General features: G+C 44.1%; 1 protein-coding gene across 1 annotated transcript; it reads left to right on the top strand.

Moving 5' to 3' along the window:
* Positions 1 to 2,151: 2,151 nt before the first annotated feature.
* LOC106565550 (GATA-binding factor 2) lies at positions 2,152 to 13,809 on the top strand. The gene is given in 7 exon segments (XM_014132808.2): positions 2,152 to 2,401; positions 2,800 to 3,321; positions 4,122 to 4,712; positions 8,128 to 8,273; positions 11,512 to 11,637; positions 12,211 to 12,400; positions 12,403 to 13,809. Coding segments are annotated over 6 exon segments (1,380 nt in total). The 5' UTR covers positions 2,152 to 2,401; positions 2,800 to 3,089; the 3' UTR covers positions 12,498 to 13,809.
* Positions 13,810 to 72,089: the final 58,280 nt, after the last annotated feature.

Below are 72,089 nucleotides of genomic sequence, written 5' to 3' on the forward strand. Positions count from 1 at the left end.
CGCTGTCTTCTGTTGCCACTGGATCTATGTAGACACATTTCTAAACCACATCAAAGGTCAAAAGACTACTTTATTTATAATTAATACTGCTATCTACTGCATTTCTCCCAATAGAGTGTCTTTGCATTTATCCGAGTTTGTCCTTTGAGAGGTAAGCAGATCTCGTGCTCCCCCATCTCCATCTACTCCTTTAAGTATTATTAAAAGTTAATTTCCTGATAATAATGTTGTTCTCCTCTAACGATGCGGTGACGTCAGGGAGGGGCGTCAGATAAGCGGCTAGTTGGTGGGACAGGGCCTTGAGCTCCCTCCTCACATTCCCTGTCATTCATATTCACACCACCACCTTGCTCATCTATAGACTGCTCTCTCTCTCTCTCTCTCACACACACACACACACACACACACACACACACACACACACACACACACACACACACACACACACACACACACACACACACACACACACACACGACCTACAAAATAAAAATAGTTATAGCAATTAATCTAAGTCACACAAATATATATAATATTCAGATTATTATTTTTTTCTTCACAAAAGTAGTGCACTGGGACATGACCAGTTTTAGCGTACCATGTAGATGTCTGTAGCAGGGCAAAACCCTTTTTGTTTAGCATCTTCGCTTACAACAGTGTCTTGCAGGATTCAATAGTTGGAATTAAAAAGTTGTTGCCCTGTCCCTTTCTCTGCAATTGACATTCTAATGGAATACAGAAAGAACAAAACCCTGTCCTCAAACATTTACATCAAAAGTTGCAACGTTCTGGGTAAAGACACAAAACATCCACATCAAATTCAATATTTTTCTTTTTAAAATAACGTGGAAAATAATAACTTTTTGTGCAGTATTAATTTACCATCCTTACAAACCACTTAATGTAAATGTACATTACTGTATTGTACATAGGCTGGTCATCTAGGTTTATACCTGTAGACTTTCCATCACCATGAAGAAAAACTATTGACTACATTGAGACATCAAGTGGTTTGAGACGATATGACGTGGCTCAGTTGGTAGAGCATTGTGTTTGCAATGCTAGGGTTGTAGGTTTGATTCCCATGGGGAACCAGTATGAACATGTATGCATTATTATTGTAAGTTGCTTTGGACAAGAGTGTCTACGAAAATATAAAAGGAATGAATAGACCATTTCAGTTTTCACATAGAAATAAGTTACATTTGCGTAGTATTTCGAGAAACGGGTAAACATATAAGTATTTTTATTTCCCGCGATAAGGGGATATGACAACATATTACATATACCAGCTGAAATGTGCCCCCCACTCCAAAATAAAACAGTTCTCTCAACAAACATTCATTCATTTCTCAAACATTCATCATTCAATTCTCTCATCTAATGTGATAGGTGCGACAAAAATCTGGAAAGCTTTGCCCGCGGGATAATGACACCGGTGTCGACACCATGTCTTTGCACCCGTGGCTTGGACTGCTCGTTTTTTTGGGTCAGCGATATTGGGACCATATACTAAACAAACCCCATTTGGTGGCCCTCTATGGCTGGTAACGCCCTATGCGCTGCTGACCCGCCAGTCGAAGGAGGCATTAATATGTAAAGCAGCGTGTGATCGCCGCTGATTCACAAACATGTTTAAACTACACGAAAGAGCACACTGGCCTACACCACAGCCATCACTCTGTCAGATTGTTTGTAATTCATAGGCTGAACAACATGAATAAGATTTACATTGGAATAGCCTAGCCTATTTAAATTATTACGCATTTTTACGTATGGGATTTAAAAGTCTGGAATATAGTTTAATGTAGCCTAAATATAAAGAGGTATACATACTCATGCCTATTGGAAATAACTTTTTTATTCAAATATAAAGTGATCATTACACTTGGCATAAACAAAGACATTTCTCCCCTGGTTGAGAAAGCATTGGTGTGGGTGGTGGCCCGGGGCTGCTTCACTAACAAGGTGACGCTGTTGATTAATACGTTCTGGGATGAGACAAGCATACGGGGCCAGGGCTGTCCGCTCGCTGGTGCTTGGGATGGAGAGGCGAATGGCATGGTGATTCTGCAGAGGCAGTTGTCAGAATTGGCAAAGGCAGAATCCAATTGGCTGTCGCGGGATCAACGCCGAAGTCAAGACCCCGCCCCTGCGCACATGACATGGAATTCACTGGCGCCAGTGCTGACAGTTCTTACAGCTGCATGTCGCTAAAGGCCTATCCGTCTCCATCGGAGTTTACGCAGCAGATAACCCTACGCCAAAACATAGGAAAAATAGACCAAACATATGCCGTATAAATTGAGCCAATACAAGAAAGGAAAATATACTTGCTAACTGGAGGAGAATTCTACCAAAGGGGCTTGAAATCGGAATAACCAAGCCTGAGACAGATAAGGTATTTGCATAAAATATATATTATTTTCTTCTCCAAAATTGTGTGAAGAAAACAAATAACTTCTTACGCTTTGTAAGAATTTTAACAGTTTGTTCTGAGTGTACTGACGATGATTAGTTTACTAGTCTATATGAAGAGTATGTATGGGTTCAAAAGTACTTATCTGTGCGCGTTACGGTGAGGATAGGTTCCTCGGAATGGGAGTGGGTGGGGACGAGTGATTCGAGGTGTTTATCTTATGTTGCACCTTTACATACATCACTTACAAATCGCACATAAAAATAAGCAGCCTCCCCGAATTATTCTCATAGGACTGGACAGGCATACAAAGAAAAAAACACCCAACACCTTGTAAATGCCTCTGAAATATGAACATCCTATTTTTGGTTGTATTACAGGTGTCCAGTGTCAAACACTACCCGATGCCTGTAGAAGAAGAGAGACAAGAGGATCTCATCGGACTACTAGTGAGGACCGATTTATAGGAGATTGACGAGCGAAAATTCTCTACACATTTATGTTCTGTTTTCCACAATAGGAGGACATTTTATCGGGAGAGGGAGGCTCATTTTTTTTTTAAAGACAAAGCGGAGAGTGAGAAAGGTTCAGGAACACGTTGTCCTCTCTCTAGAGAGGCCCCTCTTCTCTTTTCACCCTGTTTGCCCAACACGGAGAGATCCACACAGACATGGATATAGCGGCTGATCCACCTCGGTGGATGCACCACCACGCCGTGCTGAACGGCCAACACCCGGATTCTCACCACCCCGGCCTTTCGCATAACTACATGGAGCCCACCGCGCAACTTCTGCCCCCGGACGAGGTGGATGTTTTCTTTAACCATCTTGACTCGCAGGGAAACCCGTACTACCACAACTCCGCTCATGCACGGGCCAGAGTGTCCTACAGTCAAGCTCACGGTAAGACCTCACATTCACTTTCCTAAACAACTTAATTATCAGGATAAAGCAGGAATTATCGTGGGCATAGGCTATTCATGTATTTTCTCAAAGCAATAACAAATCCGCAAAGGCTTATTTACCCATTAATGTGGGTGGGTTTAAATGTATCGGTTTGATAGGCCTACGAGTTGAATTTGCATTACTGTCTGATAGATAGCATGCTATAAAGTTACATTTGCATTACTGTCTGATAGATAGCATGCTATAAAGTTGCATTTGCATGGGAGAACAAAAAAGGCAGTGGATGAGACCATTAAAAGTTGTGGACACGAGAGCAATTCAGCTGATGACAAAAATAAGGAAATTATAGTCAAATAAATGTAATTTAGCCTTCTTGACTGAAGAACTAGTCAGATAAACAAGGAGTGAGAAACGATGTAATAATACATAGCTGAAAGGGTGTCATGTATTTCTGCTTGGGTCAAGCGAAAGCGGTTCCAGTGCACTTACCAGACCCCATGCATGTCGTTGCTACATCTTTATCATTGACTATAAAATATCAAGATGACTCAAAACGAGAAAAATATATTTCTGCGGTTATAGTTTCTGTGGTTTTGTCTGAATACCTGCCAACTGCGTTTTTTTTGTGCCCCTCACGAATCGAATAATTCCTTTAAGCACGCTGCGTCAACAGGTTATGGACTTCGGTGTCCCAACTTTCTGTAATCCTATGGCATCACATCATCAATGAGAGCTGTAACATTATTAGCTGGTTTGTGTATGCCATCTATGAACATGTTATTCTACTATTCTTACAGCTCGCTTCGCTGGGGGTCAGGTCTGCCGGCCACATCTCCTGCACAGCCCGGGGATTTCATGGCTAGAGCCCGGAAAAGCAGCCCTCTCAGCGGCCCACCATCACAACGCATGGGCGGTCAGCCACTTCAGCAAGACCGGGCTACATGCCTCAGGCTCCGGGGCTCATGGTGGCCTATACCCCTGCAGCAGCAACGCCAGCACGGCCTCGGCCTCCTCGTTAACACCCGCGTCCCATTCGAGTCCACATCTCTACAGTTTTCCCCCTACCCCGCCGAAAGATGTCTCCCCAGACCCCGGGGCCGCCTCACCCTCATCCTCTACCCCGAGAATGGACGAGAAAGATTCTATCAAGTATCAAATGTCAATTTCTGACGGCATGAAAATGGAGGGTTCCAGTCCTCTCCGGAGCAGCCTGGCCTCAATGAGCGCACAGACCCCATCCACCCACCACCCCATACCGACCTACCCCACATACTCTCTCCCGGCAGCGCATGACTACGGGGGCAGTCTCTTCCACCCTGGCAGCCTGCTCGGAGGATCATCCTCCAGCTTCACCCCGAAATGTAAAAGCAAAACTCGGTCGTGCTCAGGTGAGTTTCATCTTATCTCGAAAATGTGTTACAAATGTTTGTGTTACAGAGTAAAATGATTATGAAATTATCATTTTATATTATTATTATTATGACAGAACACACTGAAATTATGTTATTGGATATAGGCTTTATAGGCTATATTTAAGCTATCTTAGTGTTATAACAGTTTTGTTTTATCTAAATCCATAATTGAGTTAAAAAACAAATAGTCTATATTAAAACAGAATACTATGAACGTGTATGGAATTACTGCCATGCACTCAACAAACTGAACACCGTTTAAACTAAAGACATTTTTAGACCAAACAATATAAGATAACTATGTAGATAATAAATATAGCCTAAATAAAAATAAAAATATATAATAGCTAGCCTAGAATTTTTATGTATATTTTGATGAATGTATATATTAAGGCCTGTGTTTAAATGCATGCGTAAAAATTCCCCAATTCCCCTATTCTATAAGACTGATATTTTTTTATGAATGAAACGTCCATGGCATTTTCAAAACTCCCAGTTTAATGCAATTTGATTTACTCCGTTATCAATCTTTCCATAAACGTCCTTAGAAAATAGGACCAAATGGGACGACAATATGCAGTATCATCATAATTAGCCTTGACGTGGAAGTAGGAGTAGTGTGCATGGAACAATTGGGCTGAGGTTACATCGTGCATTTATGTTGTCATAACTCCTTTCATAGCTCTTTTCACACACACACCGGTTTCTTTCGTCGCCACAACACAGTCCGCCTCGAAAGAACCAGTAGGAAGGTGTAGGCCCCTACACAGACATACACCTAAAGCAGTGGTATCCACATAATAGTAATCCTGTATGTGAATTGCTTTGCTTAGCCTATGGATCAAGAATGTTAACTCAAAATCTATTTTATTCCCCAAGAGGACACAAACATTTATTATAGATAACTATAATAACTAGACTAATTATATAAATAAAAGGTTATGAATAACTGTTTATTTGTTATGGTGTGGGGGTGGACAGATACAACAATAAGAGGTGGTGTGAGGTTATGCTATGCTGTGTCCTCTTCGACGATTTTTTATGGCCTAATTGATGCAGCCACGTTTTTAAACAAAAGGCATACCGTTTCCTCTTTATTATGTCAACTGGTCATATCCATTCTGCATTTTTGTTTTATACAAATCGGTAATATCAACAGATATAGGCCTAATGTAATTATAATGATAATGTAGGCTTAGACTAATAATTATAAGAAAGCATGCGTATTGTAAGCTGTGAAGAAATAATACGATCCCAGTGTCCGAGGCCTGAGTAATATACCTTTGTCCAGGCTACTTTATTTGGTTGAAAAAGACACGCAATGCGTACTGCCTTGCTTCACGCATACACCCAAGCCCTGTAGCTCGGCTGAGCGCGGGCCCGCTTCGGCTGACACGTTTATTATCCTCTTTTGTAAACCGCGACTCAATTACGCTCGAGCTGGCACGCCCTTGAGAACGGTGAACTGGATACAGCCCCGGAGGTGTGAAAAGAAGATCCACTCGAGCATTTGGGCCAAAAAACTCAGTATTTACAATCAGCCGTTTCTTTGTTACATAATACAGCATTGTCGAGACTGACATTTGATGACTCTAGGCAGAGCTGATTGCCTTCAAGCAGCCCCTATCTAATAACCCTCCATTTTACTGAGCACCAGTATTCATTTGTTAGAGAAAGAAAGCACCAACAAAAAATCAATTCACCATATTTCACAACTAAGGATTAGATGTCTCAACATAAACCCCAAGAGTAGTCCTAAAAATAAAACCCACATCTGTCAGTGTGCTATTATGGTCATTGGAAGACAGAGGCACAACTTCCATCATGAACACCCAGATAGGTGTTTGGAAGTGGAACCTCCTCACTGATATATTTATGTCTTAGGTGCTCTCCCTGACATGAAGGAATAGACTGTCCTGTTACTAGGAGTTTTTCTTTGTGGGGATGTCCAGTATTGGTGGCTTGCAGGACCACAGAACTCTATAGCATCACACTATTCTGGTGGAGTCCCTGCTCATGCATACCTTAGAGGCACTTCCTGTTTGACTAACCCTAATCCAGGCCCCCTTCCTCTCTCTCTCCATCTCAGTCTCCCTCTTTTTTCTCTCCCTCCTTCTATGGCTCTCCATACTCAGCATTATGTGGAGCCACCAACAGAGGCAAAGGCCCACAAGTATGTTAGTATTACCTCTACTAGTCTAGACTGACAATCTGATCCACATTATAGGCAGCACAAATATTTCAAAATGACTACCTTAGTTTGCACTGTGGTTAGGTCACTTTAAGGAATGGTCATTATTCCTAAGAATTCCGATTTAAAGTGAGTTATAGCAGGCTGATATAATGATGAGCTGATGAGGCTGAGAGAGAAACAAGGAGATGTTGATTATCAGACCATCTTTGCCACATGTACACACACGCACAGACTCACACCCACTAAAGCAGGGATCATCAACTAGATTCAGCCGTGGGCCAATTTCTTCTTTAGTGGAACATAATTGCAAATCATTTGAAGACTTCAAATTGACCGCAATAAGCTCAAACAGATATAATGTTTTCCTAAAACAATCATTTCAAACCTTGCTAACATTTGTGTACTATCAAGTGTATATGTCTATTATGCGTGGGAATACTTGGGAACAGATGTCTTTAATTAAAATCACTTGGAGCTGATTTCCTTGTGTTTTTAAAGTCTTTTGTGTCAAACATTTATTTATTTCTACATTTATTTAATACTTTGGGGGCCAAATAAAACCACCCGTGGGCCAAATTTGGCCCGCGGGCCACCAGTTGGGGAACCCAGCACTAAAGGTTAATTTTCACCATACTGTATATATGGGGAGGAAAATCATTGTAATCACAGCAAAATGTAGAGAAACATGAGAAACAGCCTACATTTCATTGTGGGTGGATGGGTACCCCTGTCTGAAGCATGCCTGGGTCCCAGCTGACCCAAAACTGACCCAAAACTGACAGGGAGGAACTTAACCAGGTCAAATGGAACAAAGCCTGGCAGCAGCATTTTCATGTTGTTATTCCAAGAGTCTGCAGAGGGTTAAACACACACTCTTTCACACAAACTTCAGACCAAAAATACGCAGCCTTCTCATATAAACAGGAATTCAAGAACAGAACTAGAGAGTAGAAATTAGAAACAAAAAATTCATTCTTAAAGTTCATTCTTAAAACTTTTCCCATGCTTCTGTGCACCTAACATAAAAATTTGCAGTCCTCGCATAGTTTTTCAGACTAATTAACATATAATTTAAAAAATTGTTCATGCCACTGCTACAGGTTCCATAATTGTTATGTATGATAAATGTGTCATTAGAGTTAACAGGTTAATTTTATAAATGTCCCTGTGGTCTCCCTCCACCTGCATGCTGCTCAGAGGGGCGTGAGTGTGTCAACTGTGGAGCCACTTCTACCCCCCTGTGGCGACGGGATGGTACGGGCCACTACTTGTGCAACGCCTGCGGACTCTACCATAAGATGAACGGTCAGAACCGACCCCTCATCAAGCCCAAACGCAGACTGGTGAGTACACCAATCCACACACGCACACACACGCACGCACGCACACACACACACACACGTGGAGGTCGGAGATGGGAGGGGGCAAAAAAAAGAACAAGGTAGGGGGAGAGGGAGAGGGGCGAGGAGGGCCATAATTCCAGGAAAGTTATATTTTCCCAATCAGTTTCCGGGAATTGTGTTTCCCACTCACCCTTGTGCTCCTTTACACAGGCTGTTAGCGGAGTGCTGGCTATCTGTGCTGTTTCTACTATCATTATTGCTGCTACTTGTGATACTGCTACTGATACCAGGGCCGGCACAGGCCTCTCTATCATCCCTCACTATATAGCTCACTGTGACTGTCTGCTGTGGAGGCTGTATGAGGGACTGGTGCACTGCACGCTTTGTGTTATTAAGTCACTTTATAGGTAATAGAAGAAAGGAAAAAGCATGTGTTTCTTTTCTCTGTGAGTGAATCTAGGTGACTGGTGTGCAACACACTTGTAAATGGATATCTCTCTGTCTTTTGCTCAGCCAAATGCTGGACTGGGCCTTCTTGCTGCTTGGCTGATATCACATTGTGTACTTCTCATCGTGAACTCATTTCAACATCAATGTTGTGTTTTCCTCAGAGGGCAGCAGCCAGGTCAGATCCAGACTAATATAGACCTGTTACACAGCAATTCAATGGACTATGTAAATGTTGGCATTACTGAAAATAGTCCTTCCAGACTTAATGTGCTGGTGACTCCATTGATTGCAAAAAATAAAATACAAATTTGTTGGGGTTAAATGTTAAAAGCTATTATTTTCATATAACAGCAACTATTTATAGCCCTGTGCTAACCAGACTTTAAAACCCTTGGTCTCAACAACAACAAACACGCAATGAAGATGGCACCTCTGAAACTCTGCAATGGAGGGAATTGATATGACCCAATGAGATATAGATTTGCATCAAATACGAAAAACAAAGAAATAGGATTCTACACGGCCTGTTGACAGATATATGAAGTCCTAAAAAATGATATGCATAAATGCCAAAATCTCTCGATTCAAGATATGATCTGAATATTTTCTGTAACATTTCGAATAGCCCACAATGGGCTACCGTTCGCGGGCGTAAACCAATTTGCATGTGGCTTAATACATCAATAGCATAATAATAATATTAATAATAATATTAATAATAATTATAATGGTAGAAATAATGTAAAACATAATTTAATAATAACCATAAAAAATGTGTTTCATTGCGCTAATTTCACTACTATTTTTTTCCACGCCCCTCTTGAATAAATAAATAGGGGGTTTGCAGAAATAGAGACATTACTTTAAAGCAAACTTCAATAAAGTTACGTTAAACCAACGTGGAATAGACCTTGAATTTATATCGGTGCCCAGTGGGTAGGCTTATTTTCTGCAAATTCATATTTGGAATTTGAATGTCGGCCTAATTAGCGTACGCCTGTTCAAATGATTTACGAATCGGTTCCAAAATGTCTCATGGTGCATAATAAGATTATTAATCTATTAATCAAAGGTTACGGATGACAGTATTGAACGCATTTAATGGTTGAGACATAAGTAGATAATTTAGGCCTACATATTTCATGTCGACTGCGTTTGTTTAAGGACCATCCTAGAGATCATATAATCCTGTGCGCATCTTGATAAGAGAATGTTCGAGATATGGCTGAGGCAAATACAGACAGACTATTGACATTCAGCCGACAGCATGAAGACTGCACTGATCTGAATCATCCAATGCAGGCTATACAAAAAGCATCACCGACGCGACTCCGTTTGATTTTGGACTGTAGGCCTATTTAGAGAGTCTAGAGACCCGTTTTTAGATTTTTCGAAAACATTTGATTTGAGCAGTTTTACATTGTAAGCTGAAACGCCATGTAGGCCTAGGCTATGCATTTTAGGGCCAAAGCATATCCCTGGACCACAATCAATATAGCTTAAACCTGCATAAAAAGCATATTAAAGTTTCATAATTTTCCCTTTGGTCCTAATGTCTGAAAAATCCAGTCGTTGTTTTTCTCCCTGAGTCAGTAGCCGGTGCGTTTGTAGCCTACTTTTCAGCTCGCGTGTTTTCAGTACTCGCGCAGGGTCCTTCCAGTCGTTTCCTATCCGGATATCTGCCGGTACCGATAAGGAAGCGAGGCCAGCACATGTTTCCGTCCGTCGCGCGCTAGTACATTTACTTTTTTTATAGCAGTGGTCAAGCAGGCCAGTCCTCAATTTATAGAATATAGCAAAGCGATTAGTACAACATTTCAGGACACTTTATGTGCACAGAAAAAAAGCAATGGAGAGCTAGATGCGTGCAGGCCGGGCAGGGGAGGTGAAATAAATGGATTTATGCCCTGCTACCTGTGGGACAAAGGCTCGGGCTCCAGCCTCGACTTGTAGACTTCTTTACTACGAAGTTTGTTTATATAGGGCAATTTTGAGCAATTTCTACTTGAATCAATAGAGAGATACTTTGCATTAATCCATGTTTTATGATTGTCCTTAGGTGTGTAGGCCCATGCACTATTCTGACTGAGGGTTCAGATTACCATATTTTGCTGAAGGGGTATATGTACGTTTTATGCGTGTAACTGTCTCATATTAAGTGTGAAGAATCCATCTGTAATGACAGGGGATTGCACAGGCTGCCCTATGCCCCCCCCCCACCTAATCTCTATTCAATAGCAATGCTTTGTATCTGAGAGGAAGAGCTTTGATAGTCAGTGTTCATCAGTGTACTACTGTGTCTGTGACATTAAAAAGATTTCACATGCTGGGAGAAAACTGTAGCCAATAAAGACAACCCATTACTTTCTTATATGATCTATTCAGCATGACTTTTATAGTAAACCCTGATTTATTAGGTTAATAGAGACCAATTCATACACTAACAATACAACTATTTGGTGTATTTGATCAATATTCTGTCAGGGAATGTAAAGACTGGATACCTTTTCACTGCATAATTACGTCATTATTGAATCGCATTGCAATAAACTATTAAACTATCACGCAATATGAATACATTTCTGATATCATATGCAAATCTATAACTATAAGGAACAACTTCCATCTAAAACAGCATGAAATGTTATGTTTTCTCGGCTCCTGGCAGCCGATATACAAATACTATACACACAGCCCGGCACTAACGTCATTCCCAACCTATGCTTTCATGTGTTGTGTGTCCGTGCTGTTGTGGTGGAATAAAGGCCTTCTTCATGTTCCCCTCCAGTCTGCGGCCAGACGAGCCGGCACCTGTTGTGCTAACTGTCAGACCACCACCACCACACTGTGGAGGCGCAACGGCAATGGAGACCCCGTGTGCAACGCCTGCGGCCTGTACTACAAGCTGCACAACGTAAGTCTTCCACTGCAGACAGCCTGACCAGCCCTTACCCACACGCAGCCAGCCAGGTCAGGAAGACGAAAAGGTTGCGTTGATTGGAAAAGGATAAGAAAGAGGGATAGGGAGAAAGGGATGGAGGGAAGGAGGGAGAGATGGATGCAGAGTTTGGCCCCTCAGACACACTGGGCCCTGTTGGTGTTTTCTTTCTTTGTGCTTTATTGTTTCCATGGTAGACGTCATCCCCTTGAGACTCACAATGGTGGGACTGTTATTCAGACAGACCAACTGCGTCTGTTCAAATGAGGCATAACTGTTGAAGGTTAAGTCTTGGTGCATTGCCATGTATTACATTGAATATGGTCTTGGTTTTAGGGAGTAAGCTGCGTACTGCTTCTGCATTTTATTTTTATTGTTACATTTCTTTAGAAAAAAAGACAAATAACTGTATCTAGAGTTCTCATAATAAATAATATGGTTATTCCTGTACATAGTCCATTCAATTCAAACACATTTAGTTGATTATAAACCCTTAGCACCATCCCAACCAGGTCACTCATCTCTCCCTCCATCTCCTTCTCCCTACAGGTGAACCGACCTCTGACCATGAAGAAGGAAGGCATCCAGACACGCAACCGCAAGATGTCCAACAAGTCCAAGAAGGGCAGGCGGGGCAACGACGGTTACGAGGAGCTCTCTAAGTGCATGCACGAGAAGTCCTCTCCTTTCAGCGCTTCCTCCCTGGCTGGACACATGACCCACATGGGCCACCTGCCCCCTTTAGCCACGCCGGACACATGCTGCCCACCCCCACCCCCATACACCCCTCCTTCGGCCACCCCCACCACTCCAACATGGTCACCGCCATGGGCTGAGCTGGGGAGGATGAGGAGGCACGTGAAGATTGTTCCGTTTTCTAATGGGGGTTGAGGGTCATATAGGCCTCTTGCTTGAGGACAATGTGTATAATGTTAAAGACATGCATTTGGTGTGTCTATGTTGATTGTCTTGCTGTATAGAGAGAATGTAAAGGGTACGGGTATGGGGGGTATGGGGTATGGGGGGTATGGGGGAACCAGGCAGCATCCACTGATGGGTGGGGTGGGGTTGGGGCGGGGCTATTTTACTCTCTATTAGGTACCTTCTTAGACCAGAGATAGACTACACCTCACCTCCACCCACCCCCATGCATATACCGGCCCCTCCCACCTCGCCCCCCGTCCTGCTGCAGTGGTATGTGCCGAAGAAGTCTGTAGTAACTGTGAATATTGTAAATGTGTGAGATACGAGGGTGGTGAAGACAACTTTGGGGCGAAGACAGAGCATTTCCCTTCACACCATTTAATAAATATATGCTGGATTTCTGCTCATGGACCTCTACTATTTTTAATGGACATTACAAAAAAGGAAAAAAAAAGAAAAAAAAGAGGTTTATAAAGCTTAATTTGAAACTGTATATTATTAATGGTATTATTATTATTGTTGTTATTATTGTTATCCAGATAATTTATTTTCACTGCCTTTTGCCTTTTTCTTTCACCTAAAACATTATGGATATTGTTATCACCATTTCTATCATTATAAATCTATTTTTAGCTGAAGCGCTTTCTCTGAGCTGTTAAACATTTTCCTCCTAATGAAAATAAAGGAATGAAGTTTATTTCTGCCAACTGCTCCCTCTTCACATGAACCCCTAATGAATGAGAGGACTGTGTGTATTAAAACCTTCAGCAAGGAGACAGAGATACACAGAGCAGAGAAATAGATTGAATAAAACAGATACCCAGTATTTGACATTTCTGCTGCCACATTGGATACTTCATACAGAAAATCTGATGCTATTGTTGGAATAAAAAGCTAATTTACACATTAACATGAGCAACATATCTGTTCTATCAATCCTATTTCTATGTTTGGGATAGTCTTTTTGACCTTTGTCCTGTTCTACATAACCTAGGCCTCTCCTGTTCCATCAGTGTTGCCATGGTGATGAGCAGTAGCCTACACCGCTTGGTTTCTCTGTGATGTGTGTCTCTGTGCCACAGCACAGTATTGATTTGCTGCCTCTCTACTTAGCAGATAGAAAACCACACACCTGCTCTTTATTACCTGTCCAAAACAATTATAACCTGACAATCTGGATGCCATTACGTACTGATGATAATAAAGAAAACTTGTAAACATGAATGAGACTTCTCTGAGACTTATTTTCCCCGTGACACACACACGCACACACACACACACACACACACACACACACACACACACACACACACACACACACACACACACACACACACACACACACACACACACACACACACACACACACATCCCGAATAGCAGGGTTCCCCAACTGGCTGCCTGCAGGTTATTTTATTGTTGGACATAAAATACTAAAAACACCAGCAAATCAGCTCTAAGTGATTTTAATTGTGGAAATCTTTTCCACAGTGTTGCCATGCATAATATAGAGATATGTGATCGTATACAAATGTAAGCACGCTTTGAAAGGATCATGTTTTTGTCAAATATTACATCTGTTTGGGCTTCTTGTGGTTGATTTGCAGTTTACAAATTATTTGTAATTATGTTCCGGCCTCCTGACCATCCATCCGCTCAAGAAAAAATAGTTCCGCGGCTGAATCTAGTTGATGATCCCTGCCATATAGCATAAAATGTGAATGGGAATGTGTGGGTAACAAGTGATTTAGCTTTGTGCCACTGCAGTAAGGGCAGAGCCGGCCCTACACTTCTGGGGGCCCTAAGCAAGATTTTTAGTGGGCTCCCTCTTGACTGCGTAGAGAAATGTTTTAGTTTTAAAGTTAATTTCCTGCAAATCCACACATTTTTCCATGGGGAGTAGAGACATTTTTGCAGTTTTAAAGCTGATTTCCTGAGAAAGAAAACTGCTAAACTAGACACAAGCTGCTACTACTACAATTGGGATAATTTTCTTAAATCTTTTGACCTGAGAACTACAACAAAAACAGTAGCTAAATGGAATGGATGTCCTGTTCTGATTAAAATCATTGTGGGAAGTTAGTTGAATCAAGAGGCATTCAGCCATGGCATTGTAAACATTATTTTGGTTAGCTAGCCAGCTAACATTAACATTACTTGCTAGCTAGCTCTTCTATTTCTGCTGTTTATCTAAATAAACACCTTGGAATGTGTTTATGGTGGAACTTTCTCTACGTTTTCTGTCAAAATTATTGCTCAAAGCTTCGTGTATAGAGCACCACAATAGAGACAGACAGCGATACCGAGACCGAGTGCGCACTGACTGCACACGGCACGGGCTCAGAGCATGTTGTGTGTTGTGCTTAAAAGGGCCCGTGCGGAAACGCGTGCGCTTAAACGTGCCTTTGCGGTGAAGAAATGGAAATGCAATTAATGGAGTAAAACAATTAAGGGGGCCCCCATTGCGGCAGGGTGCCCTAAGTGACCGCTTATGTCGCTTATGCCTGGAGCCGGCCCTGAGTATAGCCCATACACAGTGTCCATATTTCCATTCGCTCACGTCTCTTTACATCTTTCATGTATATTAATATGTATAATAGCATGTATATTAATGCCATAAGACCAGTTTGTGAACATTTGGAAAATCCAAAGGCCTAACATGACACAGAAGCGACCTACCACTGATCTCCATCTACCAACTGGATAGATGCATGCAGCAGGTGTCATAACACATGATGCACCCAAAGAGCTTTCCCACGTAATGAATACCTGCCTGAGATTTCTCTCCAAAGAGAGACATGTTTCTTAGAGAGCACGTTGTGCTGATCCTCAGTGGATCACAGTCTATCAGACTCATCAACTGATATCCATTCTCTAATTAACTTGCTGTGCCCCAAACATTTGAGACATACAATGTTGACAGAATCGGAGCGGTTTGAACCATATGTTACATATATCTGTACTGATACTCAACCGGCAGCATCTGTTCAGTGAAAAGACTCACTGAACTCATTGTGTAATAAGGGTCCTCTCTCCTCAGACAGTACCATGATACCATCTTGGCTATGATCCTGGGAACCATGTTGGATCTCAGCCTTCCAGTCAGCACACAGAAACAGAATGAGAGTGTGTCTGTGTCTGTCAGGACCCTTATGAAAGCCACATGGGCCACGGACGGATTGTTGCTACTTTCTACATCCAGCTATAATCTATATGGGCTCAAATGGTTTGGAAAACGTACAGCTTGGGAACGCTCATTTACTACGAGTTATAGTCTGTGGTTTGTCTGGAGTTCGGTGAAATAAAATTTGCTCTGCCCTCAGGGCTACAGGACCAGGGTCTCAGACGGCACACCGCATGGGTCATCCTGAGTGCGAGCCCCTGAATCAGCCCCCTCCTCCGTCCCTCCCCTCCCAACCTCCTTGACCTCTCACCCTGGAAGCACTTACACTGTCATTCTGCCAGACCATCCCGCTCTACACACACAGACATATTTACTGATCCTTTTAAAGTGTCACGACTCCCCGCAAAAATATGTCACAGCAAAACAAAGACACCTCGGTCGTAAAGAAGGAGAGATGAAAAGCAGAGTGGAGCGATAGAGAGTCGAATGGCAGGGTGAATCACTAGGAGGGCCGGGGTGGAGGAGGAGATGGGGGAAGAGGGTAGAGAGATGATAGGAGCGGGTGGACCTCCTAAATAAGTGGCCTTCAAGGTTTACAGGACCCCCTCGCCTCCTCTCCCCTACATACCTCTTCCTCCTCCATTTGTTTTTCCACCAAACTCAATTAATAGAATCAAAAGCTGGGCCAGGCTGGACTTCAGAGGGACCAGTTAAAGGAGAGATGGAGATAAAGAAGATGAAAGAGGAAGCAGCTTGTTCCAGTTCAGCCTATGGTCCCTTTTGGTGGGCTGGGGTTGGGGTGGGTGGGGGGGGGGTATCCACTTAGAAGAAGACAGAGAAAAAAAGACATCCCCCCTCAACTTCCTGAGATGCCAACATTTGGCAAAACAAAAGATGTAAAGGAGATGCACCATCAAAGTGAATACACAGAACTCCAGACAAACCACAGACATTAAGTCATGGTAAATGAGTGTTCCCAAGCTGTACGTTTTCCAAACCATTTGAGCCCATATAGATTATAGCTGTATGTAGAAAGTAGGCACAACAGCATAGTAGAGAAGCATGTAGATGAATGCATGACCTCCACTGGTAAAACTAATTTTGAGTCATTAAATACACTAGAGGTTCCACTGTCGCGGCATCACCTGGGTGGCACAGCTATGGCACATGGGTAGAGGTCAAGGGTTAGGGGTCAGGGTGGTAGGCTACCTGAGGTCAGGAGTAAGAAAGTGAAGTGTGTGAAGTGTCACCTCCTATAATAGCTCTGTGCCCTGGTGTCCCAATGACCTAACCTGGGACATGAGCTAAAGGACCTCAGTGGGATCTGGGTTTCTGCATGCACACACACACACACACACACACACACACACACACACACACACACACACACACACACACACACACACACACACACACACACACACACACACACACACACACACACACACACACACACACACACACACACACACACACACCCTGAGAGAGAGAGAATATAATAGTAAATATGTCACCGGGGTTGCGACTTCCACCCATGTCCCCAGACTGTGGAGTTACGAAACAGGGATGATCACAGGGCATCATCGTAGCGCAGAGATGCCAACACCACAATCAGACACATTACAAATACTGTGAGACCATTATCATGTAAAGCTAAGCCTTTCATGGGGCATGCAGGTAGCTTGGTCTCCTCTCAATACAGCATTACCGTCCCCAAACTGCAACGAAACAGGAAGAGAAAGACATAACAGGAAACACTTATGGGGGTTTATTATGACCAAAGGGAAAATAGCTGGCACAGACACACACTCACTCGTTCACACACACTCATGTGCGCACACACACATTCACACACGCACACACACATTCACACACTTGCACACCTGTTTCCCCCATTTGTAGCCCTGGTTATACAGCAGAAAGGCCTTAGTAGCAGAGGAAGAACCTGCTGACACACGGTTCATTCTCTGTGAAAAGTGGGATGCCCTCCAACCACCACCTAGGACAGCACCCATACAATCCCCTTTCTTCTCATGTCAGAAGCAGACAAATTCATCTCTCTTGTCTCCAAACAATCACTCCTTTTCTTCCCATTGCGCGAGAGAGAGAGAGAGAAAGAGAGTGAGAGAGAGTGAGAGAGAGAGAGTGTGTTCTGATTCTCATTTTCAGCATTGATATTAGTGCTTCAATAACAGGCAGCACGTGCTAAATATTATTGTGAATGATGGCTAAAGGGAGGCGGAGAGCTGCTGTTCACACACGGTGAGGCAGATCCATGAGCTAGGCTAATGCTAGCACTGTGTCATCCTGTGTGTGTATGAGGGCCCCTGGGACTGGGCCCCGCTATCCTATGACACGCCTGACAAAAGGCCCACTGCTCGACCCCAAGGAAACATGAGAGAGGGGGAATCTAGGCCGGGAGGGAGGGAGCGATGCACAGAGGGAGGGAAGAAGAGGTGCAAGTGGAGGTGTGTCGCTGGCCCGCAAACACCATGAGAATCGGGGTAACACCTCCCCAACATCTCTCCACTCTCCACTATGAGACATGCCAAGCTGCTTGAGGCACTGAACCTCATCACTGGTTTGACCACTCAGACATATAGGACTGTGTCGTGTCTTTGGCATCATTAAAACCGAAGACATATTTATCAAATAACTCTCTGTAATTATTATTATTATGCGATTAACCTGATCATGTAACTGTAATTAACTAGGAAGTCGGGGCACCAAGGAAAATAGTCCGATTACAAAGTTAGAATTTTCCTAATATAACTTTCAGATATTTTAATATCTGATCAATTAGTCTACAAATTAATGAATTATTATTTACCTCACGCCAGTCTCATTCCAAATGTCATAAATTGTTGGTTATCTGCACGAACCCAGTCTTCACTATGAGTCATCCATACATCAATTGTCTTCAAATAATTTATTTACTAACTAAGTAATTCACAGAAATGCATAACAAACAGTAGATATCGTTACAAAGAAATGATAGAGGAATGTGCCCTAGTGGGCTAAACCGGCATGGCAGCTTGTTAGACAAAAGGGGACTGGGGTCAGCTGAGAAGGCTGAAGGGGAGTGGGGTCAGCTCAGAGTTGATAATTATAACAATTGAAATACTAATCCTTTGCACATGAACGCTCACTCATTCGGGAACAATTGCAATCAATATATATGTTTACGCTCAGTGTGTCGTCGGGATCTCTGTTGAAAAGTTTGTTTCTGTTGGAGAGTTTGTCCGCCCTCTCTCGCTCTCTGTCGTGGTTAGAATGGGTAGTTCAGAGTGACATTCATTAATGTTGTTATAGGAGAGATGTTTCGGCGGTTGTCGGTCTTCGCACTCAATGATACCGAATTCCTAGCTGCAGACTAGTAATTAATATCAAACACTTGTTCTTATTCTGTCGGTATCGATAGTCTAAGAGTTTAACCACGTGGTATGGTTAAAAGTTCAGCAAGAGGTAAGCTGGTCTCCAACCTTTAGCCATCTCGTAATTGAGGTAAGCTCGGTCTGGTGATAGAAAACCTCGGTGGGGGTTTTATTCGGAAGAGCAGAAAAGGGCCTGTCTCATGACGCCAGATCATAACTGTGCTCATGGGAGGTCCTCGGATTTAGTTAAGACTCCAAAGGGAATTGGAGTTTTCTTCATTAAACAGTCCAAAATCACATTACACAATTTCACAAACAGTTCCATCGTTATTCAATCATTTTATACAACCATTTAGATGTAAGTCTCATACCTGAGACTCTTCTATAAACATGATTATGGTAATGTGGCCGTATTGTCTCTCATGAGTTTCACAAAATAGTACCAAACGGACCAGTTCGTTGCTGGATTCTTCACCGATCTTTTATACCTTCTCCAGAACATAAATGTCGTTTGGTTCTCCAGTTCTGTGAGGTGGAAGAACTCCTTTGTTCTCTCTATACTGGGGCCATGAGGAGAGGGTCTCCTCGTAGGAATTTACGACCGCTCTTACAGAGCCTGGTGTCAGAAGTATAGAGGTTGGGGATGGTGCTCGCAGTGTCCAAAGAGGGCAACGTCATGACAACTGATATATACCATGTGGTGCACACACAACCTTAGGGGTCACAGACTGACGTCCCCCATTGGAGAGTCATGGTCAAAATCAAGGGACCAGCCAGCCCTCTGTCCTGGCGTTAGATCCAGTAGTTCCACCAGAGGCCCTGTCCCCACTCCTCTCACCCCAGTCAGGAGGGCTGAAACTTGGCCAGAGTCACTGGGCCTGCTGGGGCTCGTCTCTATCCTCCATTCCTCTGGGCAGACGGCAGGCATCCACAGATAAGGCTGTCTACTTGTTCACAGACGATGCCGCCCTGTGTTGTGTCTGCACGCCCATCCTCCACCCTCCGCCCTGCCCTTATCCCTCCCTACCCCCTGCCTTCCCTCTCACCTCCATCTCCCCAGTGTCTGCTGCTCCTCAGGGGCTTCCACCTGCAGCACACTAGGGCCACCAGGAATGCTGCCAGTGACTCAACGACAACACAACACACACAGATGCACACACATGTACACAACAGATGCATGCACACACACACACACACACACACACACACACACACACACACACACACACACACACACACACACACACACACACACACACACACACACACACACACACACACACACACACACACACACACACAAACACGCTTGAGCTGCTCTCTGAGGCCCCATGCACCAACCCGACCATACTCCCCACACACTCTCCCCGTCTTACTCACTGTGCGTGTGCATGTGTGCATGTGTGTGCGTGTGTGTGTGTGTGTGTGTGTGTGTGTGTGTGTGTGTGTGTGTGTGTGTGTGTGTGTGTGTGTGTGTGTGTGTGTGTGTGTGTGTGTGTGTGTGTGTGTGTGTGTGTGTGTGTGTGTGTGTGTGTGAGGGGAGATTGGTGCGATAGCACCGATCTGACGCTGATCCATGCGACAATTTGAAGGCCTCTGTCTGCCGGCCTGTTGTTGTTGCATCTCATCAGGGGATTTAGCCTGGTCCACTGAAATAAAACATGTTATCACTGCATCAGTCCATGGAGACTTCTCTCTCATTCTCCTTCTTTCCCTCACTCACTCTCTCTTTCTCTATCACTCTATCTATACTTCCAGCAGGCAACAAACCATTCACCATTAACACTCTACAGAAATGTTTACCTAAGGTCTCTGTTTACTTGCTGTTTACATTATCTTCCATTCTGTTCTGTTGGCGTTCTGTCATTCTGCAGTGTTCTGTCAGGGTATGTCACGTCCTGACCATAGAAAGCTTTTATTTTCTATGGTAGAGTAGGTCAAGGTGTGACTGGGGGGTTAATCTAGTTTCTATTTTCTATGTGGGGTTCTAGTTTAGTTTTTCTATGTTTGGGTGATTTGTATGATTCCCAATTAAAGGCAGCTGGTAATCGTTGTCTCTAATTGGGGATCATACTTAAGTGTATGTTTTCCACCTGTGGGTTATGAAATGTAATGTAAATGTAAATGTAAATGGTTATGGAATATTGTGTTTATGTGTAGTTTCATTGTCGTCACGTTTTGTTTATTCTTTATTGTTTTTGTATGTTGCTTAGTTTCACTTTATATTAAAGATGTGGAACGCTACTCACGCTGCGCCTTGGTCCGATTATTCCAACGAACGTGACAGAATATCCCATCCAACCGGGACCAAGCAGCGTGTGCACCAGGTGAAGGTTTATGGACATCAGAAGGAAATAATGGAGGACAGCGACGACGACAGGGTTCACGGCTACAGAAAGCCCAAAGACAACCCCAAGTTCTTTTTGGGGGGGGCACATGGAGCTGGCGACTGAGCAGAGGGAAGAGCCAGAGACTGTCAGGGAGTCATTGGCGGAGTTGAGGGGTGAGTCAGAGACTGTAGAGGAGTTATTGGATCAATTGGAGGAGAGTGAACGGAGGGGAGAGTTAGAGACCTTCGAGGAATTGTTGGTTAAATTGGAGGAGAGTGAAGCGAGAAAGCTGTTGGTTTGGCGTAGTATGCCCGTCATTCACCCTGAGGAGCGTGTTAGCCGTCCAAGGCCACCTGAGTCAGCTCCCCCTACTCGTCCTGAGAAGTGTGTTAAAGTTCTGGTACATTTGAGGCTGGCTATACGCACCAGGTCTCCAATGCGCCTTCACAGCCCGGTACGTCCTGAGCCAACTCCCCATACTTACCGTAGGGAGCTTGTGACCGGTCAGGCACCATGTTTTGCGGTGATACGCACGGTGTCTCCAGTGCGCATCCACAGCCCGGTGCGTTCTGTGCCAGCTCCTCGCACTTTCCGTGCGAAAGTGGGAATCTGTCCAGGACGGGTGGTGCCAGCTCAGTGCGCCTGGTCTCCAGTGTGCCTCCTCGGTCCAGGATATCCTGCGCCGGCTCTACGCACTGTGTCCCCAGTACGACTTCACAGCCCAGTGCGTCCTGTGCTAGCTCCCCGCACTTGCCGTGCGAAGGTGGTCATCTGTCCAGGATGCATTGTGCCAGCTCTACGCTCCAGACCTCTAGTGCGCCTCCAGGGTCCAGTATATCCTGTGCCTCCTCCTCGCACTCTCTCTGAAGTGAGTGTTCCTAGTCAGGTACGTCCTGTGCCTGCTCCCCGCACTCGCCCTGAAGTGCGTGTCACCAGTTTGGCGCCACCTGTGCCAGTTCCACGCACTAGGCCTCCAGTGCGCCTTCCCAGTCAGGTATGTCCTGTGCCTGCTCCACGCACTCGCCCTGAGGTGTGTGTTACCAGTCTTGCGCCACCTGTGCCGGCCCCACGCATCAGGCCTCCAGTGCACCTTCCCGTTCGAGCGCTTCAGGCGACGGTTCCCAGTCCAGAGCTTCTGGCGACTGTTCCCAGTCCAGAGCTTCCGGCGACGGTTCCCAGTCCAGAGCTTCCGGCGACAGTTCCCAGTCCAGAGCTTCCGGCGACAGTTCCCAGTCCAGAGCTTCTGGCGACTGTTCCCAGTCCAGAGCTTCCGGCGACGGTTCCCAGTCCAGAGCTTCCGGCGACAGTTCCCAGTCCAGAGCTTCCGGCGACAGTTCCCAGTCCAGAGCTTCCGGCGACAGTTTCCAGTCCAGAGCTTCCAGCGATGTTTCACAGTCCGCAACCTCCAACGACGGTCCAGAGCCCGGAACCTCCTGAGACGGTCCACGGCCCGGAACCTCCTGAGATGGTCCACGGCCCGGAACCTCCTGAGACGGTCCACGGTCCGGAACCTCCTGACACGGTCCACGGTCCGGAACCTCCTGAGTCGGCCCACGGTCCGTAACATCCTGAGAGGGCCCACGGTCTGGAACCTTCTGAGACGGCCCACGGTTCGAACCTCCTGAGACGGCCCACGGTCCGGAACCTCCAACGACGGTCCACGGCCCGGAACCTCCTGAGACGGTCCACAGCCCGGAACCTCCTGAGACGGCCCACGGTCCGGAACCTCCTGAGACGGCCCACGGCCGGAACCTCCTGAGATGGCCCACGGTCCGGAACCTCCTGAGACGGCCCACGGTCCGGAACCTCCTGAGACGTCCACGGTCCGGAACCTCCTGAGACGGTCCACAGTCCGGAACCTCCTGAGTCGGCCCACGGTCCGGAACATCCTGAGAGGGCCCACGGTCTGGAACCTTCTGAGACGGTCCACGGTTCGGAACCTCCTGAGACGGCCCATGGTCCGGAACCTCCTGAGACGGTCCACGGTCCGGAACCTCCTGAGACGGCCCACGGTCCGGAACCTCCTGAGACGGCCCACGGTCAGGAACCTCCTGAGACGTCCACGGTCCGGAACCTCCTGAGACGGTCCACAGTCCGGAACCTCCTGAGACGGTCCACGGTACGGAACCTCCTGAGATGGTCCACAGTCCGGAACCTCCTGAGATGGCCCACGGTCCAGAGCCTCTTGAGACGGTCAATGGTCCGGAACCTCCAGCTCCATGGCCGGAGCCTTCCCCTGCGCTGGTGCCCAGTCCAGGCACAGCGTCCAGTCCAGCTCCATGGCAGGAGCTCTTCTCTGCGTCGATGCCCAGTCGAGACACAGCGTCCAGTCCCGCTCCATGGCCGGAGCCTTCCCCTGCGCCGATGCCCAGTTTAAGCACGGCGTCCAGTCCAGCTCCAAGGCCAGAGTCTTCTTCTGCGTTGGTGCCCAGTCCAGGCACAGTGTTCAGCCTGGGTCCATGGCTGGACCCGCAGGATGAGTGGGTTCTTCGGCCCGCACCAGAGCCACCACCAAAGCTGGTGGATCCGTGGGATGAGCAGGTTCTTCGTCCCGCACCAGAGCCGCCCCCGATGCTGCCGGATGAGCGGGTTCTTCGTCCCGCAGCAGAGCCACCTCCGATGCTGGCGGACCCGCGGAATGAGAGGTTTCTTCGTCCTGCACCAGAGGACGACACACCGACACTAGACACCCCCCTAACCCTCCCTTTTTGTTTCAGGTTTTGCGGTCGGAGTCCGCACCTTTCGGGGGGGATACTGTCATGTCCTGACCATAGAAAGCTTTTATTTTCTATGGTAGAGTAGGTCAGGGCGTGACTGGGGGGTTAATCCAGTTTATATTTTCTATGTGGGGTTCTAGTTTAGTTTTTCTATGTCTGGGTGATTTGTATGATTCCCAATTAGAGGCAGCTGGTAATCGTTGTCTCTAATTGGGGATCATACTTAAGTAGTATGTTTTCCACCTGTGGGTTATGGAATATTGTGTTTATGTGTAGTTTCATTGTCGTCACGTTTCGTTTATTCTTTATTGTTTTTGTATGTTGCTTAGTTTCACTTTATATTGAAGATGTGGAACGCTACTCACGCTGCGCCTTGGTCCGATTATTCCAACGAACGTGACAGGGTAATAGACTTGAAATCATTAGAGCTAATCACATAAAAAGATGTGAAACAGATATTCACACCGAGGCCTTTCTATGGGAGGCCAGAGGGATGTGTTGTAGTATCATAGCTCACTTGACCTCTGTGTGACCTGCAGAGCAGAGTACATATCAGATGAGAGGCCCCACTGACCTAAGACCAAACACTGGAGAAAGAGAGAGAGACAGAGAGACAGAGACAGAGCGGGAGAGTGAGAGCGAGGGAGAGGGAAGGATTATATGAGTGCTGGGGTAGAGTGGTATAGAGAGGTTGGCTGATTGGATGTAATGCAGCAGGGTTGGCTTTGCAGTGCTATCGATGAGGGATCATCTCCAAACACAGCTAGGCCTGCCTGCCTGCTGTGTGTGTCGCTGCTCAGATGTTGCAACAGCAGCGAATTCTGCAGTTCTTATCTCCCCCAGGCAGATCACATCATTGATACCCTGTTCTCTGTCTCTGCACTGGAAATGACTGCTAGCCAAACTAATGATCACTCAAATGAAACACACACACACACACACACACACAAACAAAACACACATACACATGTGTATGCCCGCCTCGAATACACACAAGCATGCACAAGCATACATGAATACATATAGTGCCTTCAGAAGGTATTCACACCCATTGACTTTTTCCACATTTTGTTGCGTTACAGCCTGAATTTAAAATTGATTACATTTAGATGTTGTGTAACTGGCCTACAGACAATATCCCATAATGTCAAAGTGGAATTATGTTTTTAGAAATGTTTACAAACTAATAAAAAATGCAAAGCTGAAATGTCTTGAGTCAATAAGTCTTCAACCCCTTTGTTATGGCAAGCCTAAATAAGTTCAGGAGTAAAAATGTGCTTAACAAGTCACATAATAAGTGGCATTCTGACGACCTCATCTCTGTACCCCAGATAGACATACAGATAATTGTAAGGTCCTTCAGTCAAGCAGTGAATTTCAAACACAGATTCAACCACAAAGACCAGGGAGGTTTTCCAATGCCTTGCAAAGAAGGGCACCTATTGGTAGATGGGTAAACATAAAAAAGCAGACTTTGAATATCCTTTTGAGCATGATAAAGTTATTCATTACACTTTTTGAACGGTGTATCAATTACACCCAGTCACCAGAAAGATACAGGCTTCCTTCCTAACTCAGTTGCCGGTGAGAAAGGAAACCGCTCAGGGATTTCACCATGAGGCCAAAGGTTACGTTGGTTTTAATGGCTGTGATAGGAAAAACTGAGGATGGATCAACGACATTGTAGTTACTCCACAATATTAACCTAAATGACAGAGTGAAAAGAAGGAAGCATGTACAGAATAAAAATATCCCAAAACATGCATCCTGTTTGCAATAAAGCATTCAAGTAAAACTGAATGTCTTTATGTCCTGAATACAAAGTGTTATGTTTGGGGCAAATCCATCTTGAGAGTCTATGAGATTCTTGCTGTAATGAAAAGCGCTATAAAAATTAAATCTATTATTATTATTACCTCACCACTCTTAGTATTTTCAAGCATGGTGGTGGCTGCATCATGTTATGGGAATGCTTGTCATTGGTAAGGACTAGAGAGTTTTTTAGGATAACAAAACCCTGGAACAGAGCTAAGCACAGGCAAAATCCTAGAGGAAAACCTGGTTCAGTCTGCTTTCTAACAGACACTGGGAGACAAATTCACCTTACAGCAGGACAATAACCTAAAACACAAGGCCAAATATACCCTGGAGTTGCTTACCAAGATGACATTGAATGTTCCTAAGTGGCCTAGTTACGGCTTGAAAATCCATGGCAAGACTTAAAATTGGCTGTCTAGCAATGATCAACAACCAACTTGACAGATCTTGAAGAATTTTTAAATGAATAATGCGCAAATTCTGTACAATCCAGGTGGGCAAATCTCTTAGAGACTTACCCAGAAAGACTCACAGCTGTTATCGCTGCCAAAGTTGATTCTAACATGTATTAGCTTAGGGGTGAGAATAGTTACATTTGAAGTCAGAAGTTTACATACACCTTAGCCAAATACATTTATACTCAGTTTTTCCCAATTCCTGACATTTAATCCTAGTAAAAGTTCTCTGTTTTAGGTCAGTTAGGATCACCACTTTATTTTAAGAATGTGAGATGTCAGAATCATAGTAGAGAGAATGATTTATTTCAGCTTTAATTTCTTTCATAAGGTTCCCAGTGGGTCAGAAGTTTACATACACTCAATTAGTATTTGGTAGCATTGCCTTTAAATTGTTTAACTTGGGTCAAAAGTTTCAGGAAGCCTTCCACAAGCTTCCCACAATAAGTTGGGTGAATTTTGGACCATTCCACCTGACAGTGCTGGTGTAACTGAGTCAGGTTTTTAGGCCTCCTTGCTCGCACACGCTTTTTCAGTTCTGCCCACACATTTTCTATAGGATTGAGGTCAGGGCTTTGTGATGGCCACTCCAATACCTTGACTTTGTTGTTCTTAAGCCATTTTACCACAACTTTGGAAGTATGCTTGGGGTCATTGTCCATTTGGAAGACCCATTTGCGACCAAGCTTTAACTTCCTGACTGATGTCTTGAGATGTTGCTTCAATATCTCCACATAACTTTCCTTCCTCATGAGGCCATCTATTTTGTGAGGTGCGCCAGCCCCTCCTTCAGCAAAGTACCCCAACTACATGATGCTGCCACCCCCGTGCTTCACGGTTGGGATGGTGTTATTCGGCTTGCAAGCTTCCCCCCTTTTCCTCCAAACATGACGATGGTTATTATGGCCAACAGTTCTATTTTTGTTTCATCAAACCAGAGGACATTTCTCCAAAAGTAAGATCTTTGTCCCCATGTGCAGTTGCAAACCGTAGTCTGGCTTTTTTATGTCGGGTTTGGAGCAGTGGCTTCTTCCTTGCTGAATGGCCTTTCAGATTATGTCGATATAAGACTTATTTTACTGTGGATATAGATACTTTTGTACCTGTTTCCTCCAGCATCTTCACAAGGTCCTTTGCTGTTGTTCTGGGATTGATTTGCACTTTTCGCCCCAAAGTACGTTCGTCTCTAGGAGACAGAACGAGTCTCCTTCCTGAGCGGAATGACGGCTGCGTGGTCCCATGGTGTTTATACTTGCGTTCTATTGTTTATACAGATGAACGTGGTACCTTCAGGTGTTTGGAAATTGCTCCTAAGGATGAACCAGACTTGTGGAGGTCTACAATTTTTTTTCAGAGTTCTTGGCTGATTTCTTTTGATTTTCCCATGATGTCAAGCAAAGAGGCACTGAGTTTGAAGGTAGGCCTTGAAATACATCCACAGGTACACCTCCAATTGACTCAAATAATGTCAATTAGCCTATCAGAAGCTTATAAAGCATGACATAACTTTCTGGAATTTTCCAAGCTGTTTAAAGGCACAGTCAACTTAGTGTATGTAAACTTCTGACCCACTGGAATTGTGATACTGTCACAAGCGTCGTAGTGAATAGACCAAGGCGCAGCGTGTTGAGTGCTCATCTTTTATTTTTGAATGAAAAAAGCACTTCACAAAGAAAAAACAAACGACAGCCAAACAGTTCTGTCAGGTATCCTAACATACTAAACAGAAAACAACCACCCACAAAACCCAAAGGAAAACAGGCTGCCTAAGTATGGCTTCCAATCAGAGACAGCGAAAGACACCTGCCTCTGATTGGAAACCATACTCGGCCAAACATGGAAAACGAAACATAGAAAAAGAAAACTAGAACAAATTCCCCTAGAACAAAAAAAACCCAAAACACACAAAACAACCCCTCTGCCACGCCCTGACCATACTACTATGGCAAATGACCCTTTATACTGGTCAGGATGTGACAGATACAGTGAATTGTAAGTGAAATAATCTGTCTGTAAACAACTGTTGGAAAAATAACTTGTGTCATGCACAAAGTAGATGTCCTAACTGATTTGCCAAAACTATAGTTTGTTAACAAGAAACATGTGGAGTGGTTGAAAAACGAGTTATAATGACTCCAACTGAAGTGTATGTAAACTTCTGACTTCAGCTGTATGTAAATGAGATACTGTTTTTGTATATTTCATTCTCAAGAAATGTTAAAACATGATTTCACTTCGTCATTATGGGGTGTTGTCTGTCGATGAGTCAGAAAAAAAAATATTTAATCAATTTTAAACTCAAGCTGTAACACAACAAAATGTGGAATAAGTGAAGAAGTATGATTACGTTCTGAAGGTGCTGTACAAGCATGCGTGTGCACGCCATTCACATGCAAACAAACATGCATGCAGACACCTGCAAAAACAGAACGGTTTCTCACCCGACTCCAAGCCTGCTAGGTAAGTGCGTGTTCTCTTTGTGTTGAAATAGGTGTGTGTGTTGTGTGTGTTCCATGTTGGAGGATCTCTTTATGTCCGATACATAAATGGCCGAACTTCATCTACATTATGTGAGTCTCACACATGGCTTTTGACACTCAGTCTTGCCTTATCTTCCCAACAAACCTCGCATCCACAGATTCCCCACCTCTCTATCTCCCTATCTATCTCTCTGTCTTTCGTTCTCTTTAATTTGGGCTGATTGCCGTTCTGACGGCTGCTCCTCTTATCAGCCTCCATCGTGCTGCTCTTTCATTTCCTCTCCCCCTTATTGCTTTTCTTTTTAACATTTCTGAGCTGTGCCACTTTAACCCTTCCAGCACCTGGATGGACCTGGATGGGCGCAAGCAGTGCCTCGAACATCACACACACACTGACCCTTTGTGACCTCTCATGGATCAACAGTGCGTTGTTCCCAGCGTTATTGCTGTTATCGTAGGTTACCATCTCTGTCGTTAGTTACAATATCATTACATGCAATATTACTAATAATATGACCAAGCCTCTAACACTCACAGCATCTACTGCACGTAACCTTCCCCCACTCACTACACACAGTGAGACAGAGAGCTCGTAAAATGATTGCAAATACACAGATACATGCAAATCACATACTCCTCGACTAATTCCATCCACATTTTTTGGTGTTACAGCCTTAATTCAAAATGTATTCAATCATTTTTTTCTCGCCCATCTACAGACAATACCCCATAATCACAAAGTGAAAGCATGTGTTTAGAAATGTTTGCATATTTATTGAAAATGAAGTACAGAAATATCTAATTGACATAAGTATTCATACCCTTTCTGAATACTTTCTGAAGATACTGTGTACACACGCACATACAGTATATGCACAAAATCACACACACACACATCAACACGTACACAGACCATATACACACAGAGGGCGGAGGAGCGAAACCAGGCACAGAGAAACTGGAGACACGGATTGTGAGTAAGGAGAGAAAAGGAGGGAAAGAAAGACAGACAGTGATAGACAGAGAACATCATATCCTGCGACTTGAAGGACAGACCCCACTATCACTGTGTAATACATGACACAGCTGAACTACCGCTTCTCCACACACACACACACACACACACACACACACACACACACACACACACACACACACACACACACACACACACACACACACACACACACACACACACACACACATCTGCTATTGTTGCTGTGGCCACAGCCTCCTGACGCATTGTCCCTTATAATACCCCACACAATGAACATGTTTTGTCAACGACTTAAAATACATTTTGTGTGGACAGAAAACACTGCTGCCATTTAGTGCGGCAACATTTCAAGGAGCCTTAAGATAAGACACTCGCCCAACCCTTTAACCTCTTTTAACGATCACACACTGCACTCATAAATGTCAACTCAAGCCAAAGTAAGGGCCAGCACACATGACCTGACCAGGAACACTTTAAGTAAGTCACTATAAAAGTCACTTCACTTGCTACAGTTGACATCAATGACAACATTATAGGATATCCATTTCTGAGGAAAATGATTGACAGGTTTGTGCACCAGGAGGGAGGAGCAGATGTCAGGGGTCAGCTGAAACCCAGACCATCATAAGGATAACTCCAGAACTGGGACATTGGCCCATAGCACTACTTCCCATGTAAACAACACATATTTTCCAGTTTAGACTTCACAACTATCGTGAAGAGAAAAAAACTCAATGTCTGTCTGAGATAGTCCTCCCTCAGCTGCCCCTGTCACCACGGTGACTGACATCACAGGTCATCACGGTGACATTAGAGTCCCTTTAGAGTGAACGGAGGTGGTTAGAGATACTGTATGTGGAGGGGTGTCTGGAAATAAAGGAGGGAAGAGAGAGAGAGAGAGGAAGAGACAGTAAAAGAGAGGAGAGGGCTATTTGAGAAGTTCCCTTGGCAGGCAGTCAGACAAGACTATGATATTTCTGTGGAATGCAGGCGAACAGAGAGAGAAAGGGAGAGAGTAAAAGAAGAGAAAGAGAGTCCGTGTGTGAGAAAAGAGGCCTATATGTGAAACACAACAGTACATAAATATACCTCTCTGTCTCATTCTCTGACTCTGCAACCCATTTCTCTGTAGACTGTAGACATCTCTCTATTTAACTCCCTTTTCAGGCTCTCTCATGACCTGCTGATCAGTGGAGGAGATAGCCTCCCTCTTCCTCCCCCCTCCATGCCATGTTACCAAACTATGAACGGAGAAGGGGTAAGGGGGTGAGGTGGTGAGGGGGGCAGTATGGAGCACAATGTGTTGACTGTGTAACCATCAGATTTTATGACAGCCCAGGCCTCACTGTGGGCAGAACCAGTCCAAGCTCAACCAATCACATTGGACCAAGCCAGCCAGGTCAACCTTGCCTCTTCCATCGTACCCAGCCGTACACAAACCTATAGTTAGCACAACATAATCATCAGGGCTCAGTGTGTGATTGAGAGCGTGTACAAGTGGAGATGGCATGAGAACACACTGTGTCTGATTAACCTCATATAACTACTAAAAAAATCTTAGATTATAACAAACACACGTCTTAAGTGTAAAACTAATAATGAGTCAATAATCCATGCTTTCTGGGAATGCTATGAAGTCCAAAATGTATGGGCGGAGCTAGGAAGTTGGCTGTCAGAAGAACTACAATGTAAACTTACTTTTAATCCATCTGGCTGCATATTTCAAGGCAAGGCATATGGGGATATATTGAGACACCCAATGGGCTGGACGATTCTCTTCTCATCACTCATCTTGAAAAAACTTATACTAAAAACTTGGAAATCAATCAATCCGCCAACAATGGGAAAATCCAATAATTTATTATTGAAATAGCAAGTTGGTACAATTTAAGGCCAAGTGACAAACAATAATGTAGGCACTAGTGATGGGGGTGTGAGCAAGCAGATCTGGGCAGATGAGATGTAGTCATTGTTTGTGTTCGTCTGTAAGTTGATGTTCGTATGTATACGTTTGTATCTGCCATAAAAAATAAGTATATATATACATCAATATTTTTTTATGTGCATTTTTTTTTACAAATATAAACACGAACTGTTTCACACCAAATGATACATAAACAACTCATTCAGACTGCAAGGAGCATACAATCAAATCAGAAAAGCCCACACACATACAGTTGAAGTCGGATGTTTACATACACCTTAGCCAAATGCATTTAAACTCAGTTTTTCACAATTCCTGACATTTAATCCTAGTAAACATTCCCTGTCTTAGGTCAGTTAGGATCACCACTTTATTTTAAGAATGTGAAATGTCAGAATCATAGCGGAGAGAATTATTTATTTCAGCTTTAATTTATTTAATCTGGTTCCCAGTAGGTCAGAAGTTTACATACACTCAATTAGTATTTGATAGCACTGCCTTTAAATTGTTTAACTTGGGTCAAACGTTTCGGGTAACCTTCCACAAGCTTCCCATAATAAGTTGGGTGAATTTTGGACCATTCCTCCTGACAGCGCTGGTGTAACTGAGTCAGGTTTGTAGGCCTCCTTGCTCGCACACACTTTTTCAGTTCTGCCCACAAATTTTCTATAGGATTGAGGTCAGGGCTTTGTGATGGCCACTCCAATACCTTGACTTTGTTGTCCTTAAGCCATTTTGCCACAACTTTGGAAGTATGCTTGGGGTCATTGTCCATTTGGAAGACCCATTTGCGACCAAGCTTTAACTTCCTGACTGATGTCTTGAGATGTTGCTTCAATATATCCACATAATTTTCCTTCCTCTTGCTGCCATCAATTTTGTGAGGTGCACCAGTCTCTCCTGCAGCAAAGCACCCCCACAACATGATGCTGCCACCCCCGTGCTTCACGGTTGGGAAGGTGTTCTACGGCTTGCAAGCCTCTCCCTTTTTCCTCCAAACATAACCATGGTCATTATGGCCAAACAGTTCTATTTTTGTTTCATCAGACCAGAGGACATTTCTCCAAAAAGTATGATCTTTGTCCCCATATGCAGTTGCAAACTGTAGTCTGGCTTTTTTATGTCGGGTTTGGAGCAGTGGCTTCTTCCTTGCTGAGAGGCCTTTCAGGTTATGTCGATATAAGACTGGTTTTACTGTGGATATAAATACTTTTGTACCTGTTTCCTCCAGCATCTTCACAAGGTCCTTTGCTGTTGTTCTGGGATTGATTTGCACTTTTTGTACAGTGAATTATACGTGAAATAATCTGTTTGTAAACAATTGTTGGAAAAATGACTTGTGTCATGCACAAAGTAGATGTCCTAACCAACTTGCCAAAACTATAGTTTGTTAACAAGATATTTTTGGAGTGGTTGAAAAATGAGTTTTAATGACTCCAACCTAAGTGAATGTAAACCTCTGACTCCAACTGTACTTATTATTCACATGTACAATTTTTGCTTACATGTAAACATCCATAATGATATTTTCACACACCCTCTTGCACGCACACCGGGACAAACACACACAGGAAGCCCATCCACCATTGAACTGGATACATTGTGAAACAAACACGATCAAACTGTTAATTTACACCCTGTTATTGTGTTTTTATTGTAATTTAAGAAAATGCTTCCTTTAGAGAAACACAGCCTCAGGGTTCTCTGGGTTGAAAAGTTCTCAGATCGCCGTGACAACGTGACCCATGACCCAGGCACAATTGCACTGGATTGACCTTTATGAATTTCACATGTGAAATCATGTTTCAGGAACACTTCAGGTGACATTTGACACGTGAAAACTTGTTTTTGGAACACTTCGCACGTGTCATTTCAAATGTGAAAACATGTTTTTGGAACACTTCATTTCACATGTTAAATCATGTGTTTTTGGAACACTTCACATGTGAAAACGTGTGTTTTTGGAAGACTTAGATGTATTATAAGTGCAATTTCATGTGTTATCGCTGTTCAGCCAAAGTATGACCCCACCTGGGACTTGAACTCACAACCTCTGGATTTAAGGTACACATTTCTAATGCACCACAAGGTCTGTAGCATTCCAATACACATTCAATACCTATAATACATCTCTGCACTGAGCAAAAGAGATGCTATGTGCAGTGCTATTTTAGTTATTATATCAGTTATTCTAACTATTGTCTCATAATTGATTACATTTACTTGTTTCAGCAATTTGAGGGTTTTCTGTGTAGCTGTCTGATGTTGGTGGTGCGTATTAATCTGCTTTATTGTTACACCTGAATCACTATGATGAATATAATTGTTTTTCTTAAGTGTATTTTTAACAAAGTTGAGATGTACTTTATAGTCTAAACGGTAGGAATACAGGTGAAACCAGTTACTGACACAGATGTGGTGGCGTAGCTGTCACGTCCTGACCAGTAAAAGGGGTTATTTGTTATTGTAGTTTGGTCAGGGCGTGGCAGGGGGTGTTTGTTTTGTGTGTTTCGGGGTTTTGATGTATGTTCTATATTTTCTATTTCTATGTTTATTCTAGGTTTCTCTTTGTATCTTGTGTTTTTTCAATGACCTCCAATTAGAGGCAGCTGGTGGTTGTTGTCTCTAATTGGAGGCCATATTTAGTGTGTTCGTTTTCACTTGTGTTTGTGGGTGGTTGTTTCCGGTTTAGTCTGTGCACCTTACCTGACTGTTATCGTCATTATTTTGTTTAAGTGTGTTTACCTTCAATAAATACGAAGATGAGCAATATACCCGCTGCATATTGGTCCGATGATTTCTCCTCTTCAGACGACAAAGATTATGACAGTAGCAGGATGATTGGAATGCAGTGAACCAAAAGGTTGTGAGTTCAAATCTCAAATAAGGACATGTTGAATAATAATTACTGTATAAAATGAACACACGCAATGTAGTTGTGTGTCAAATATTTCAGTTTAAAGCACTGTTTGTATCATAATGACTTAGTTTTGTTTACAGGGCATCACCTGTGAAATATCATTTGAAAGGTAATGCGATCACGTGAAAATCCACATGAAACTTCATGTGAAATATCATCACATGTGAATTGTTCCACAAACTCATGGTTTTATATGATTTCACATGTGCAAAACATGGAAATGTCATGTGAATTTTTTCCACAAGGGGAGTAACACTAGGGTTTATTAGTCCATGTACTGAACCCTCACCCTCCTCACCCCTCTCCATGTTACACATTGTACTGTACCACACCCCAGTTCCAGTTACTGATCTACGGCCATTAGTACTTGAACTACACTCTAATCTGGTGGTGTTACTTTACCCTGGTGCCAGTCTGCAGTGTCTTTTCTGCTTTCCTCACGCACACGCACACGCACACACACAGACACACGCACACAGACACACACACACATACGCAGACACACACACACACGCGCGCGCACGCACGCACGCACGCACGCACACACACACACACACACACACACACACACACACACACACACACACACACACACACACACACACACACACACACACACACACACACACACACACACACACACACACACACACAATGGTCAGCTGCATTTTCACAATATGAGATTTATCTTTTTAATGTATTTCATTGGTTGATATTGTAGACCTATGTGTATGTTGAGCATGAGCAGATCATTATAGTCATGCTGCCAGAGTGAAGCTGCATGTGCTGGAGTCCTGCCTCTTTCTAGTCAGTAAACTACTTTCTAGTCAGTAAACTACTTTCTAGTCAGTAAACTACTTTCTAGTCAGTAAACTACTTTCTCGTCAGTAAACTACTTTCTAGTCAGTAAACTACTTTCTAGTCAGTAAACTACTTTCTCGTCAGTAAACTTCTTATCTGCATTATTTAAACATGTGTCCTGAAGAGACCTCACAGCAATTTGGCCAGTGTTACCTAGTGCTGATTTTTCAGTGTAACATTTCAGGTGTTGATTCAGGAGTTAAATTATTTCTGTAAGAGTGAAATTTACATTAATTGGTGTAATAGAACCCCAGCTTTGGTGTGATTAACCAGTGTTGAGTGTGAGATTGTGATTGTGTCAGTTTTAGTCTGTGGAGAGTAAAACAGTCCCATAAAAACCATGTCCACCATTAACAGATTTCCCAGCATGCTCTACTGCAGGTAGACATTTTCAGGATTGTTTTTAAAATCTGTGTTTTTGGCTGTACATTGATTGATTGATTAATCTTATCCTACACAAAGATAACATACATTAGATAGTTAGTAAGATTTATTGCACCAGTTACTGAAATGTTTTTTCCAGTTTAAATGTTTTAGGTAGTCTCCTCACAATCTTCCTAACCATAACAGTCTTTCTGGATGCAGGTTGCAGGTGAGTAATGATGCCAACTATTGGATGTCCTAACTCTGGCTGGACTCCAATAGGAATTACACATCACTTTGCAAGCCAGCATAATGTGACTTTTAGGCCTTATGTGGCCTGTAAACCAGGAGGGTTCTAACACATCTGTGTTAGGGCAAAACTTGGCCATCAAAGTAAGGCCTTATTAATGTATTGTCCTATAGAGTTTTATTTTAATGATAACATTTGCCTTCAGTAGCAACTCACTTGGTGACAAATACAGTAACTCTACAATTCAAAAAGGCAAGGCACATGTGACTTTCAATTTGTTGTTTTTGGCCACCCGTGAGTGGAAGTGTTGTACCAGTTTAAGTGGTCTATGGTGATGTTAATTCAAGTTTCAGCATGTCCGCTGCCAGTTCTGAAGTCTTTGTAAAAGCCTACATAAGAGCAGGTAGCATTAAATACTATGAAAGTCGTTATTCCAACACGGACAACCTTGTCAAGAGATATGGACCTCTTGGTGGAATGGTTAAAAATACTATATACGGTGTTGTTGCATAACACCACTGGTGTAAACTATATACACTTCCTAGTGTTAAAAATACTATATGAGGTGTTATTGCATAACTCAAAAAATGTTAATTCCCTGACGCTGATGAAGTGTAATAGCTTCAGCACTAAGCAGAGTGTTAATTCAACACTAAAAGGTTTGGACCCTTAGAGGCACTGGCCCAGTGTTATATTTAACACTGTCAGTGTTGATTTAACGCTGGAGAGTTTGCCGTGTATATACCTACCACTCTCACACTATACCTCCCTAAGCTCCCTCTCTTCCTCTCCTCCACCAATACATTCTATTTCCTATCTTCATAAAGGTAAAAAAATATAAAATACTCTAGACATGGCACTGAACCCTGCACAACCCAAGAATATCAGGAATTCATTAGACACCCATGCCAAAAGATTACAGCCACAATTAGCTATTGGGCAGAGAATCATATGTTTTAACTACAATATGCGTTTCTAGTTCCATCCAGAAGCATGTTGGTTGGGCACCCATATCTTCATTACAAACTCAATATTCTGGGGTTGAATTGTTCTGTGTAAAGCAGTTAGACATTTATTTCAGCCTGTCGTGGGAGAACAGGTTTGTTTATAGAGGTGTCTGTAATTTAAAAAAAAGCAGTTGTGGTTTGTTAAATAACAATACACTCTCTCATATGGCGGGCAGTGTGACGTGATATGGTTAGGAACCATGACGACGCATTATGTGTGGTGTGTGTGACTGCGTTAAGGCCAGACTGGAGTGTAGGCCACTCATTTACCATTGTAGCTCCATTTGGGCTGGTTTGCGTGTGGACCCCATTGTGTGAGCAAACGACAGACAAATACACACACAAACACACACACACACACACACACACACACACACATTCACACTTACACACACACACAGACGCATAAGCACATAGAAGCAAGCACACTCACACAGACACACAATTGCACACACACACTCACCTACAGACGCCTCTAGGGTGGGTATGGGGAGGGGAGGTTGACAAGGTTCCGCTAATTTCTATAACAGGAAGTGAGGCTGGAGTCAGCCCACACACCAAGGATGCTGATCCTCTGGAGGCCAGGCTGGGCCCAGACCGTGGGAGAGGAAAAAGGTACAAGCTAAGGGCCTAATTATATTTACATCATACTGTACTGCATTCACATCATTCAACTGTTCAATCTAAAATATAACCTCTACTGATTAAGTAAAAAAGGCCAGCTTTGGCCAATGGGTCAAGGTTTAAGACCCTATAATTAGAGTCATTGGTTGAGGGATGTTTGACTGACAGAAGGCACGTGTCAGCAATTTACACAGCAGTGAAAGTCCCCCCCCCCATCTCCACCTCCACTCAACCCCATTCAGCTCCACTCAAACCTCCTCTCACCCAACTAATCCCTTAATGACCAACCTCTGAGAGAGATGGAGAGCGAGCTAGGGAGCAAGGGAGAGAGAGAGCAAGGGAGCAAGGGAGAGAGAGAGTAGAGAGTAAAACAGAAAGCAGAAGAGAGCGAAAGAGCTCAAAAGAAAGGGATATGTCCCAGAGGACTGATGAAAAACTAAGTGATCAAATTGCCCATGTCTGCAGGGACCAATTGAAAATGGTCGTCCGTCAAATGAGAGGTCTCCCTGAGCAGAGGGACGAGAGGTGGGTGGTGCTGGCAGACCTGAGCAGAGGGATGAGAGGTGGGTGGTGCTGGCAGACCTGAGCAGAAGGACGATGAGGTGGGTGGTGCTGGCAGACCTCCATGACACCACCTGCCACTGGATTAGACTGAATTATAGGAACCGATCTAGTTGATGATGAGGATAATGTGGCGAGGGCAGGAATAGTAAGGGTTGGGCTGTGGCCCAGGTGCAGTTCAGTGGCTCAGCCTCTCAGGAATTGAAGAATTTTAGTTTCAAAGAGCAACATCACATCAAATCAAATTTTATTTGTCACATGCGCTGAATAGTGTAGACCTTACAGTGAAATGCTCACTTACAAGCCCTTAACCAACAATGCAATTTTAAGAAAACTAAATGTTAAGAAAGTATTTACAAAAATAAACTGAAGTTTAAAAGAAGATAATAGAAAAATAACTAATAATTAAAGAGCAACAATAAAATAACAGAAGCGAGGCTATTTACAGGGGGTACCGGTACAGAGTCAATGTGCGGGGGCACAGGTTAGTTAAGTTAATTGAGGTAACATGTACATATAGGTAGTGGTAAAGTGACTATGCATAGATAATAAACAGAGAGTAGCAGCAGCGTAAAAATGCAAATAGTACAGGTAGCAATTTGATTAGCTGTTCAGGAGTCTTATAGCTTTGGGGGAGAAGCTGTTAAGATTGCCTTGCGGTAGCAGAGAGAACAGTCTATGACTAGGGTGGCTGGAGTCTTTAGCAATTTTTAGGGCCTTCCTCTGACACCGCCTGGCATAGAGGTCCTGGATGACAGGAAGCTTGGCCCCAGTGATGTACTGGGCAGTACGCACTACCCTCTGTAGTGCCTTGCGGTCAGAGGCTGAGCAGTTGCCATACCAGGCAGTGACGCAATCAGTCAGGATGCTCTCGATGGTGTAGATGTAGAGCTTTTTGAGGATCTGAGGACCCATGCCAAATCTTTTCAGTCTCCTGAAGGGGAATAGGCGTTGTTGTGCCCTCTTCTCGACTGTCTTGGTGTGTTTGGACCATGATAGTTCGTTGGTGATGTGGACACCAAGGAACTTGAAGCTCTCAACCTGCTCCACTACAGCCCCGTCGATGAGAATGGGGGTGTACTCGGCCCTCCTTTTCCTGTAGTCCACCTTTGTCTTGATCACGTTGATGGAGAAGTTGTTGTCCTGGCACCATACTGTCAGATCTCTGTCTCATCGTTGTTGGTGATCAGGCCTACCACTGTTGTGTCATCAGAAAACTTAATGATTGTGTTGGAGTCGTGCTTGCAGTCATGGGTGAACAGTGAGTACAGGAGGGGACTGAGCACGCACCCCTGAGGGGCCCCCATGTTGAAGATCGGTGTGGCAGATGTGTTGTTACCTACCCTTACCACTTGGGGGCGGCCCGTCAGGAAGTCCAGGATCCTGTTGCAGAGGGAGGTGTCCAGGGTCCTTAGCTTAGTGATGAGCTTTGAGGGCACTATGGTGTTGAATGCTGAGCTGGAGTCAATGAATAGAATTCTCACGTAAGTGTTCCTTTTGTCCAGGTGGGAAGTTACATTGTGGAAGGCAATAGAGATTGCGTTATCTGTGGATCTGTTGGGGCGGTATGTGAGCCATGACCAGCCTTTCAAAGCACTTCATGGCTACAGATGTGAGTGCTACGGGTCGGTAGTCATTTAGGCAGGTTACCTTGGTGTTCTTGGGCACAGGGACAATGGTGGTCTGCTTGAACCATGTTGGTATCACAGAATCGGTCAGGGACAGGTTGAAAATGTCAGTGAAGACACTTGCCAGTTGGGATTTCTTATAAGCGTCCGGTTAGAGTCAGCTCAGTGCAGATGTTGCCTGTAATCCATGGCTTCTGGTTGGGGTATGTACGTACGGTCACTCTGGGGACAACGTCATCGATGCACTTATTGATGAAGCCAGTGACTGATGTGGTGTATTCCTCAATGCCATCGGAAGAATCACGGAACATATTCCAGTCTGTGCTAGCAAAACAGCCATGTAGCTTAGCACCTGCGTCATCTGACCACTTCTGTATTCAGCGAGTCACTGGAACTTGTTGCTTTAGTTTTAGCTTGTAAGCAGGAATCAGGAGGATAGAGTTATGGTCAGATTTGCCAAATGGATGCCGAGAGAGAGCTTTGTATGCGTCTCTCTGTGTGGAGTAAAAGTGGTCTAGAGTTTTTTTTCCTCTGGTTGCGTATGTAACATGCTGGTAGATATTAGGTTAAACAGATTTAAGTTTCCCTGCATTACAGTCTGCAGCCATTAGGAGCGCCGCCTCTGGATTAGCATTTTCTTGTTTGCTAATGGCCGTATACAGCTGACTGCAGTCTTAGTGCCAGCATCGGTTTGTGGTGATAAAAAGACACCTATGAAAAATATAGATAAAAACTCTCTTGGTAAATAGTGTTGTCCACAGCTTATCATGAGATACTCTACCTCAGGTGAGCAAAACCTTGAGACTTCCTTAATATTAGATTTCGTGCACCAGCTGTTATTTACAAATAGACACAGACCGCCACCCCTTGTCTTACCAGGGGCAGCTGTTCTATCTTGCCGATGCACGGAAAACCTAGCCAGCTGCATGTTATCCATGTAGTCGTTCAGCCACGACTCTGTGAAACATAAGATATTGCAGTTTTTAACTTCTTAGGGCTACGGGGCAGTATTCGGAAGTTTGGATGATTGAGGTGCCCAAAGTAAACTGCCTGTTACTCAGGCCCAGAAGCTAGGATATGCATATAATTGGTAGTATTGGATAGCAAACACGCTAACGTTTCTAAAACTGTTAAAATAATGTCTGTGAGTATAACAGAACTGATATAGCAGGCAAAAACCCAAGGAGAATCCGTCCGGATGTTTATGGGGGGGAGGTGACACCATTTTAAATGCCTGTCTATGGGAAAATCAATGGAATACCACCCAGATTGCAGTTCCTAGAGCTTCCAGCAGATGTCAACAGTCTTTAGAAAGAGTTTCAGGCTTGTTTTTTGAAAAATGAGCTAGAATTTGTAGTTTTTCTAGGTGGCTCTCATTTTGGCTGTAGTGTTTGTGGCGCGCGTCGGTGAGGGAGCGCACTTCGTTATTTATCTCCGGTAATGAACAGACTATTCTCCGTCTTAAATTTGATTGTTTATTTACATATTAGGGTACCTGAGGATTGATTAGAAACGCTGTTTGACTTGTTTGGACGATGTTTATTGGTAACTTTTGGGATTCATTTGTATGCATTTTGAACGATGGAAACCAATGGATTACTGAGTCAAGCATGCCAATTAAACTGACTTTTTTGGGATATAAAGAAGGACTTTATCAAACAAAAGGACCATTTGTTATGTAGCTGGGACCCTTGTGATTGCAAACAGAGGAAGATCTTTAAAGGTAAGTGATTTATTTTATCGCTATTTCTGACTTCCGTGATGCCTCTGCTTGGTTGGAAAATGTTGTAATGCTTTTGTACACGGGGCGCTGTCCTCAGATAGTCACATGGTGTGCTCTCGCCGTAAAGCCTTTTTGAAATCTGACAAAGCAGCTGGATTAACAAGAAGTTAAGCTTTTAAATGATTTAAGACACTTGTATTTTCATGAATGTTTAATATTACGAATTTTGTATTTTGAATTTCGCGCTCTGCAATTTCACCGGATGTTGGCCAGATGGGACGCTATCATCCCACCTACCCCAAAGAGGTTTTAATGTCCCGTTGGTAGGATAGTCTTGATCGGAGCTCATCCAATTTATTATCCAATGATTGCACGTTGGCTAACAGGACTGATGGTAGAGATGGATTACCAACTGGTCGTCGGATCCTTGCGAGTCCCCCCGACCTACGTAACCGATATCCTCGTCTCTTCTACATGCGAATGACGGGGACTTGGGCCTTGTCCGGTGTTTGAAGTAAATCCTTTGCGTCCGACTCGTTAAAGAAAAAATCGTATAAATTATTCTGGGTATAAATGAGATCAAATGACATAGCCTAGTGGGCTTATTGACAATATGATCTGGTAATGAAATAACATTTCACCTGCCATTTTAAACAATACAAGGGGCTTGAAGTAGCCTAGCTACTTGAACTTGAATTTGGAGCTCAGAAATTCAAGTACTGGAATAGGCCTACCTTGAACATCAGACTTTTCTTCAATTTGGTGCTTGAAAAGTCCTTTTATTTATTATAGCCAATTTATAAGTTCTCCTGCTCCCTTATAGTTATCCGTGATTGAAATTTTGAACAGTTTTTATGAGATGGGGCCACTTTCATTACTTCAACTGAAGGGTGTTGCGCTTCTCTTTTGCGTTAAAACCACACGCGGTTATTATGAGGACCACAACATCTAATGTTGGGTTCAACTTGGCTTTCCATACAATTCCTTACATTAAACAACATTACAAAATCAGCAATGGTTAGATTCAAATGGTGTGATTAATGCTACCGCTATTCATTGCTTTCTTATTTGCCTGCATTGGCCACATATGCTACAGAAAAATGCTACAGAAACATCGCCATGCATTCATCCAATCTATTTAGTCAGGCCCTACTTTTTTTGGGAGGGGGGGCTATATTATACAGTTATATAAATACTACAATTGTATAACATTGAGGCCCTTGTAAATTACAATTAAGTGCTTGAAAAAGTCCCTGAAAGTCCTTGAATTAGACTTGCCAATGTCTGTATGAACCCTGCTTAAAGGATGTATAGTCCTAGACCTATGTTGTTGTATAGCTGGAGTTATGGGCCAATTTGCATATATTCACTTTTATTCCTCTAAGTACACGTGGAACTACATGAAAATACTTTTGATTTTTGTTTCAAACCGTTTAGAAATGTTTATCCCAATGTCACACATTGGCCCCATTATTTATAGAAAGACCCATAAACACACACACACAAACAATCACACAGGTTGTAACATAGCTACACATACAATCACAGGGGCATTAACTCCCACATGAACAAAAACATATTCACATGCACACGCACACTAGTGATGCACGGGTTGACTCATAACCGGCAGTCTCCACGGTTATATCCACATGAACACAAACATATTCACACGCACACTAGTGATGCACGGGTTGACTCATAACCGGCAGTCTCCACGGTTATATCCACATGAACACAAACATATTCACACGCACACTAGTGATGCACGGGTTGACTCATAACCGGCAGTCTCCACGGTTATATCCACATGAACACAAACATATCGCAAGTTTAGGGTCATGAAACATTGCGTGGATGAAGGGCAGGTGGGTGGAGGGCATGTTGAATAAAGAGAAAACAATGCATTAAAAATCCTTAAATGTATAATCCTTGTTCAATTTATGTTTGTAGGCTACATTGAGGGTTTTCTTTCATTATTTTTTATCTGGCGTTCGTGTGTAAGCCTAAGCTTTAGGGCCTTACTGTATGCTCGCCAAATACACACCAATTGCCAGATGCTTCTGGGAACTTTGGCAGAAAAAGTTTATGTTGATCCACTGAGTCAAAAAGGACAATGTTGGAGTTTAATTCAATAAGAGAAAAGCTGGGAAATGGAGAGTTGAAAATAAGGAGAAGGGAGGGCCAGAACAGTAGCCTAACGTTTGGGAAATATGTTATGTGTGATGATTGTGAGGCACTATACAAGTTCGACAGTCACAAGATGGGGACTTCAAATATGGTACGTCAAGGGAACTGTAGGCCTACTGTTCAGATGGGTTAAATGGAATAGTAGCCTAAATGAAATCTGGACACTGACTGCAGGTAGGCGATAACCTCTCGCATAGCCTGATATAATAGTACCTCCTGCAGAATTAAGCAGTTCTTGCAGCAAAATGATACATCAAATGTACATTTAGACTCGGGAACAGCAGTGAAATCGTATTTCTTTCTTTCAGCATCTTGAGAGAAAGACTGATGCGGTTCGGGACCATCTGCAAAGGGGCTATATTTATCAGCATCATAAAAGCTGACAAATAGTATTTCAACTACATAAAATACGCATCCATAAAATATGCAACTGAAATCATATCAGAAACATGTTGGGTCGTTTTGACAGCTTTTAACTACCCTAAAACCAGTCAAACTGGTAATTTGGAAATGTTGAACGTTATTGCATTTTCTCCCCAGTTCCTAAATGTATTTGCTGCCGAGAGAAGCGGAGAGGAAACAGAACACTAGATTGAAGCATTCATTCATTCTATCAATGTATGACGTACCCTACATGACCAAAAGTATGTGGACACCTGATCATCGAACATCTCATTCCAAAATCATGGGCATTAATATGGAGTTGGTTCCCCCTTTGCTGCTATAACAGCCTCCAATCTTCTGGGAAGGTTTTCCACTAGATGTTGGAACATTGCCACGGAGACTTGCTTCCATTCAACCACAGGAGCATTAGTGAGGTCGGACACTAATGTTGGGCAATTAGGCCTGGCTCGCAGTCGACGTTCCAATTCATCCCAAAGGTGGTCGAAGGGGTTGAGGTCAGGGCTCTGCGCAGGCCAGTCAAATTCTTCCACATCAATCTCGATAATACATTTCAATATGGACCTCGCTTTGTACATGGGGGCATTGTGCACCCGAGTGGCGCAGCAGTCTAAGGCACTGCATCTCAGTGCTAGAGGCATCACTACAGACCCTGGTTTTGATCCTGGGTTGTATCACAACCGGCCATGATCGGGTGTCCCATAGGGCGGCAGACAATTGGCACAGCGTCGTATGGGTTAGGTGAGGATTTGGCCGGGTTAGGCCGTCATTGTAAAATAAGAATTTGTTCTTAACTGACTTGCCTAGTTAAATAAAGGTTAAATAAATAAAAAATTGGCATGTTGAAACAGGAAAGGGCATTCCCCAAACTGCTGCCACAAAGTTGGAAGCACAGAATTGTCTAGAATGTCATTGTATGCCATAGCGTTAAGATTTCCTTGCATTGGAACTAAGCGGCCTGAACGATGAAAAACAGCCCCAGACCATTATTCCTCCTCCACCAAACTTTACAGTTGGCACTATGCATTTGGGCAGGTAGCGTTCTCCCGGCATCCGCCAAACACAGATTCATCCGTAGGACTGCCAGATGGTGAAGCGTGATTTATCATTCAAGAGAATGCGTTTCCACTACTCCAGAGTCCAATGGCGGCGAGCTTTACACCACTCCAGCTGAAGCTTGGCATTACACATGGTGATCTTAGGCATGTGCATGGCTGCTGGCCACGGAAACCCATTTCATGAAGCTCCCGAGGAATGTTTCTTGTGCAGACATTTCTTCCAGAGGCAGTTTGGAACTCGGTAGTGAGTGTTGCATCCAAGGACAGACAATTCTTACAAGCTACGAGCTTCAGCATTCAGCTGTCCCGTTCTGTGAGCTTGTGTGGCCTACCACTTTGTGGTTTAGCCGTTGTTGCTCTTAGATGTTTCCACTTCACAATAATAGCACTTAAAGTTGACCGGGGCAGCTCTAGCATGGCAGAAATTTGACGAACTGACTTGTTGGAAAGGTGGGATTCTATTACGATGCCATGTTTAAAGTCACTGAGCTCTTCAGTAAGGCCATTCTACTGCCAATGTTTGTCTATGGAGAGTGCATGGTTGTGTGCTCGATTGTATACACCTGTCAGCAATGGGTGTAACTGAAATAGCCGAATCCATTAATTTGAAGGGGTGTCCACATACTTTTGTATATATAGTGTATATTCTGTTGAGCAAGGTTTATTTAATCTTCTTCTAGGGCAACTGGATCCTGGAGTCCCTGACGGGCCGCCCCCAGGTGGTAAGGGTAGGGAACAACACATCCACCACGCTGATCCTCAACACGGGGGCCCCTCAGGGATGCGTGCTCAGTCCTCTCCTATACTCCCTGTTCACTCATGACTGTATGGCAAGGCACGACTGCAACACCATCATCAAGTTTGCAGATGACACAACAGTGGTAGGCCTGATCACCAACAATGATGAGACAGCCTATAGGGAGGAGGTCAGAGACCTGGCCGTGTGGTGCCAGGACAACAACCTCTCCCTCAACTTGATCAAGACAAAGGAGATGATTGTGGACAACAGGAAAAGGACCGAGCACACCCCATTCTCCTCAACGGGGCTGCAGTGGAGCAGGTTGCGAGCTTCAAGTTCCTTGGTGTCCACATCACCAACAAACAAACTATCATGGTCCAAACACACTAAGACAGTTGTAAAGAGGGCACAACAAAGCCTATTCCCCCTCAGGAGACTGAAAAGATTTGGCATGGGTCCTCAGATTCTCAAAAGGTTCTACAGCTGCACCATCGAGAGCATCCTGACGGGTATGGCAACTGCTCGGCCTCTGACCGCAGTTGCCAGAGGGTAGGGCATGTGGGTAGGGGGGTAGGGCATGTGGCCCAGTACATCACTGGGGCCAAGCTTCCTGCCATCAGGACCTCTATAGCAGGCGGTGTCAGAGGAAGACCCTAGAAATTGTCAAAGACTCCAGCCACCCTAGTCATAGACTGTTCTCTCTGCTACCGCACAGCAAGCGGTACCGGAGTGCCAAGTCTAGGTCCAAAAGTCTTCTTAACAGCTTCTACCCCCAAGCCATAAGACTCCTGAACAGCTAATCAAAGGGCTGCTGCTACACTGCTGCTACTCTCTGTTAATTATCTACGCATAGTCACTTTAACTCTACCTAACTGTACATATTATCTCAATTACCTCGACTAACCGGTGCACATTGACTCTGTTACGGTACCCCCTGTATTTAGCCTCGCTATTGTTATTTTACTGCTGCTGTTTAATTATTTGTTACTTTTTATTTTCAATTTTTTACTTATCTGTTTTCTACTTCACACTTTTTATTTCTTAAAGCATTGTTGGTTAAGGGCTTGTAAGTAAGCATTTCACTGTAAGGTCTACGCCTGTTGTATTCGGCGCATGTGACAAATAGAATTTGATTTGATTTGAGTAATGACAGAGGAGAAGCTGCATGTATCACAGTACATTTTGCAGTGTTAAAGGTGCATTATGCAGAAATCGCTGCACCATTTCCTAGTTGCAAAAATTCTAATAGTTCGCCTAATTTCAGTTTGTGACAATACAGGCATAGAGAATGTAGAGAACCATTGTACCATCTAAACAACTGTGAAATACATTTTCAACAACTAAAAAAAGTGTGTTTTCAGCTGTTTGAAGCTGGTGTACAAAACTGAAAGTAAAAGACTCAAAAACGAATCTTAAAGGAAATGTTCACCCATTTGGAATGTTTTATTGTTTTTGTCCATCTCTGAGTGATGGCCTATCAATTCCCTGTGTTTTCTTGTGTATCTGAGTTATTGGTGTTCAAGCAGGAAAACATCTGGCTGGTATGATGTAGCACCGTGATAAAGTCGCTCTCACTACACAGGAAGTTAATAGGAATACGATTACGAAAATGTCTCTCATACATGTCAGATTACAATACTGGCAAGTGTCATAACTCGGGAGGATATCTTCTCTCGAATGGGCCATTGATCATATTTTTGTAGCGCATGCTGGGAAATATGACAATCATGGGTATGGTTTTGATGGGACTGTTTTACACTCCACAGTTTAAAACAATAACTCTGGTTATTAACACCAACACTGTTTTTTTTACACCACTGAGTGTTCATCAACACTATAAATGTTACACTGAAAAATCAACACTGGCCAATTTTCTGTGTATAGCCAAGTTGACTAACAAATAGCCTACCAAAAGGTTTGAAGTTATAAGCAGAAACATAGGCCTATCTAAATTAGGTGTAAAAAAAAAATCCTGCAACCCGTCAAAAATTTGTTCCAGCATTTCTGACTGTACAGCGCATTTTCTAGATGTGCGGGTTTGGGTCGGGTGTGGGCCTCAGATTTTCATTTTATCACATATAGTCGGGCGGTTGTGGATTGGTTATTAGCAATTGCGAGCGGGTGCGGGTGAACAAACATCTGACCCACACATCACTAACGCACACACACAGTCACACACACAACCATACACACACACACTTGCAAGATTGATTACATAAAACTGGAAAATCAGAACATTAGTACCTAACAACTTCCTGTTATGCTGTTTTCCGCTCCTTTCTATTTTCTCCTTTATTGCTCCTCCCCCCTCCATGTTATCCACTCCTCCTGTCTGATTCATTTCGTATTTTTCCTTTCTTGCTCCCCTCCTTTCTCCTGGCTCTCTCCCAGGTCATGTAACATGAGAAGTCACTATTCTGTTCTTTCTGCTAAGTATCCCCAGCCATTAGTGACATCAAATCAGCACAAAGGCAGGGAGAGGGGGAGAGAGGACAGAGGGATGGAGAGGGGGAGAGAGAAGGACAGAGGCAGGGAGAGGGGGAGAGAGAAGAATAGAGGGATGGAGAGGGGGAGAGAGAAGGACAGAGGCAGGGAGGGGGGAGAGAGAAGGACAGAGGGATGGAGAGGGGGAGAGAGAAGGACAGAGGGATGGAGAGGGGGAGAGAGAAGGACAGAGGCAGGGAGAGGGGGAGAGAGAAGGACAGAGGCAGGGAGAGGGGGAGAGAGAAGGACAGAGGGATGGAGAAAGAGGAAGAGGGTGATAAGAACAGATCAGAGTGGGAACAGAAGAGAGAGAGAGAGAGAAAGAGAGGAGGAGGATAGAGGGAAAGAAAGGAGAGGGAGATGAAAATGGGATGGAGTGAATGAGATGGAAGGATGGAGTGAAAATGAAGGTATAATGGCAAGAGGGGACAGAGGAAAGAGAGGGAGAGGAAAAGAGATCACACAGAGAGAGGGAGAAGTAGATCTGGTTTCAGTGTGTTTTCATGCTCCCTCTCCGTTCCAGTAATGTGCTGGATCCATTTAACTAATGCATAAAAGCACCATGATACCCACAATAAACAGCATTACACAATGAATTAGGGGGGAGAGCGAGAGAGAGAGGTACACTGAAACATATCCAGTATACACACACACACACAAGCTGGCAGCATACACACACATGCATACATACACAGTAAATACAAACCAAAACGCACGCACGCACGTACACACACACACACACACACACACACACACACACACACACACACACACACACACACACACACACACACACAGAGTGACTAACTTCATTACCCAGCCCATTCCTCTTAGTGAGAGGAGAAAAATTCAACCCAATTACCACACCAGAGCCAAATTAAAAGCTTTTCCTCTCAATGGCCGCCATCAGTCTGCTGTCAAATGAACAGCGCTAAGTCCCTCTGTGTTAATGGTGCCTTTCTCTACCCCGCAACTCCAACATCTTTATTCACACTGACTGGCCTCCATTGAAAAACATTTAAAACCAACAGCATTGACACCAAAAGCATCATATTACAATGTCCCCACTAACATCAACATCAATCAAAACAGGAAGACACCTAGAAATGATGAATAATACACTCATCATCCCATACACCCATCACCATGGAAACCCCTAGCCCAACACACTTATTATGATTATTATCTACCATAAAAGGCTTCTCCATTCAAAGTGCACTAGGACGAAATACTCACATTGATACATTTTCAGAAGCATGTTTTCTTATATCAATCTCTATTCTCACTCCTTCTCCCTCTTTCTTTGACCCCTCTCTCCTCTTCCATCTCCCCCTGTCCTCCCCTCTTCTTCCCCTCCTCGGTGCCATAATCCAGTTCGAAAGTAAACAGGCTCCGGCCTTCATTCCAGTCTAAACCGTATCCAATGTACCAAAGCTGAGCTCTGTGCTGGCCTGTGCTGCTGGGGCTCCACAGAGGTCAGAATTGGGCCAGCAGGCAGCTCAACCCAGCGATCCAGAGATAGAGAGAGGGGAGCTGGGTAAGGGGCAGCCCAACACTGGGTGTCTGGATGAGCCATCCTGGAGCTGTAGTAGATGTGGGGCCTACTCAGAGTTAATTGTGCATTACTGTCCATATGTGTGTTGCTATTCAGGTATAAATGTGTGGGACAATCTACTGTGTCATAATTTGACATGTATTAGGGTTGTTAAAGGTCCCATGTGGGACTACATCTGAGCCTGAAAGTCATTTAAACCCATCAATTAAGTAACGAAGATCAGATGTTCACATCTGGGTCAGAGGGCCAGACATTTACGATTCAGTGGGTTTTACTCTACTATTCTATTGTATATTATACAATATTGTCTATGAATAGGGCTATCACTCAGACAATGAGCTCAATATGAACCTACTGAGAATGGACAGATAAGAGAATCTCAGACACCCCCCCACATATAGTCCTGTCCTGTTCTGTCCTATCCCAGCCACACAGCGTGAGAATGGGCCACAGCATCTCCTCCCAGACCCCCCTCAGAGCCCCGATCACTTTACACTGATGGACATTAGTCTGAGCATCAAGCATCACCAAGCAACCATCCCCCATTAATTATGTTCACTATACAGCCTTGCTCAGACCTTCTACACACACACGCGCGCACACACACACACACACACACACACACACACACACACACACACACACACACACACACACACACACACACACACACACACACACACACACACACACACACACACACACACACACACACACACACACACACACATACGCACACGCAGCGTCGACCATGTCTCCTGTAACCCCCATCCCTTCACTCGGTCCCAGTCACTCGGTCAATATGGTCCCTCTCTGTGCAGAGTGTTTTATCTGATCCCCCACCACTCTCTGGGGTGTTATCCCTGTTACCCCTGTTCCCTGTTCTCCTCCTCCTCCTCCCAGACCAAGCCAAGCCTCAGGAGGGACCCCTCACAATCAACACACATGTCCTTACTTGTAATTTCACACGGTCCAAAATATGTCCTCATTATGTGGTACTGTCCATCTTATTGAAGTGTGACAGACTTGCCTACAAGGCAGAGATTGTCTGCAGACTGGGAAATAAAAAAAAAAAATCATTTGTAACTCTCTGAATGAAAGTTGAAGCCGATCTTTATTTCAAAGATTCTGTTGAATCTGTCTCTATCTGCCTGTCTGTCTCTCTGACCAGAACCCAGAGCGGAGTTACCGTTACCCACTAATGACTTTTAGTCTAATTGGCATCCATCCAACCTTAATTGCACTCTGTAATTAATATTCATGTTAATCGGCTGGAGATCAGATGTTGTGGGATGGGGGAGGTGCTTGTAAATCTAATAATGTGAGTTTCTAACTGATAGAGGAGGCTTTCAGACAGCAAGGTTATCTCTGTCTCTCTGTGACACTGTCACTTACAGGAGCTCCCAACAGATACCATCACACAGACCCACTTTTCCCGCTACATTTAACTTTCTCTCTCCCCCACAATTATCCCTTTTCCTCCCAGAAACGTTGTGTTCCGAGGGAGGGCAGGATACGCCAGTTGGCTCATCAATCATTGTCATCAATGAGTGTGTTGTGCAAAGACAAAGTAAATCTCCCAAACTCTTTCACCTTGTTTCACATTTCACTCCCTTCCTGTCAATCATTCAGGTTTGATTCATCCGAGACATGATAAGATGATTAGTTCTTTAAAAGTTCAATCATTTTTTAAATGTATTTAACGAGGCAAGTCAGTTAAGAACAAATTCATATTTAAAATGACGGCCTACCTCAGCCAAACCCTAACGACGCTGGGCCAACTGTGCACCGCCCTGTGGGACTCCCAATCACAGCCAGTTGTGATACAGCCCAGGGTCTGTAGTGACGCCTCTTGCACTGAGATGCAGTGCCTTAGACCGCTGCACCATTCGGGAGCCCTAAAATGTTACAGTGGAACAGAACTTCCTAAGACTCCTGAAGATCAACACTGCCAGTTTGTTGGGTCTGACCATGTCCACATGAAACAAGCTCTGAATATCAATAAACAGGTGTCACACAGTATTTAATGCAGAACCACAACGGAACAAAACATAACCGGACAGGATAATATATTTAGCATATTTCTGATACAAAGATATTTCTGAAAGAAATCAGCCAAATGTCTGAGGAGAAAAGCCAAAGTCACACTACAGTCTCTGCTTTTACTGGCCTACAATGACATAAATCCTCAGAACCAACCAATGCCACCTCTTGGTAAGTGCTGTGCTCCCTTCAGATATCCACTTCCCTGTACACCCATGGATGGTTATCAGGCTGAGGTCAGAGGGCAAAGGGCACATTGTTTCAGAGTCTTTATCACCAATCCATCATGGCTGAGTGAGTTTGGATTGGGCTGTGTGGACCACTGTTGCTCAGACTAAAGGTACTAATACCATTATTGGTTCCAGGGCCATGCATGTTGGGCCACATGTCTGTCCGTCTGTCCTAATCCTATTAGGAATATATATAACTTGACTCTCTTTTCCTTCCCCACTCACATTGTTTCTCTCTCTCCATCTCTTTCCATTGGGACTCCCTAATAATGATCAATAACAAACATAAGAACAACTTTATTCACAAACACTCCCGAGTAGCGCAGCGGTCTACGGCACTGCATCTCGATCCAAGAGGTGTCACTAAAGTACCTGGTTTGAATCCAGGCTGTGATTGGGTGTCCCATAGGGCAGCGCACAATTGGCCCAGCGTCGTCGGGGTTTGGCCGGAATAGGACGTCATTGTAAATAAGAATTTCTTCAATGGAACAAAACATGAAACAAATTCATGAAATAGTATTAAGGATGACTATTATGGAAATGTTTTTACTTTCCCTGATGAATGAGTCCACCCTCCCCTCTGTTCTCTCCCTGGGGTATAGCTTGTAACGGCACACAAGCATCTGTGCTACACCGTGGATGAGTGTGTATGGTGTTTATTCAAAATGACCAACAGTAAGAGGTGGGGTCCCGTATGGCTCCGTTGGTAGAGCACAATGCTTGCAATGCCAGGGTCGTGGGTTTGATTCCTACAGGGGACCAGTACGGGAAATAAATACTGAAACGTATCCAGTTACTACTGTAAGCTGCTCTGGATGAGAGTGTCTGCTAAATGCCTCTAATATAAAATGTGTCGTCCTCAGCGTGACACACAGTCACCATCAAAAATCTATCACTCTCCTATAACATAAAGCTGGAACAAAACCGCAATTTTGCGCCGCATAGTAGAACACACCTATGTGACAGACGAGGCTCCTACGGAACCTATAACACCGGCAAAGAGATGAGGATGGAGAAAAGAGGATAATGATTGACCTAAGAAAACAGAGGAGGCAGAACAAAGGGAGAATGCCTTACATGTATGCTTGTAGATATGGGAGCAGGTTATTTTATGCAACTGTATGGAGTGTCATTTGAGTCCTCGGTCAGGTCTTTGTCATGCCAACAAAGCCACAGAGTTTTACTGGGTAATCTTAGACTGAGCTGCTTGGCAGTGGTTGTCGAGGTGGGGTATTGACTGTATTGGGGCACAGACAGTGGTGTAAAGTTCTTAAGTAAAAATACTTTAAAGTACTACTTAAGTCATTTTTGGTATCTATACTTTACTATTTATATGTTTGATAACTTTTATTTTTACTTCACTACATTCCTAAAGAAAATAATGTACTTTTTACTCCATACATTTCCCCTGACACCCAAAAGTACTCGTTATATTTTGAATGCTTAACAGGACAGGAAAACGGTCCAATTCAGACAAACTTACCAAGAGAACATCCCTACTGCCTCTAATCTGGCAGACTCACTAAACCCAAATGCTTCATTTGTAAATGATGTCTGAGTGTTGGACTGTGTTCTTGACTATTCATAAATTAAAAACAAGAAATTGTGCCGTTTGGATTGCCTGATAGAAGTAATTTGAAATTAATGATACTTTTACCTTTACTTTTGATATTTAAGTATATTTTTGCAATTACATTTACTTTTGACACTTAAGTATATTTAAAACCAAATATTTAAGTAGTATTTTACTGGGTGACTTTACTGGGTGTCATTTTCTTCACTTTTACTCAAGTATGACAGTTGGGTTATTTTTCCACCACTGGGCACAGATACAGTGGATAAGGAGATTGTCATACTTGAGTAAAAGATACAGTGGATAAGGGAATTGAACCTGTTTTTGTCACGCCTGCTCCCGCTTCCTCTTTCTGGCGCTCGAGGGCGCCAGGCTGCCCTTCATTACGCACACCTGTCACCATCATTACGCGCATCATTGGACTCACCTGGACTCCTTTACTTTGTTGATTGCCCCTCTATATCCGTCTGCTCCTCAGTTTGTTCCCCGTGTCAGCATTATTGTTGTTTTGTTTTCCCCTGTCCAGACGCTGTCCATATTCTGTTCCTGTCCGTGTTTCAGTAAATGTTCACTCCCTGTACTTGCTTCTCGTCTCCAGCGTTGGTCCTCACAATTTTACCTCAGAGGGGACCATTTTCAGTGTTATACCACCACATGCTCTGTTTTTCAGTGGGTGAAGAGGGGTGAAAGGGGTTAGAGGGGAGATGGATGGTTGTGGGACAGGGTGATAGAGGACACACATTTGAATTCAGAAATGGTTGGGAAGGGAGGTGGCTCAACCTGTACCTCTTTGTGACTTACTGTGATCTCTAAAGGAGGGAAGAGGTGAGTGGGGACGGATGAAGGGATTGAGGAAGAGAGGAGGATTGATGGAGGGATAAGGAGGAGAGAAAGAAGGAGAGATGAAAGGCAGTAATATTTCATCTGGAGGTGAGTCACTGTAGGAGGGTCAGACACCAGGGGAGGTCCAGATCTTATAAGGAGCCACAGTGTTCTCCCCCTAATCCTCCTCCACCCCCCTCCACTCTCCCTCTCTTCCCTTACCCTCCTCCACCCCCTCCACTCTCCCTCTCTTCCCTTACCCTCCTCCACCACTCCTCCACTCTCCCTCTCTTCCCTTACTCTCCTCCACCACCCCTCCACTCTCCCTCTCTTCCCTTACCCTCCTTCCCCACTCTCCCTCCGCCTTACCCTCCTCCACCACCCCTATCTCTCCCTCCCTCTCTCCCTCCTAACCCTCCTCCCCCACCCTTTCCCTTTCCCCTTACCCTGCTTCTCAGCACTCCTCTACTATCCCGCTTTTCCTCTCTCTTCATCCTGGCCTTCTTTCTGTTTGAGATAAGCAGGCTGAGTAATCTCACGCTCTCTCCTCCCTTATTCTCCTCCTCTACCTCTCTCTCTCCCCCATCTCTATCCCTCTCTGTTTCATCTCTGTTGTTCTCTTCCTCCATCATCCATCTCTACCCAGCAGGCCACAGACAGACCTGCACAAGGGAATATACCTCTACCCTGCATGCATCACTCTGACCACAATCATGTGACCCAAGGTAGCCATGCTGTAACACTGCACATCAGTGGCGACGGTCCAGAAGCAACCCCTAGGCACTTGGCTGGTTCTGAATGTGAAATGATAGGTATAAGCAATGTGGCGGAATTCCACAGAGCTTGTTTTATTTTATTTTATTTATTTAACCTTTATTTAACTAGGCAAGTTTATCTGAGGGTAGGATGAAGCTACTGCCATATTGTTACAATATCCAATTCTATCCGATCTATACAAAGTGCCTAGGGGCTAGGGGTTGTTTTTGGACCAGGACCCTACAATTTCCTGAGTGAGACCACCCTGGCAAGGCAGGCCTCTCCTGCAGAAGTGCTGCTGGGTGCTGAAAAGTAAACTGTAGTCACTTGGTGAGGCTGAGTTCTGTATAGAGGGTATGAGCTACTCCTTTGTCTGCCTGCTATAGACAGAGGTGTAAGAGGAGTGACAGAGGGGAGAGAGAAGTGGGAGAGAAAGGGTAATGAAAAGAGTTTCTGATTTGTACTTGAGATGCTTATGTATGTTACGGGAAATGTGTAAAAATAGTTAATCTATACATTTGCCAGAAAATGTATAGATGTATCATTTTTACACATTTATGGTAAAATACAGTAGTATACAGTATGGTGCGATATGATACAATTTATAATGAAACAGTATTTAATCCTAATCTTAAATTATTTGATCTTACCTTTTATTGTATTCGGTGTTATTACAGCTCTTTGAAGACTAAAAGCATGTGCAAAACCACTTTGGACTGCTGTACTAAATGAGTCATTGGCTTTTGTTTTTTATGAACAAAGTGACTCTCACAGGTCAATGGTAAAAGGCCAGAAGGATGTTGGAGGTAACTACCTTCCCCTGAACCCTCACCAGAGATCCCTGATGCAGAGACTCCCTCGCCACACACGATCTGGAACAAATCCCTCCACCACCCACACTACTGATTTAGAACTGTGACCCCTGACCTGCCCGGACCGCCACACACCAGGAGTCAGACAGGGGGTGAGATGGAGGGATATGTAGAGAGACAGAGAGAGAGAGTGAGTGGGGCGCAGAAAGAAAGAAAGGTGTAGAGATAAAGAGAGAGAAAGAATATGGAATTTAGAGATATCGTCCTCCTTAATTCCTCTGACATTCAATCAGAGTAATGTGTCTCCATTATCAGTGCATTCATTCTGACGATGATTATTACGTTAGGGATCGTACCCTCTGTGTTCTCTGTTCAGTCACGTTAACTATCTCCTCATTACCTCAGAGCCACACACTCCAAATGAAATCACAAGATGGCGTCTCCCACAGAGAACAGAGAGCGTTTCAGTCACCAGGTATCTCTTCTACACAGGAGAGGGATGAGACCTCTCTCTCTCTTTCTTTTTCTGTTTCTCCCCTTTCTCTTTCTCTTTCACTCTCTCGATCTCTTGTTCTGTGTGTCTTTGTATGGTGTCGGCCGGTCCTATTCTCAGAGCTGTGACCTTGCTGTGGTCTCTTCTACGGTGCGACGGATGAGGAACAGGGTCTCAATACAAATGAACCCCAGTGAAAGAAAAAGTAATTACAATCACATTTTTAATCCCTCTGTGTGCCTAAAGTCAGAGATGTAACCTCTCTTAGCTCATCTTGCCTTTGTCGCTATGTGTGTGTGTATGTGTGCGTGTGCGTGTGCATGTGCGTGCGTGTGCGTGTGCGTTCAGTCTCAGGGGTAGTCATAATCAGGATGGAGTGTAAAAGGATAAAGAATCTGTCTTCCACTGATCAGGATAACAGGTTAAATTAATCCAATCTCTCTCTTAAGTCTCTCTCTATAACCAAGGAGAAGAAGAAGAATTTATGTAGGTCGTCTTTCCAGTTAAGAAAGGGTAAGGACAATGGACAAGCTGGGGGTGAGTGGGAGAGAGAACGGGTCGAAACAAAGGAAGAGGAGGGAAGTGGAGGAGAAAGGGGGGATGAGAAAGGAGGGTGTCTGGGATTAAGGTCTCTAACTATTCCCCACCTTCATTCAGGAGAATTAACACAGGAGGAAGGAGAGAGAGAGGGAAAGAGAGCGAGACAGGAAAAGAGAGAGGCTGATAGTCAAAGGAGCCCAGATAAGGAGCAGAGGGGAGGAGGGTGGATGGGGGTATGGGTGGGGGGAAGAGAGGAGAAGTTAATTACCTGTGCAGAGGGCATGGAGAGAGGGGTGATTGGAACGAGGGAGGAGAGAGAGATAGCACCCAGAGCTCCCCCTCCAGAGCCCCTGACATATACAGAAACAGATTTGGGATGGGATGGAGGGGGTGGCGGGGGGCTATAGAGCTATTGTGACGTGTACAGCCTGCTACACACTACACAAATTACACAAAGCGACAGAGCGTCGTATACAGTCCGTTCCAAAAATTCAGCGGCACAAAAGTACGTGGAACTCTGGTGTGTAGCAGGCTTTAGAGGCCTCACCTTCCTCTTGAGACCCCATACAGCACTGGAGTATTAAACTGGAGTATTAAACAGGAACCCATGGGAGCTACAGCATCTCTTGGCTATCTCCTACCACAAAGTTACAGACCTACAGAGACAGCCAGGGTGGAAGTCTGGGCCAATACCCACTCTGTTAACTGAGTTAGGACTTTGTGATGAAGTCAAACATGCAAAAGAGAAAAGCATTATTATATGTGACCTCCACCTCTGACAAAGGGTCTGATCTACAACCCTGGTAGAAGCCCTTCACGGGGGAGAGAGAGAGAGGTGATGGATGGATGGATGGATGGCTGGATGGATGGAGGGATGGATGGATGGAGGGATGGATGGATGGAGGGATGGATGGATGGATGGATGAAGGGAGATATAAAGGGATAGGGAGGAAAGAGGAAATGCATAGGGCAGAGTAATGGGTCAAACTTCAGAGCCAAATTATTGAGGCGCCGGTGAGATAGTGATCAGAGCGTAGCCGTGCACATGAGTCTGTTAGTGCAGCACTCAGTGCATCTGCATCCCCGTCATCATTATGAAGGAGGAATCAGCCTATATATATTTTAAAAAAAACTGTAATGGACCTGGTTAGAGGTGAGCTTTCGGACCAGTCCAAGTCCCCATGACAGGGGGGTGAGGTGGCGGTGGCGCAGCACTTAGGGACCACCCTCCCCGCGTGCAGGGGGAAAGTGGTACGACCTAAACCCTTTGTGATTGGTCCCTGCAGACCAGCCCCGCGGCCCATTCGCTGGCCGGACGGCTAATTTTGTTAAGGGCGCGGGTTGCTTCCTGTGCTGGCTAAACAGATCTGTGTAAATTAGGTTCGAGATGCCTGGGGGGTGCATGGGTGGGGAGGGGGGGTAATGGAGCCGAGAGGACAGAGTACCACAGGGAGAGGGGAGGTCGGGAAAGGAAGTGGAGAAGGGGAGGAGGGAGACAGGGACAGGGAGAAAGAGAGCGGGGCACGGTAATAGAGGTTAAAAGAGAGGGGGAGAAGCGCAAGAGAGAGAGAGAGAGAAATACGACTACATCAAACCTGCATTAGCGTCGATTAACAGGCCTGGTTTGAGTTACTGGCTGACTTTCTTATGTTTCCAGACGTCAAACAAAGTTGACCCGGCAGGCTGTGAGCCGTGCTATAACTGACATAACTGACCCTCGGGTCACTGACACCCTAATGACTCTCAACCAGCAGAACCATAACAAACAGACCTCAGACGAAGGGATGCAGGAATCTAACACCATTACACCATCACCTGACACACTGAGGTGTCATAATGGACGGTGTCATTCAGACGCTATGCTGGAGTACTAGAGGACAATTCATATTGTTTTCACATCCACTCATCTGTCTGTCTGCTGGTTTCATTACAGTACTACTGCAGAATGACTAGAAAATCACTTTCTGGTAAAAGACTTACAGAGACAGAGGAAGACAAATGGAGTGAGAGAGAGAGAGGGCGTGAGAGAAAGAAAGAAAGAAAGAAAGAAAGAAAGAAAGAAAGAAAGATGGAGAGAGAGCGAGAGAGAGAGAGAGAGAGAGAGAAAGACAGAAAGAAAGAAAGAAAGAAAGAAAGAAAGAAAGAAAGAAAGAAAGAAAGAAAGAAAGAAAGAAAGAAAGAAAGAAAGAAAGAAAGAAAGAAAGAAAGAAAGAAAGAAAGAGATGGAGAGAGAGCGAGAGAGAGAGAGAGCGAGAGAAAGACAGAAAGAAAGAAAGAAAGAAATGGAGAGAGAGCGAGAGAGAGAGAGCGAGAGAAAGACAGAAAGAAAGAAAGAAATGGAGAGAGAGCGAGAGAGAGAGAGAGCGAGAGAAAGACAGAAAGAAAGAAAGATAGATAGAGAGAGAGAGAGTGTTCTGTCACGGCCCATTCCATTTGCTAATAGACAGTGGTGATCTGATCACTTCCCTGCTAAAGAGCCTGGATGGCAGTCCCGTGGCCAATCTACCCCACGGTGCTCTCCAAATTACATTACACACTAACAGTCACAGTTAGTGGCCAAAAAGGCAGGTACCCTCCGCCCCCAACCCTCCCACCTCCCGGGGGCTATGTGCCCCCCACTTTCCCTCCTTCCGCCGACTCACCCCTTGCCCCCACTCCCGGCCCTCTCTCAGGGCTGTAATTAGATTGGCCGGGAGCTAATAGCATCAGGGTTGAGCAGTCAGCCACTTGATATTTCCAAGTTGTTGGCAGTAATTTGCTCCTATTAGCAGCTTTTACTGAGACCAAGGGTCATGGTGTAAACAAAACAACTAAGTTAGGTTTCACTGGCTAGTGAGCGTATGTGTGTGTGTGTTTAAGGGTGCTTGTTTCAGTGAGAGATTCAATTGGAGGAGTCAAATCTAATCAGGGAGCACTGGAGTTTAGCAGGGCCACCATTCAGTTGCCAAACATTGTCGAACGTTGCAGATAGAAATGTCATGAATAGAGCTGATGTGATTCCTTATTCCACATGTCAGAGGCACTTTGTTCTACATAGCCTATTTCTATCTGAATGTTCTAAAATGTTGCGTCCTGCTGAATGCGCCGCAGGACTGTGGCAGTTTGAGAGGGTGACTGAGGGCCTGGGGGGGCTCTGGTTACCCCAGGAGGATGAGTGTTTTGGAGGTGGGGATGAGGGATGAGGGATGAGGAGGGGGGGTAAATGAATGGTACAGGGAGGCTGAGGGAGGATGATGGAGGATGATGGATGTGGTGATAACACAGGAAGTGATAACACAGGAAGTGATAACACAGGAAGTTAGGATGGTGTGTGTGTCGTAGCGGCGTCATATCCATAGTGGGCAAAAGGGCATGTGCCCCCTCAGATTTGTCCCGTAAAAAAATAATCTAAGATGTTAAATTAATTACTGAATTTAATTTTTAAGCCAACGTTTTATAATTATTTACAATTAGATGTCAGCGGTATTCTGCCGAGGGGGCATGGCATACTGACTGGGCCAGGCACAGAGTACCCCCCCCCACACACACACACACACACACACTTTGATTTGATTTTAGCTGACGGTGATGGGCAGGACTCGCAGGAGGTAAGTTTGTAAATTAATTTGATCATGCTATGTAACCTATTGATTCCTTCTTGATGAATACAAAATAAATTAAACAGTATCTCTTTGTAATACTAACCACGTAGCAATTTTAGAAAGTTGGCTTTAGCTAGCCAGCTAGATAGGTTCCCAATCTCCCAACCTCACAACTAGCCACCAAGCTATTTCAGGCTATCAATCAAGTTAGAGTATCTTAGCCTGCATGCCTGCTGGCAAAAGCATATTCAGGTGCAGAAAAGCATATTTAGGTGCAGAAAAGCATATTTAGGTGCAGAAAAGAATATTTAGATGCAGAAAAGCATATTTAGGTGCAGAAAAGCATATTCAGGTGCAGAAAAGCATATTTAGGTGCAGAAAATAATATTTAGATGCAGAAAAGCATATTCAGGTGCAGAAAAGCATATTCAGGTGCAGAAAAGAATATTTAGATGCAGAAAAGCATATTCAGGTGCAGAAAAGCATATTCAGGTGCAGAAAAGCATATGTAGGTGCAGAAAAGCATATTTAGATGCAGAAAAGCATATTCAGGTGCTGAAAAGCATATTCAGGTGCAGAAAAGCATATTCAGGTGCAGAAAAGCATATTCAGATGCAGAAAAGCATATTTAGATGCAGAAAAGCATATTCAGGTGCTGAAAAGCATATTCAGGTGCTGAAAAGCATATTCAGGTGCAGAAAAGCATATTCAGGTGCAGAAAAGCATATTCAGGTGCAGAAAAACATATTCAGATGCAGAAAAGCATATTTAGATGCAGAAAAGCATATTCAGGTGCAGAAAAGCATATTCAGGTGCAGAAAAACATATTCAGATGCAGAAAAGCATATTTAGATGCAGAAAAGCATATTTAGATGCAGAAAAGCATATTCAGGTGCAGAAAAACATATTCAGATGCAGAAAAGCATATTCAGGTGCAGAAAAACATATTCAGGTGCAGAAAAACATATTCAGATGCAGAAAAGCATATTTAGATGCAGAAAAGCATATTTAGGTGCAGAAAAGCATATTTAGGTGCAGAAAAGCATATTTAGATGCAGAAAAGCATATTTAGGTGCAGAAAAGCATATTTAGATGCAGAAAAGCATATTTAGATGCAGAAAAGCATATTTAGGTGCAGAAAAGCATATTTAGATGCAGAAAAGCATATTTAGGTGCAGAAAAGCATATTTAGGTGCAGAAAAGCATATTTAGGTGCAGAAAAGCATATTTAGGTGCAGAAAAGCATATTTAGATGCAGAAAAGCATATTTAGGTGCAGAAAAGCATATTTAGGTGCAGAAAAGCATATTTAGATGCAGAAAAGCATATTCAGGTGCTGAAAAGCATATTTAGATGCAGAAAAGAATATTCAGGTGCTGAAAAGCATATTTAGATGCAGAAAAGCATATTCAGATGCAGAAAAGCATATTTAGATGCAGAAAAGCATATTCAGGTGCTGAAAAGCATATTCAGGTGCTGAAAAGCATATTCAGGTGCAGAAAAGCATATTCAGGTGCAGAAAAGCATATTCAGGTGCAGAAAAACATATTCAGATGCAGAAAAGCATATTTAGATGCAGAAAAGCATATTCAGATGCAGAAAAGCATATTTAGATGCAGAAAAGCATATTCAGGTGCTGAAAAGCATATTCAGGTGCTGAAAAGCATATTCAGGTGCAGAAAAGCATATTCAGGTGCAGAAAAACATATTTAGATGCAGAAAAGCATATTTAGGTGCAGAAAAGCATATTTAGGTGCAGAAAAGCATATTTAGGTGCAGAAAAGCATATTTAGATGCAGAAAAGCATATTTAGGTGCAGAAAAGCATATTTAGATGCAGAAAAGCATATTTAGATGCAGAAAAGCATATTTAGATGCAGAAAAGCATATTTAGGTGCAGAAAAGCATATTTAGGTGCAGAAAAGCATATTTAGATGCAGAAAAGCATATTTAGGTGCAGAAAAGCATATTTAGATGCAGAAAAGCATATTCAGGTGCAGAAAAGCATATTTAGATGCAGAAAAGCATATTTAGATGCAGAAAAGCATATTTAGATGCAGAAAAGCATATTTAGGTGCAGAAAAGCATAATTCGTTTCTTCAAACAAAGAACCACCAGTCAGGAGGATACAGACAGCTAAAGAGGTACCCTTAAATATGCAGAAAAATACTTGGTTTAAATGTAATCTGGCACTTTATGATAATATTATTATATTTGTTTATTGCCATGATATGTGCCTGTATTGATGTGTGTTATGATCCCATGTACTGTGTTGTAATTTGGATGTAATATCCTAGGCATGTTATTACAGTATATTGAGATCTGGAATTTACAACAGTCAGAATGACACCCTCATTAAAATGACAATTGAACAGGTAAAGCGGTATGCTTAAATAACCTATGCAGAAAAAGTAATATTTTTAGGCATAACGGTTATGAATTGCAGGAAAAAGCGATTTCAGGTGTTTGAAAAATGCTAAATTCTCCAACACCCTCCGGACATCCCCGCACCCTCCCCACGTACTTTGTGCCCCTTCTAAAATAATGGGTGTACGATGCCCCTGTGTGTGTGTGTGTGAGTGTGTGTGTGTGTGTGTGTGTGTGTGTGTGTGTGTGTGTGTGTGTGTACCTCTGCTGTCTCTATAAAAACCTTATTCAATTGTCAGCAGTATCTCTAGTGCAAAACACACAGACAAACACACACACACACACACATAGACCATGTGACAGTAAGGGCATAGATGTTCGTTAAGAAATTAAAAACGCACGCTCACACGTCTTACAGATTACTATTGTGTTCAGAGATCTACTACTGGCTTGGCTGAGATCATAGAGGAAACTCAGCAGGGGACTTCCACTTTTTCACTCACTTATTTTCTGCACGGTGGCCCACAAAAAAAATGATAGTCATTGTTTGCATTTTCTAACTCCATTTGGTCAGGTGACATTAAATAGAGGTCTTTGGCCACGCACACCAGTGGTGGGTTTGGCGTCGTAAAGGATCCATTAGCAGAAAATAGCCTCATCCCTTCTGTAAAATATGGTGGTGGATCCTTGATGTTAAAGGGACAATTTTGCTTCTGCTGGTCATGGGGCCCTTGTTAAGGTCAACGGCATCATGAACTTTACTCAGTACCAGGACAATTTTAGCCAAAAACCTGGTTGCCTCTGCCAGGAGGCTGGAACTTGGCCACAAGTGGATATTCCAGCAAGACAATAACCCCAAGCACACATCAAAATCCAGAAAGAAATGGTTAATTGACCATAAAATCGACATTTTCCAATGGCCGTCTCAGTCTCCGGACTTGAACCTCATTGAAAACCTGTGCTTTGAATTATTGAAGGCATTCCACAAGCACAGACGAAGGATATCAAGGATCTGGAAAGATTCTGTATAGAGGAATGGTTTAAGATCCCTCCCAATGTGTTCTCCAACTCAAAAAACATTTTAGAAAAAGGCTCAGTGACGTTAACCTCACAAGGGGAGGGGGCTGGAGCATTGAAAACAGGGGATTAAATAGTTTGACCCCTATCCTTTTTAGCAAAAAAATATATTCTTGTTAAACAAAATCTCTTTCTCTGAGCAATTGCATTAGTACAAAATAATATAATTTTCCCATTTTTGGAGCATGCAATATAGCTAAGAATAATTTTGGAAGTGACTGTACATGCCTTTATATGTGGGCCATGTTACCTCTTCAATTCTTAAACAAGACTTTTATGGCAGTGGCTGTTGAGGTTAAAGGGGATATGAAAGCTTGTCTTTGTAATAAACATAAACAGCATCAAACTGAGAGCAGAGAAAAAGCTCCTAAACCCTACAGGAAGTAATAAGCCAACTGGAGATAACAATCAGAAAGGGGGAGCAGAGACAGAGCGAGAGAGAGAGAGAGAGAGAGAGAGAGAGAGAGAGAGAGAGAGAGAGAGGTGGCATTGAATGGGTGTATAGGTAGGTAGAGAAATGGAGTCCATATCTTAGACAGCATCATTGTAGATTTGTACCCTCTCCACAAAAGACAGGTGACTTCAACCCAAAAGTGATTGGGACAGAAGGGTCCTCTAAGGGAATGAGGAAACATTAGGGAATACTGCTGACGGTCCTGACAGCCCATCCACAGGGAAATGGGAATAACATGAAATACAGAGGCAGATGTGACAGGTGTGAGTATGGACCCTGGACCCAATGAATCAGACGGAGAAGACGACAAATACAGAGCAGAGAATCAAAGGAAATGCCTGTCCTCTTGTTCACATGTTAAATCACCTTTTCTCCCTTTCTTTCCCTCTCTCCCCATTGGGAGAGGAGAGGATAGCCATTTCCTGTCATTCATGGGAAGGACAAAGTCGAGAGTGAGGGATAGCAAGACAAAGAGAAAGAAAGGCAGGGCGATGCAGCCGCGAGGGCGGCAGGTAGCCTAGCGGCTAAGAGTTCTGGACCAATAGCTGAAAGGTTGCTGGTTCGAATCCTTGAGCCGACTAGTTGAAAAACTGTCGATGTGCCCTTGAGCAAGGTTCTTAACCCTAACTGCTCCTGTAGGTCGCTCTGGATAAGAGCGTCTGCTAAATGACTAAAATGTCAAATGAGGAGAGCGAGACTGAGAGATCCACACAGACAGAGAACAGAGAAATTTAGCAAAAGAAGAAGGGCTACACAGGTGCAAAGCAGGCCGTTGTTAGAGAGAGAAGACGAGGTGGGGGGAGGACAGACAGAGACAAAGAGAGTGACGGACAGATGGACGGACGGAGATAGAAACCGACAGACATAGGCACAGAAAGAAAGGGTGGAGGGAGGGGGAGTGTGTCTGTCCGTCTGTCTGTCCCAGGCTACATTCCAGCAGAGTAATCCCACTGACAAAGCCTGGTGAGAGGACCAGGAACTGACCTAGGGTCTGTCCGTCAGCAGCTGATCTCTCTGATACCACCGACATGGGGAGTGTAACCTATACTCTCATATTCACAGACACACAGGCACGTGCATAGTACACGCATGCAAGAACATACCTAAATGACACATAAACCCAGACATGTACAATACACCTGTACATTGCACTGTACTGACAGTAGTAGCTGTACCTGAACATTAGGTAGAACCTAAAGAAAGTTGGCATCTTCATCAAACTGCTTCTCTGAACTTCATTATTTTTCTCATTCACAGTCATATCCTCTCCACTTCCTTCTCCCTCGTTCCTCTTCTCTCTTCCATCCTTCCTCCTCACCTCCAAAGATCATCTTCAGATTATTTCATCATATTCCTGTCTGTCACGCCCCCCCCCCACATACCCCTCTATGAGCACAGGCAGTGTAGCGTTTCAGTTGTTAACAGAGTGCAGGGGGGATGGAGGGAGGTGGAGTTGGGGAGGTGTAGAGGGGATGAGGGGGGATCATGAATGGGTCTCATTCTCCCAGACCAGACTTCAAACAGACCTGTATCAGTCAGCCAGGTGGAGCACCACCGGCCCACAATGCCCGGCGGCAGCCCAAAGGTTTCAGATGTACCGAGTACGCTCTCACACACGACAGACAGACTGACACAATGACCCATGGAATGATCCGACCACACCTTCACACAGACACACACACAGCCACACACACATCCACACACACTGGTACTTGATGAGTCAGTAGACTGTAGTAGTGTCTCTGGCCAGCAAGGAGTGAGTTAGTGCTAAATATTTCCAAAACTAAAAACATTGTAATTGGGACAAATCATTCACTAAACCCTAAACCTCAACTACATCTTGTAATAAATAATGTGGAAATTGAGCAAGTGGAGATGACTAAATTGCTTGGAGTAACCCTGGATTGTAAACTGTCATGGTCAAAACATATTGATACAACAGTAGCTAAAATGGGGAGAAGTCTGTCCATAATAAAGCTCTGCTCTACCTTCTTAACAGCACTATCAACAAGGCAGGTCCTACAGGCCCTTGTTTTGCCACACCTGGACTACTGTTCAGTCGTGTGGTCAGGTGCCACAAAGAGGGACTTAGGAAAATTGTAATTGGCTCAGAACAGGGCAGCACGGCTGGCCCTTGGATGTACACAGAGAGCTAATATTAATAATATGCATGGCAATCTCTCCTGGCTCAAAGTGGAGGAGAGACTGACTTCATCACTACTTGTATTTGTGAGAGGTATTGACATGTTGAATGCACCAAGCTATCTGTTTAAACTACTGGCACACAACTCAGACACCCATGCATACCCCACAAGACATGCCACCAGAGGTCTCTTCACAGTCCCCAAGTCCAGAACAGACTATGGGAGGTCCATAGTACTACATAGAGCCATGACTATGTAGCGGGTTTCTTATGCACCACAGGAGAACCAAGAAATGAAGAGCAACACCACGGCTGTCTTTTAGGCTTTTATGTCGATCTGCAATAGTATTATGAAAAGACAGGACAGGAACACATCAGTCTCCAATGCACCACCTGACAAGTTGTTCTTTCTCTCTCAGTGTTTTCTCAGACTCTCACAATCACACTCATACATAAAGCCATAATGTATAGTATAAAATAATAACCAGTCCTTAATACAAAGAATGTATAATCTTAATTCTTAGACAATAGAACCATACCTGCAATAGTATTATGAAAAGACAGGACAGGAACACATCAGTCTCCAATGCACCACCTGACAAGTTGTTCTACACAGGAGCATGAAGAAAGGTAAAACACATATCCTGTCTCACATCCCCAATACATTGCTAGGTGCTTTCAGTGTTGATAGTAGCAAAATACAACAACTCATGTACAAAACCACTGCAACACAAACAAGTTACAACATAAAATCGCCTTAGAGGGCAAAACTACATCCCCCATAATGCAACACCATCACTAGTCGGCAGCTCAGCTAGCCGTCTGCATCACAGAAAGAAAGTCATACTAGCTAGCAACACTTTTAGCACTCTGTAACTATATTAATAACAACAATAAAACTCTGAAAGTTACGTGTTTCGATAGTCTCACATCCCCTTATAACAATATCTACAGCATTAACCTTGGGACGTTTATTTATTTCACGTTACGGACTTCTACAAAGGAGTAATCTGCAACCCGTACCTTTCTCTCTCAGTGTTTTCTCAGACTGAGGGAGAGCGGGATCTATGGGTAGTACCAGGGTGTCAGTAGGTGACGTAAGCACCCAGATAAAATAAAATACATTTAATGAAACAAAACCTGAAGATGTTAACATCATTCAGCTACTGTAGCTGCCTACCTAACATCAACAGGCATCACCAGTAGCGCAACAATTAAAATTAGAAACCAAAAGTAAAGTTCCTGGCGATCTGACTCCCCCTTCTGTCTGAACTTGGAACATTCCTGTTCGCGGGCTTTTGGCCACTGACCCTCAACCTGATTGTTCTGTTCTGCGTTGTGTACTATTCTAATAATTTGAAGTTTGCTGGAATAACCATTTTAACTCTACTACACTCACCCCTTCTTGATTTCAGCAAACTTCAAGACATAAGGTAAGACTTCTTCCTCCACAGGGGTAACCTTGACCAAGAGTCGTCCAGAAGGACAGCAAAGAGACTTTGCCAGGTAGAAATATGCCCATATACATACAACCTATGACCCCCTAATAAAGTATTTCTCATTTCCTTAATCTATCTTCTGGCTTCTGTGTCACTGGGGTACTGTCACTTCAACAAAAGTTGATAAGGCTTGAATCAGGGCGGCTAGATGCTCTCTTTTGTCCGGCTCAGCAATCACTTGACTCATTGACTCTAAAAGTCTTCTGACAGGCTTCACAACTCTTCCAGTTCGAGTTCTCAAAGTGCCTTCACTTGGTCTCAGGACTGTATCAGTGAGCTCAGATGTCTGGCTGTTTCTGCGCTCTACCTCTCTCTGCTTACTCATTCTCTTCTTAGTAGATCTTATGCATACAGAGCCGCTGACTGATGAACTTCTACTGCTGATGCCATCTAGACTGCTCACTGACGTTGCTTCTCTACTTGTGTCATCTTCAGAAGGATCACTTGAATCATCACCAGGCATCATTGAGGAGCTTCCTGTGCTTGATTTAGCTGCTTGTCCTGAGATCATGTCCTTCGCTGGGCATTGAGGAGCAGCTTCTCTCATGTTCACGCCATCTTCCGGTCCCGAAGATTTTTGACCTTCAGCTTCCGTGGGCCCCTCAGGGTTCTGGCCCTCGAGAATCCAGACAGCAGTCCTTCGATCCTCTGAATCCTCATCCACATCGAATACCGGTCTTTCGTCACCGCTGTCTCCGTTTATGTCCTCCTCTGAAGCAGTAGAGGCTACTGTGGACATCTCGTCTGTCTGTCCCACCGGCAGGAAGTTCACTGGCAGTATGAAGTTTCGATGAACTACTTTACTCTTCTTGGTAGTAGGATCTTCGACTCTGTAGATGTGCACAGACGGGTCTTTCCATGTGATCACATAGACCGTTGAATCCCACAAGTCGGCAAGTTTACCTTTTCCTCTTTCCTTTCGGTTTGCCAAGAGAACTCGGTCCCCAATCTCCAGGGCAGTACCCTTCACTCTCTTGTTATACTGCCTGGCTTGCTTTTTCTGAGCTTCAGTGGTGTTGGCCTGAGCGATCCTGACAGCCTCTCGCAGGTCCTTTTTGGAACGAGTCAACATACTCGTCATGAGTCAACACGTCTTCGTTTTTCAGGGTACTTCCAAACATGATGTCCACTGGCAGCCGTGGAATTCGGCCGAACATTAGGAAGAACGGTGCGAATCCTGTCGTTTCGTGTGTGGTACAGTTGTGCGAGAAGGTGAGCGTCTGTATCATCTGGGGCCATCTTTCTTTTGCTCTCGCTGGCAATGATCGGACCATGTTTCCGAGCGTGCGGTTGAATCTTTCCGTCTGACCGTTGCCCATAGGATGATATGGAGTGGTATGGGACTTTTTGACTCCTGAGACTTGTAGCAATTCTGCGATTAAGTGACTCTCAAAGTTTGCTCCTTTGTCAGAGTGTATCCGCTGGGGAAACCCATAGACACAGAAGAACTGGTTCCATAACTTCTGGGCAACCACCTTTGCTGTCTGGTTCGGGCAAGGAAACGCATGTGCCAGCTTCAGTAAAATGATCTGTGATGACGAGTACATCAACGCTATCTCCATCCCTTCCTTCTGCTGACCAGAAGTCTATGCACACCAGTTCCAACGCTGTGCTGGTCTGAATAGATTCCAACGGTGCCCTAGCCTCTGGCTCCATTGTCTTGCCAACCACACAGCGCTTACAGTAGGAGACATACTTCTTCACTTCCCCTTCCATTCCAGTCCAGAAGAACCTTTGACGTACCAAATGGAGTGTTCTAGTCTGGCCTTGGTGGCCGGCTTCATCATGGGTTCCCCTCAGAACGATGGCTTTAAGGGAGTCTGGCACCACCAGCTGGTACCTCTTCTTGACAACTCTGTCCTTAGATCTTCGGTAGAGGATCTCATCCTTGATTCGAGTTTATCCCAATGCTTCAGCATTCTCAACACTGGGCAGTCTCATGAGCCCTCTCTCTCCGAAGGTCTCCTCCTCCTCTCAACAAAGTACGCCACTCGGGCCAGCACCTGATCCGCCTTCTGTTTTCTCCGTATCACATCAGGAGAAAGGACTGGAAGAGTAGCCACTCCCCCTTCATGCTGAGGGATGCTGGCCGAATACTGGGCTAATTGGAATGTGCGCACTGGCACACTCGCATCCCACTCCAGACAGGACTCCAAAACTGCTTTCACCCCTTCAGAAGAGACTTGAGCCAGGATCTCACCACCTTGGATATTGACTGACAGTTTGAATGCGTCCTGGATGGACTCTGAAGTCACATACTCTGGGAACTCACTTGCCTTCCTAGCTCCAACGAATGGCTGTCGACTAAGCAGGTCTGCTGGGACATTCTGGGGCCCGGGGATGTACTTCAAGTCAAAGTCGAAGGGGGCCAGTTTAGAGACCCACCGCTGCTCACAGGCATCTAGCTTTGGTTTCGTCATTATATATGTCAGGGGGTTGTTATCTGTTAGGACTGTGAATCTATTCCCCTTCAGCCAATGGGTGAACTTATCACACACAGCCCACTTAAGAGCGAAGAACTCTAATCTGTGTGCTGGGTAACGGGACTGGGACCTCGACAGAGTCTTGCTTGCAAAAGCTACTGGTCTGGGCCTACTCTCACCCTCAAATGTCTGGCTAAGTACTGCACCTAAGCCATCCATTGATGCATCAGTTGATAGGAGAAATGGTCTGTTAAAGTCTGGGTGAGCCAGCACGGCTTTTTGGGAGACAGCAGCTTTTAGCTTCTCCAGCGCCTCCCCACATTCAGAAGTCCAGTCTTCAGGTTTCAGACGTTTATGGGCCATGCCATGAGGTTTTCCTTTTTCTCCTTTCCGCTTACTTTTCTGTCCTGCAATCAGACGAAACAGTGGTTTGGCTAAACCTGAGAAACTCGCAATGAAGTGGGAATAATAGTTTGCCATACCAAGAAATGATCTGACCTTGGTGGGTGAAGGTGTTTTCCCATCATTTTCCATCAGGTCAGCTGCTGTGATGTCGTTGATTGCAGACACTTTTCCTGGGTCGGTTGCAATGCCCTCTGCCGTGACGATATGGCCTAAAAAACTTGACAGATTTTCTGAGGAGGTAACATTTTTTTTGCGCTAGCTTCAGGTTGTGTTCCTTAAGGCGGGAGAACACCATTTCGAGACGGTCCAGGGCTTCCTGCTCAGTCTTCCCGAAAACCAGGAGATCATCCAAGTAGCACAGGAGGGACAAGTAGTTCTGGTCGCCGAAGATCGAGGTCATCATTCTGGCGAATGTTGCTGGGCTGTTACATAACCCCTGAGCCATTCTGTTGTACTCAAATAAACCCGTGGGTGTTGTGCACGCTGTGTACTTGCGGTCATCTTCATGTATGGGGATGTTGTAGAATCCCGAAGTCAAATCCATAGTACTGAAGAAGCAGTTTCCCCCCAAAGCAGCGAGAGCATCGGCTTGATGGGGCAATGGGTATGCATCTTTCTCTGTCCTCTGGTTCAACCATCTGAAATCAGTGCAAATTCTCAACTCTCCTGACGGCTTCCAAACCAGGACAAGGGGGGAGGCCCACTCA

The sequence above is a fragment of the Salmo salar genome, chromosome ssa12 (assembly GCF_905237065.1).
Source record: "Salmo salar chromosome ssa12, Ssal_v3.1, whole genome shotgun sequence".
NCBI classification, from domain to species: Eukaryota; Metazoa; Chordata; class Actinopteri; order Salmoniformes; family Salmonidae; genus Salmo; species Salmo salar.